The sequence below is a fragment of the Canis lupus genome, chromosome 19 (assembly GCF_003254725.2).
Source record: "Canis lupus dingo isolate Sandy chromosome 19, ASM325472v2, whole genome shotgun sequence".
Lineage (NCBI taxonomy): Eukaryota > Metazoa > Chordata > Mammalia > Carnivora > Canidae > Canis > Canis lupus.
Window position 1 is genome coordinate 32,644,811 of NC_064261.1, and position 72,089 is coordinate 32,716,899.

General features: G+C 40.0%; 1 protein-coding gene across 3 annotated transcripts; it reads right to left on the bottom strand.

The window, feature by feature from the left end:
• Positions 1 to 21,753: 21,753 nt before the first annotated feature.
• INSIG2 (insulin induced gene 2) lies at positions 21,754 to 41,699 on the bottom strand. Of its 3 annotated transcripts, none has more exons than XM_025429631.3 (6): positions 41,563 to 41,699; positions 35,405 to 35,785; positions 28,692 to 28,816; positions 25,288 to 25,454; positions 24,984 to 25,083; positions 21,754 to 23,806 (listed from the first exon to the last, which is right to left on the bottom strand). In XM_025429631.3, exons 2-6 carry the CDS (start codon positions 35,646 to 35,648, stop codon positions 23,765 to 23,767), a joined length of 678 nt encoding a protein of 225 aa, XP_025285416.1. In that variant the 5' UTR covers positions 35,649 to 35,785; positions 41,563 to 41,699; the 3' UTR covers positions 21,754 to 23,764. The 3 variants fall into 3 exon arrangements, with proteins under 3 accessions (XP_025285416.1, XP_025285421.1, XP_035558028.1); XM_025429636.3 differs by having other exon boundaries at positions 41,440 to 41,606; XM_035702135.2 differs by lacking the exon at positions 41,563 to 41,699 and adding an exon at positions 36,440 to 36,557.
• Positions 41,700 to 72,089: the final 30,390 nt, after the last annotated feature.

A 72,089-nucleotide genomic window follows, 5' to 3' on the forward strand; every position in this document is an offset into this window, starting at 1 on the left:
CTAGCCGACCAAGGAGTGCAACTTGGGGCGTGATCTCACCACCCTGAGATCATGACCTGAGCCGAAACCAAGAGTCTCATGCTTAACCAACTGAGCCATGCAAGCTCCCCAAGTACATTGCAATGTATAACAAGAAATAGATATTAGGTCTTTGTCCCCACTTCTGGCACAGAACCCCTAAAGCCCTGGGAATTTCCTAAGTGATAAGAGCAGTGAAAGTGTCCTGATAGTCACAACAACCCCCCCCCCCATTTTTTTAAAGATTTTATTTATTTATTCATGAGAGACACAGGGAGGGGGTGCGGCAGAGGGAGAAGCAGGCTCCATGCAGGGAGCCCGACGTGGGATTCGATCCCAGGTGTCCAGGATCACACCCTGGGCTGAAGGTGTGCTAAACCGCTGAGCCACCCGGGCTGCCCCACAACAAGCCCTTTTCAACCCTTTCAACCACACCTGAGTTATGCTATTGAGGTGACTTTTGGAAAGCATCTGAGGAGGAGGGGCTGGTTGCCAGTAGAACCAACCATGTGGTTAGAAGGTTAGAACTTTCATTCCCACCCTGCTGACCTTTGCTGGGGGAGGTCACTCAGAGGCTGGTTGCCAATGGCCAATTTTTTAAGCAATCATGCTTATATAACAAAGCCTCCATAAAACCCCAAGAGGACAGGTATGAAGAGCTTCCAGGCAGGTGAACTTGTGGGGATTGCCGGGAGAGCATGGAAACTTCACATCCCTCTCTCCTCGCCTCGCACTCTATGCATGTCTTCCATCTGGCTGTTCCTAATCCTATCATTTATAATAAACTATCATCTAGTAAGTAATGTGTCTCTTGGAGTTTCTCTGAGTGAGCAGCTCTAGGGAATTAATCAAATGCAAAGAGGAGGTTGTTGGAACCTCTCTGATCTATAGCAGGTAGGTAAGAAGCACAGGTCAGAGCTTGGACTTTCGTTAGCATCTGAAGCAAGGGGAGGGGACAGTCTTTTAGGATTGAGCCCTTAACCTGTGGGATCCTATGCCATCTCCAGGAAATAGTCAGAATTCAGCTGAATTGTTGGAGAATTGCTTGGTGTGGGGGAAAAACACATTGCAATTGGCGTCAGAATCTAGGGCTGTCAGGTAGCTGAGGCCTTTGATGGAAGACACGGCCAACCCGCACCAGAAGGGGACCAGGGAAATCAAAAACTTTTTTATTCTCCTCCTACCACCTCATCTCCCAGTTGGTGCTTCTTATTGGCCAAACCCAACCAAAATCTAGAACTGTGCTGTCCAGGACAGGAGCCACTAGGCACATGTAAGCTATTTAAACTAATTAAAATTTAAAATTCAGGTCCTCAGTCATATTAGCCATACTTTCAAGTGCTCATGAGCCATGAATGGCTAGTGGCTCTCCTACTGGACAGCACAGATACAGAGTATTTCCATCATCCCAAAGTCCTACTTGGACAAGCTTGATAAAGGGCAAGGGAAGGCCACCCTCCATGAAGGTCAGCCTCTTGGGCACAGAGCAGGGCAGGGAAGGTTGGGGAGTCGATCCAGAAGGACACACAGGAGATATACAACATGTGAGGCATTGCCAAAATATATCACACAAGATACTCAAAAAATATAACCAAATTTGGGGGTGGAGGAGCGGTGGATGATCATATAAATTATATAAATTTGACAAACTCTACACACTGTTTTGTTCCCTTGAAGACTCAAGATATAGATCCGTTTGGTAACAGCTGTGAGAAATCCTGGAAATCTGTTTAACATTATTTAAAAACAGGTGTTTTCTGAACTTTTTTTGGTTAAGAAACCTTCTCCCCTCCCCTTTCTCTCTCTCTCTCTCTCTCTCTTTTTGTATGGGAAGAGTTACAACACCTCTCACGTAGTTCTTTTTATACTGAATATTTATCATTGTTGGACTTCCAAGATCCTATCAATCCTCCTTATTTGGGGTGGGGGATCCTGGAAGGGATAAGGTGGTTAAATCCATCTGCCCAACACAGAAAGCTGACCTTCTACAAGTGACCCCGGAGAGGTCATCGGAACATAGCAGGGCATTCATGCAGGCTCAATCCTGCAGACACGAGAGTCTAAAAACACCTCTCGCTTGAGGATTCCTCATCTGTCTGGTTGAGACTTTCTGAGGACTGCCCTGCAGCCCGATACTCCTACCCACCCTCCCTTCCTCCAACCTAATTTCAAAGCTGTCAGACCTGTATCTCTGTCTGCAGACTCTGGCTTGCTGCCCTTTTTTCTTTCACAGGCATTTCCCCCCCAATAAATCTCTTTCATGCATGTGTAATACGGTGTTGGTATCTGCTTCTTAGAGGACCTGAACCAACACAACTGAAGATCTGAATCTTAGGGAGTATCTCAAAGATGTGGGAACATATCGAAATAATTCAAGGCAGAGCTCAGTAACATGGACAACTCTCGGACACATTTTGTTTGCCAGGCCAGTCAAGGTTCCAAAGGTTAATGAATAAACTTCCCAACCTGCTTAAAATCATCTGTCCTTGCACAGTGGTTAGCCCTGAAAACTGAACCCTTCACATCACTATCAACTGCTAACATGCTCCGACCATTTCAGAAAGAGCCGGTGCCCTGTTAGTGGTCCAAAGTCTTGCCACACATTATTCGCGTGATTGTATGGGGTGAGCTGCTCCTGAGTAAGGTCGATGAGACTCGTGCTCTGTGGAGGGCCAGACTCTGATGAGAAGAAACGGTATTTTGAATACGAGGCACTGTTCCTGCTTTCTATCAATACATACCACAGAGTTTGGGAGTATACACTTATCATGAAGGCTCAAAAAGTGGTTGGCAGCCTTTAGGAAGGGCAAAACAAGTTTTATTTTTTCTTTGTTCTCCCCTTTTGGAAAGCTGGGGGTGAAGTAATTGCACCTGCGGTCACTCCTGGCTTCCTACAGCTAAACTACCTTATGAGATGGGAGCCCTGGCCATCGTCCACCCACACAGCGCCCCTCTGCCCATGGTCCATGTCACCTGCCACTCCGTGAGCACATCACTCGCCAAAGGAACCACATTTTGCTCAGTTCTGGACTGGCACCTCAGGGCCGTGCTAGGCCTGGTGATGCAGAGATGAATCCCAAGTGGTCCGTGCCTTCGGAGAGCTCCCAGAGTAAAGGAGATACCCGGAAAAGGGAGAAAGACAGAGGAAAAACATCACCTGGTGGCACTGAGTGCAGAATCGAGGTGGCCCGGGAGTACCAGCAAGGCTCCTCGGGGGACAGTGACTTTGAAGCTGGGAGTTAAGTCCAAGCAGGAGTTTGCCAGACAAAATCTGGACAAGGAGAAGATGCTGACCCAATCTCAGCGACTGAAGTCCCCAAATTCCAAGCGCATGCATAGGGCCATCAGAGGGCTAGTGCGGAGGTGTGAACGTTGCCTGGGCTGTGTGCAGTGCCATCTCTACACACACCCATTGCTCCTGCCGTCAGTGTTAGTGCCATTATTACTATTCATGAATTCGGTGCCAGGGCCTCGGCTGGAAACCGAGAATTCACAGCTGAATAAGACAGAGCGCTGCCCTCAAAGTGATCAATAATAATAATTCACGCTCCCGCAGGGTTTGTATTTATTTATTTATTTATTTATTTATTTATTTTTTATTTTATTTTTTATTTTTTTCCCACAGGGCTTATTATGTGCCACCTGTGTCCCCAGTGCTCCATGTGTTTTACCCTCAGGACGCCCCGCAAAGCGGGCTCCTCGCCCCTTGCAGGTGGGGCCGGAGCGTCCAGATGTGGCCCTCCAGATGATCCGCTCTTCACTGCCGTCCCTACAGGGAGGTTCACCGCCGAGAGGCAACCACACTACAACGTCCCTATGTGAGTGTAAGCTGAGTGGGGCCCAGGCGATCGTCGCTAAGGCTTCCTGGAGGAGACCATCCCTGAGCTGAGCAGAATGGAGACCTGGGGGAGGGGGGCAGAGTTTCTGCCCTTCAGTGGGGGGAGGGCAGGAATGGAGAGGTGGGCAGGGACGGGTCCGCCTGTGTCTCTGTCTCTGTCTCTCTCTCTTTTCCATGAGTAAATAAAAATAAAAAAAAAAAACCAACAAACACACCATTGCCATCCCCAATGATGCTAGCAACTGTTCTCAGCTCCTGTTTATTGAGCACTTATTATGCACCCAAGCAGCATGTTTGCTTTTTATTTAACTCTGACCCACAATTCTGTGACACAGTGTTGCACTTCTCTGTAATTCACTTGAAGCTTGATTTTTCAAGAAGAACACAGTCCAAGGTCCCTGGCATAGAATACATTGGTACCTAAATAATAATATTTAACATTTACAGAGAGCTTTAATTTTTGAACAGGTAAAAGGATGACATGGTCCAAAAATTGAGTTTTACAAATGGAGTAGAAATGACATTTCCCTTTTACGGAGGGAGAAACTAAGGCTCAAAGTCACGTGAGCAGCTGAGGCTCACAAAGAAGCCAAGAAGTGGCAGTGGGACATCTGTGTACGACCGACCTAGACACCGCCTTTAGGCAGCCCTTTAAACCTATCCGTCTCTAGGGGCGCCCGGGGGGCTCAGGCAGTTAAGCATCTGCCTGCGGCTCAGGTGGGATCTCGGGCCCTGCATTGGGCTCCCCGCTAGCACGGAGCCTGCTTCTCCCTTGGCCTCTGCTCATGCTCTTTTGCTCTCTCTCAGTTGCTGCCAACACTGCCCGTTTAACCACTCTACAGTTTGTTTTTGAGGGAGACAGATCGGAGGCCCGAGCTCTGCCACGATGACTGGAGTGTATCACTTATGGTTTGGTTTTCCTCCCTTATCAAATGAAAGATTAGATCAGCATTGCGGGCTTGGGCGTGATAGACAACTCACAAAGTCTGTAAGTAGGGTTGTTTGCCGTGGAGCGAGGCCAGAGTTAGCCTACACCCTAGAGTCAGGATGGAGCAGAGGGAGCTCTTCTAGAAGGGAGGTAAGCAGCACGTTTGCTTTTTATTTAGCTCTGACCCACAATTCTGTGACATAGTGTTGCACTTCTCTGTAATTCACTTGAAGCTTAATTTTTCAAGAAGAACACAGTCCAAGGTCCCTGGCATAGAATACATTGGTAGCTAAATAATAATATTTAGCATTCATGGAGAACTTTAATTTTTGAACAGGTAAAAGGATGACATGGTCCAAAAATGAAAATGATATAAAAAGATGTACATTGAGAACCTTGTTCCCCACTCATGCTTGCATCTGCCCCATATTATACCCCTGTTCTCTGCCCCATAAGCCACCAATTTCCGATCTGTACTTTTTATTTTTAAGATTTTATTTATTTGTTCATAAGAGAGGCAGAGACACAGGCAGAGGGAGAAGCAGGCTCCCCATAGGGAGCTCAATGCGGGACTCGATCTCAGGACCCCGGGATCATGACCTGAGCCAAAGGTGGACACTCAACCACTGAGCCACCCAGGTGTCCCTGATCTGTCCTTTCAATGTTTTTTTTACGTAAGTCTGGATTCTCAAATACATATCTTCAGCATCTATAAAATGATTATATGGTTTTTTTCCTTCAATCTATTTTGATGAACTGTCCTTGCATTTTTAGAATAAGCTGCACTTGGTCATGAAGAATTATTCTGTTTGTATGCTGCTGCATTCTGATTGCCAATATTTTATTTAGGATCTATGCATCAATATTCATGTATGAGATTCATTCATTGTTTCTTTTTTTCCACAGTCTTTGTCATCAACGTTATCCTAGCAGGGTTTTAAAAAAAAACGTTGTACTTCTTTAGTTGTGTTCTGGAACAGTTTTAAATAGTGTTGGAACTATCCATCTTTTAAAGGTTTGGCTAAATTTGCCCAGGAAACTGAACCGTGGTAATTTAAAAAGATTAACTCCCTTATAATACTATTTCGCTTTTCTTTTTTTAATGAAAATTGGCTTATTTAGATGTTCTGGAGTTGGTTTCTATAAATTATATTCTCCTGGAAAGAACTTCTCCATTTCTTTGAAATTTGCAGATTTAGATGAAGTTGCATAATATTGTTTTTAAAATTTCCTTGCTTTCTGCATTTTTTCTCCTGGCCATTTGTTTTTTGGTTTTCTTTTGTATTTTTTTGCCTTTATTCCTTCGTCCTTGATTTCTTTTTTTTTTTTTTTAGATTTTATTTATTTATTCATGAGAGACACACAGAAACAGAGAGAGAGAGAGAGAGAGAGAGAGACATAGGCAGAGGGAGAAGTAGGCTCCATGCAGGGAGACTGATGTGGGACTCGATCCCAGGATCCTAGGATCACGACCTGAGCCTACAGCAGACGTTCAACCACTGAGCCACTCCGGTGCTTCTCTTCCTTGATTTCTGAGAAGACTTTTCTGTTTTATTGATTTTGTCCCAATGATCCAGGTATTCACTCATTCACTTTGTTCTCCCCTATTATCTACCTCATTAATTCTTTTTATTTCTTCGGCCTTCCTCTGATTTATTTTGTTGCCCTTTTTTCTAATTTCTTGAGTTGATTCTTATTCTTTCTATTTCATTCCTTTTAAGTAAATATTCCTTTCATAGGCTATGGCAATTCCCATCTGTGCTGCTTTAGTTCAATTCTTTAGATCCAAAATCTAATAAGCAGTAGAATTTTCATTATCACTGGTTTTTAGAAATTCTGCAGTTTGAATTTACTCTTTTCCTTTGTCCCAAAAGCAGAAATAACTTTCTTAAAATCCTGATTTTTAAAATTAAGCTATACTGCATTGTGAATAGAAAATGTCCACATTACCTCCACTTTTTGAAACTTACAGTGATTTCATTCGCGGTGACCAGTGGTATGGCCAATTATTGTGGGTGTCCCATGGACAGCAAAATATACTCTCTACCTTCGGGGCACATAGTTTGATATATATTCATCACATCTACTTTTATGATTCTGTTACTTAAATCTTTTGTAACCTTATTCATTTTTGGCCCAACTGATATGAGAGAATGTTGCTCTTCCTGAGATGTGGAAAGGCTGGGGAGGAGTCCATTCCAGGGGAAGAGTGGGTATAGAAAAATCACAAGGTCTGTTGGAGATGTTGGTGATCATCTCCAACCAAAAATCTATTCTTGCCAAACACTAATTTGAAAAGATATATGTACCCCTATGTTTACTGCAGAGTTATTTACAAAGGCCAAGATATGGAAGCAACCCAAATGTCCACTGAAGGGGAATGAATAAAAATATTATAGATGTATGTATGTGTGTGTACATATATCATACATATACCTAACATATAACACATCTGTAATAGAACATTACTCAGCTATAAAAAAATTGAGATCTTACCATTTGTAATAACATAGATGGAGCCAGAGAGTATTATACCAAGTGAAATAAGTCAGAGAAAGATAAATACCATATGACTGCACTTACATGTGGAATAGTAAAAACAAAACAAATGAACAAACAAACAAAAGCAGAAACAGACCCATAAATACAGAGAAGCTGATGATTGTCAGAGGGGAGAAGAAAAAATCACTCTTGCTGCAAAGAAAAAGGACCCCCCAAATTGACCAAGGTTTGTATTTTCTTTTATTGGTACTACTTGAAAGGAGAGTCAGTCTTTCACTTAATCAGATAATTGTATATTGTTTCCTAATTTTTAAAAATTTATTTATTTATTTATTTATTTATTTATTTATTTAAGACACAGAGACAAAGGCAGAGGGAGAAGCTGGCTCCATGCAGGGAGCCCGATGTGGGACTGGATCCGGGGACTCCAGGATCACGCCCTGAGCTGAAGTCAGGCGCTCAACCACTGAACCACCCAGGTGTCCCTGTTTCCTAATTTTTTTTAAGTAGGTTTCACACCCAGCATGCAGCCCAATGAGGGGCTCGAACTCATGACTGTGAGATCAAGACCTGAGCCAAGATCAAGAGTCAAACACATGGGATTCTAGGGTGGCTCAGTAGGTTAAGCCTCCGACTCTTGAGTTCAGTGGTCGTGATCTTAGATCTTATTTAGAGATCTCTCTCTCTCCCCAAATAAATAAATAAAATCTTTAAAAAAAGAAAAAGACTCCAACACTTAACCAACTGAGCCCCCACCCAGGCACCCCTCCTAATTTTTTCATATATGGATTTTTTTCCCCCACATCAAGTTAAAAAATGGAGTCCTCTTTTACATTTATATGGTGAGTAGGACAAGGTGGGATTGGCTTGGAGGGATTTTCCATGGTGAGGTTGCTAATAATATCATTTGAGCACCAACTCTGAGCCAAGCTCTCCTCTAGGCACTCTGTATGTCTGGGGCTATTTAATAGCATCAACTCATGGTATCCCCATTTTACAGAGTCAACAAGAACAACAAGGTAAGAGGAGGTAAAATAACTTCAAGTTGAAACCATGAGTGACTTCAGAGCCTGGACCCCAACCTTAGTCACTCTGCACTGTTGCCTCTTCCAGAGACAACTCATCCAGTGGCTTCATTCTTGTGAGGAAACAGACTCAAAGTTGTTGAGTCAGCTGGCAAACTACTAGCAGAGCTAACACGAGATCCTGAGGTTTGGATCTTCATCCAAAGATGCAGAGATAACACCACAGCAGATGCAAAGAAAGACGTTTTCAATCAAATGTTACCCAAATGATGTATACTTTTGATTTTTGAACAAATAACTCAGTGTAAAATAAACTCACTTTTAATATGATTAGGATATATAAGATAACAAGAAACTAAGGTCCTACAAGGATAAGGCTCTAGGTGAGAGGACTTGGGTTGATAGGCATTTCCTGCACTCTGCAGATCCCACGCACATGACCTTTCTTCTTTGTTTATGGGTTGTGGGTGTGAGACTTAGAAACAAGCACTTTCCCAGGACAAGGAAGAACTGAAAACAGCCCATGGAAAAGACTAATCAATGCATGGGGGAGAGGAGGATCATTAAAGAACAACATATCAACGGTGGGTTTCTTGTATTATCTTCAAGTCCAGCTCTCAGAGCCTTTCTGTTGCCAAGAGTGACCTAACATTTCCACACATAGCTTGGCTTCAGAGGGCAAGCTTTGTTTGTTTTTGTTGTGCTCGATTTTTGTACTTATTCCAGTAATTATGAAGAAAGAAAGGAGTTTAGGACATGTGGGAAAGGGAGACTGACCCAGCGTATCAACCTTACTAAGAAAGAACATAATTGTTTGCCAAAATAAGACAGTTTCATTCTGAAAGTGTAAAGACATCCTATACTAGCAGAATTATTTGGCTGGCCAAAAATCAAAGTTGTTTAGCTGAATATGGCAGGGACCTAAGCCAAAAGACTACAGGTGGTACCCCTAAACAACTCCACAGAGGCTTCCAGAAACAGGCTGGGGAATCTGATTCTGATGCTGGAATTGGTGGTGTTCCACTTGGATTCATTCATGGTGAGCCAGCAAGATGAGATCGACAACAAGCCCTGGAAACCTGTCCTCTACTATAGCACAGAATCTCTGGGAAACTGTGATTTTTTTCTCTTGAATCATGACATCATGAAAAGATTTGTCCAAAGGTAGTCCCACAACCTGCCTGGTTTGGGGCTTGCAGCATAAACTGAATAAAGTGCATTCCTAACACCCTCTAGTGCAAACAGATCCCCCAAGCCTTGCAACCTTGCACTTGGTAGATGCCAAATGAAGGAAAGAGCGGCTAAAAATGTAGAATGGATTCCTCGGGAGAGGTTCTGGTCTCTGTTTTCTCAGTGTGCCTACTTTCCCTTTCAAATGAGAGACTGAAATGGTTGAGTTGTGGTCTGGCTCAGATTCTAGGGAATCGCTTTGGTGGGGTCTCCAGCCTCACTGACTGAAATGTTCTTGTTTGCAAAAAGAATATCCTATTTAAAAGGAAGTGTGGCCAATTCTTGCTTTACCACATAGATTATCAGGAGTCTGCTCTGTTGCAGCAAGTGAGAAAGTTGAGCTCGGAATGTTCCCTCTTGCTTCAAATTTAAGTCATAGAATGTATCTGGCAAAAGTGGGGAAAGGGTTGAAAAAAGGTGAGTTTTGCATGAAACTGAGCGTAGGTTTTTTCTGAGCACCTCAGAACTTCAGGTTTCACTTCATTTAGTTCAAATCATACATCTGATTGCTTCCAGTAATCTGGATGATCTGTTTGTGGGGCAGTCTTCTCTTGCCATGAAGGATACGAGTCTGCAGGGCATCTAGAGCTTATGTGCTACCTGGAATCCTTAATCAGTGAAGGGAACAGTAGCCAACTATCTTAGTCATGCTCAGTTAGTTACAAGGAACAGAAAACCACTTGATTTACTATTTTTTGAAGATTTTATTTATTTATTTATTCATGAAAGACACACAGAGAGAGGCAGAGACATAGGCAGAGGGAGAAGCAAGCTCCCTGCGGGGAGCCCAATGCTGGACTCGATCCCAGGACCACAGCATTACAACCTGAGCCGAAGGCAGAGGCTCAACCACTGAGCCACCCAGGCATCCCAGAAAACCACTCAATTTAAATCCTTTTTAAAGAATTTATTGGAAGCAATGTGTAGATTTCACGAGGAGCAGCGAGATAGCAGATGGTTCCTCTCTGTTCTCATTTCCTATTGTGTTTCTCTCAGCAATTAGCTCTTTTCTCGCTTCTGCTTCATTAAGACTTTTTGGCTCTGATACAGGGCACCTGTTTTTGTTTTTTGGTTGTTGTTGTTGTTTTACATTTACCTTATTTTTATCACCATGATCCATTTTATTCTGTGGAGAACCAGCCATGGGAATTGGTTTGGCAGTGGACGCTTGACTTGATCTGAGACTTTTGCTGAGGTTTCTGAGATGGTTTGTGAGTGGGAGAGGACACGAGGCTGGCGCTCCAACACCAAGGCGAGCTGCTTCTCGCCTCTGGGAAGCCCAAGACTAATGGCAACACAGCAGTAGAAGAAAGGGACAGAAGCAGCTACGTCCTGATGGCAGTTTGGGAAACCTGAACCCCAGTTCTATGTGAAGCCAGTTGCGTGAGCCAGTAACTTCCTTGCTTGCTTAAGTCATTATGGATCAGAAATTCTGTCAAGCATAACCCCCCAAAGTCCCAACTGATATCGCCATCAGCCCTGGATTCCAGCCCAGCCAATTCCAGCCGTCACCATGACCTTGCACTTCCAGTTTCCCCATTGGCCTAGTTGGGAAGCGCATGATCGGAAAGGAGCAGTTTAACGTGGTCTGTAGGCCTATCCTTTGCAGAGCTAAAGGTGGGGCAGAGGGAGAAGTAATTAACTTCTTACGTTTATGGTCATTAGCTAGAGTCCTTGATCTGACCATTAGCCTCATCACATTTTTTCCCTGTCTTCATTAAGGTCATGAACGTCAAAATATAGGGGATAATATGCAAAAATCACTTCCAACTTCACAAATAATGCTTGTGATGCTTTTTCATATGCAAGTCTAATGGAAATTTAGAAAATGATGGGTTTGTTTTGTCATTCTTTTCTTGTGGATATGCCAACAACTTCGACAATTTTTTCAATATGCCAACTTTAATTTTAAAATTGAAGACAATGGAGTGGCTTGGAAGCTAAGTCATAAATGAAAATGTATCTGGTAAGAAGTGCATTACATCCTATTTCTTCATTAGGAGAATATTTAACTTAATTCTTTGATTTAAAAATATCTCCACTTTAATACGTCACGATGCAGATCATCTTTTCCCACACCTCTTCTTTCAAGACATCTTATTTCATCAAAAAATAATAAATCTCAGGCTCAGAAACTGTTTCTTAGCCAAGAATTGTACCAGTGAGGTTGTTCATTGTTGCAATTAAAATTTAAATTTGTTTAGGAAGAGCAAGGACATGACTTTCGTGTACATGTTAAATCCCACATCTAACATTTCATTTTCCACCAACATACATACGCCAGTGTTGCCATCACAAGCAACACAGATGTAGCCTGAGAAGAATGAGCGCTTGAGCTCCATCTGCAACTATGGAGTCTACTTGTGTGACATTGGCAGATTATGACTTCTGTAAGCTTCTGTCGTTTCACATATAAAGGACTGATCTTGTATCTTTATAGATAATAAAACCGACCTCATAGCTTTAATGGGGTAAATGAGGTGGTATATGTACAGCATATCATTGATACTCGGTCTTATTTACTAGCTATTACTTAAGGCAACAAATACTTGCCCTTCACAATGAAAACATTCACAATTCATGATTGCCCATTTTCTACCAGTTTTCAACACTGCCATAAATCTTCCAGAGTTATAAAATCAAATATACACTTTTCTGAATGTTTACTACCCTCTTAACGCTACTGAAACGTCTCATTCATTACTTCTAGCTGGCTATGTGACCTGGGACAAGCTCTAAGCACCGTGAGTTGTGCTTCTGCATTTGCAAAATGCCCAAACCGGACTGTCCTAATCGTATTTGTCCTAGATGCATGTTAGAGTCCCCTCCAGCTCTACCATTCTTCCCTGTGCATCTTAGAATTCAGTTCGGTGGCCACATGATGCACATGAATCATCGTGGGATAAATACATCCTGATTTCAAATGAATCCATATTCCACTCAGAGGAAAAACTGCTGCCATTTAAATCTAGTCTCCCAAATATCAGCCTCAGGATAAAAGGAAAGAGAGAGTGAGGTGATAATAACGGAAGGACAATTCACAGGATCAGGGTTTGTAATAGTGGAACTTTCTAAGAGTTATTTCAAAATTTGAGGATGAATTTTGTGACATAGGGGTAGTCAAAGAAAAGTGTGCCAAAGGACATGATGGATGCTTCTCCACTGGGCTTACGGTCTACTGTTCCACATATAAGGCTCCAAACTCGTGCTTGGCCTTATTGGAAATGCTAATGATTGGTATACTTCCATTTTTTCTGAAACTGCAGAACAGAACTGTCTAATTAACCATTCCTTTGGTATTTACTTTGAAACCAACTGTGCATTTCTTGGCCTCTTCACATACAATCGGTGCCAACTCCCACGCAATTCCACAGAATTCTTGTACAATTTGCACTTACTCTGCCCAATTTTGTTTCTTAGCCTCCCCTCTATTACCTCACAAATGGTGAACATTTCAGAACTTACAATGCCCTTAGAAGGTCTCTACACATTTGTCTATAAGACATTTGGGGGGAAAAGCAAAAGATGCCTTCTCACAGAAGTGGGGAAAATTGCATAAATTAAATTTCTAATGGACATAGCAAGAGAAGAAAGTGCTACATGTGAAGAGCCCAGATTCTCTCTGACAGATGGCATGCAGTGCATGCTGTTAGCTGGGCAGTGCTCAAGGGCTTGCTCCATTGCAAATACAGAAACAATAAAACTGCTTATTGATTTTAAAGAGATCTGTAATTAAGTATGACATTCTAACAGATAAAGGTTTACCAAGGCAGAACAGCCAGGATTTAAGGGGTCTTAAAATGAGATACTATTTAATTGATTCAAATGTCATTCCTGGGATGGCAAAGCCTCAAGAACTCCAGTTTGTGTGTGTGTGTGTGTGTGTGTGTCTGTATTTATGTCTGAGTGCAAAGGCAGGTGCACAATTCATCTAAAGTTTTAAGCGGTGGGTGCCCAGTTGAAATTTTCTTGAGGTTAGGAAAGCAAAGGTTGCAACCCTTACATGCAGTTGCCTTGGGCAAGCAAAAAAAAAAAAAAAAATCTGTCAAGACCCAGGTCTTACTGTTGAGGCTAGAGTTGAGAAATGCCCTCCAAATGCCTTCAAGTCAACATTAGCTATGACAGAAGCAAGACTATTATTTAACAGTAGCAGCAAATGTCAAAAACAAACTGTGCCTGGCGTTTTGACAAGACACTGTTGAAAGAGAACCACTTTTTCAGCACTTGTGTAACCGTGGGGGAGAACTCGACAATTAATATCCTGAAGTCTGGTAATAGGATTTCCAGAGGCTGCTTGGTGGTTTCCTTCTGATACACATAAAAGGAGTAGCAAGTAGCGGACGTGGGCAAAAAGAACCCAAAACGAGGAAGCCTGGAGAAAACGATGGATACATCAGAAATCAGGTACCTATAGCTAATTAAAATGTAACTCCTTCTTGGGGAAACTGCAGTCTCACAGTGGTGACAGTGTAAAGCATGAGGACAGAGCCATCATCCCTAGGCAAAAATAAGGGGCTGACAAAACCTATCTCCTATTTCCCACATCCTTCCTTCCTTCTGGTGTCCTCATGCAGTCCTGTGACACCTTGTTGGAGCTTCTCTCCGTGGATGACACTCCCAGCCTAACCTGGCCAAACCTCCAGCCCAACAATCAATTACTCAGTATAATAACAAGTAGCCACTTTTCTGGCTATTTTCTCCTACTTCCTTAGGAGTCTGGTCCCTGAAAGTCATGATGAGTGAAGTTGCAGGTGGTGGTCGGTTGGCATAGTGGATCTGTGCATTATGGGTCCTTGCATTTTGACAGAAACATTAGGAAAGTATCTTAATGCAAAGGAAATGCTAATGTGCTGGCTCAGTACCCATACTCTGAAGTGGAAAACAAGAGGAAAAATGAAAGGAACAAATATTCAACTGGATGCCTGTTTACGTTACATAATATTGGATTTGATGTTACCAGGCCTCCGAAGATGGCAGTGTATCGCCACTTCATAGATGAGAAAGCTGACGTTTAGAAAGCTAGAGGGACTTGCCTAGGGGCCCAGTCTATAAGGAACTCACGCGGTGTACAAGCCTGGGTTTTGTCGGATTCCTAAGGCCGGCTCTTGCCCCGATTGACTCTGCCAAACCTCAGGATCACACCAGGCTCAGCCTCGGAACATTCTTTTTCAAGAAAAAGCCTGATAATGATGGTGATTGATAAATAATGAAGATGCTATGAATTGTGGCAGATGGTGCTGTGGACCCTTCCCAAGAAGAAGCATGCCCTGCCTGCAGCCTTTACAGGAGTCATTTAAACCCTCAAAGGGAAGTCAGTCTCCACGTTTGATGTCCTACCCCTCCCACCACTTCCTCTATCTTCACTGCTTCCGGACTGGACTTTGGATTCTCCAGAGTACATTCGCCTGTTTGTCCATGTTGTTATCCTATCCATCCCACGCCACCGAGAATGCCCTCCCTCCCTCAAGCTGACCTAATCAGTAATGGTGTCCCCACCTTTCACGGGCCTTTCATGGCCAGAGGGTTAACACCATGTTCTCACTCTTACAGAACATATCATCTATACAATCCATTTGCACGGAGGCCTCAAGGCCAATATTCATGTATTATGGGGCCACCAAAAACGGTACCACCCAGCGTTAATAATTCACACAGACTTCTTCTCCCAGACAACTTTTTAAAAGGTCAGAAGTCAAAATCCATTAACAATTTTTATCACCTATTTTGTCAGATTTTCTATAGGACTGTGCCTGTGGAGGCTACAGCAAAACATCTATTTTCAAGAGAGGCTCAAAGTCCCCATCGCACTCATGGAGGGCTGAAGCCATTAGGCTACGAATGTTTATATTAGCTTTCTAAAATAACTCAAGTTCCAGAGCGGAGTAGTGTATTCAATGTAAGCTGTGTCTGTGGAGGCGGCACCCGAGTCAGAAATGCCCACGGTGCCAAGTCACTCACTCTAAGGGATGGCCTGAGAAATCTGTTGGAAATACTCATGGAAAACCACTTGCAGGGACTGGCAGGAACAGTGCCGTGTGGTGAGGAGGAGGATCCTTGGTCGCTAGAGTCAAGTCAGACCAGAGTTTGAAACCCTGCTTTTAGGAAAACATGGACATTAAAACAGTCCGTATCTGGAGGGATGTGGTAGGGATGTTCATAGGAGGCACAAAGCATATGCCTGACTCATTTCCTTACCTTCACTTTTTTTTTTTTTTTTAGGTATTTTTTTATTTGAGAGAGAGCACAAGAGAGAATAGAGAGCACAAGTGGGAGATGGGGGAAGAGGAGCAGAGGGAGAGGGTGAAACTGACTTCCCACTGAGCAGGGAGCCCCAATTCAGGGCTCGATCCCAGGGCCCTGAGATCATGAGGCGAAGGCAGAGGATAAACTGACTCAGCATCCCAGGCACACCCCTCCCCCAAAAAACTTCTTTTACATGATAGAAAAAGGTAAAGGTAAGCCCCTTCCTTCTTTCCCATCATTCTAGAATTTGGGCACTAAGCTTATATGTTATATATTTTAAAGAAAGTAATTTTCATTTTACCACCAAAAAAAGTATTTTATTTTCTCATACTTGTGTTCATTATGAATCACTTAGGACAGAAAACACTAGTGGGCAGAGTGCCACAAAACACCCTATGCCAACTGTGGCAGACACTACTGGTGATCATCTCTATGTGGTTCTTCTGTCCTCTGGGGGAGAGATGACACATCCCAGCCCCTTTACAGTTAGTTGGAGCCATAACTAATGCTATCAAACATTTGAGGATCACTGATTCATTTATTCTTTTTTTTTTTTTGATTCATTTATTCTTTCTGGGAAAAAAAGCTGAACCTGACTCAACCTTATTATGTATTTTGCATACATTCTGGAAAGATTTGCTTCAATGTATACTGACCTGCTTTCTTTTAGACAGGCATGACACTGACACACACTAGGTCTGAGGCACAGGAAATTCCACAAAGGTTTGTCTTTACAAACATCTTTAAGCTTCATCTTCAAATTGTCAGTCTATAGGCTCCCCAAGCCAATAGGCAGAGACTCCACACAGCAGCTGCATCCAGCTGATCCTAAAATGATGGGGTAGCACTTTGTCTTTCTGTAATGTCCTGCTGGAAAATCTCAGGCTTTTGTAAAAGCAGAAAGGATTTTTTCAAAACAGAACTGCCACTGTCATACTTTGGTTCGGTAGACGTTCCCAGAAGATCTAAGAGTGACATGTGATGACTATAAAGGGAATAGAAATGAGTTTCATTCAGTGGCAGAAATTCCCAGGGAATGCATTTTAGAAACTTTTCTCCTAAAACAAACAGATTCAGCACTTGGGTTCTTTCTTTCCTTTGTCTACTCAATTGCTCATCACAATGAATCGGTCTGTGATCACATTCTGTACAAGGTTCCTCAAAAAGTGTTTCTAAGAAAGAGACAAATCTTGCAAACACAACAACCAAATGGAAACACAGTAGTGCTGAGTGAACTTATTGTTTTCAGAACACTATTTAAAAAGGATTATTTTTAAATGGCACTATACTTCCTAAGTGCTCATTCCTTTTAAAGCCCACCTTTGCGGAAGCCATGGGAAGATTAGCAGTTACAAATCCTGACACGAAAAGCAGAACAGAAGGATGCAGTTGCACCAGAGCACATTTTCGATTTGGAATCAAAACTGCCCCTTGTTCATGATATCCTCACAGAGACCACAGCCAGGGAAACAGTGAAAGGGAAAAATTGCCCATATATGGCAATCAGTTTTGACACGAGGCTCATCAATAGCCCATTCTTTCCCAGGCACATCATTATCTATCTGATCTGCCAAAATCTGATACTTAACAACATTGTCTTCAGAACAGTTGACATACCCTGGAAAAGTCTGTCTTGTAAATCACAAAGAAAGATGACAAGTTTCACAGATTTCATCAGTGGGAAAAAGAAGGGAGGCATAAAGGAACAGATACTAGTATACTTACACCCCCTGGAACAATGAACTCAATGAACTAAATGTCTTTCAAGAGGAAAAATCATCTCCATACCTCAATTTTTATTGAGGCCAAACAAGAAACCCCTGACTTAACCTATTTATCTCAGCTCCTAACTAAATTGAGTTTTTGAAACATAAAGACAAATGAACAGGCAGATGGGATGATTTTATAGTATAAAAAAAAAAGTAGTGGAGAAAGTTGAATCAGGACAACAGACTACTTAAGCTGTAGCTTCTCTCTCCTATCCCAGATCCATAGAAATAACATGAAAACATTAAAAAGGAAAGGAATCTACAACTATATTCCTAAATAAGACATATCCTCTGTGGACCAACACTATAAGGAATTCCTGAAAGAAGAAAACAATTGAGAGCAGATAGATGGGAGAGAAACAGCTCAAAAACCCTAAAGGAGGGGACTTGCTAAAAATGAAACCAGAGACATTCTAAGCTCAGAGGTGGTTGATGCTCAGAGATGAAAATACCCAACTGACCTGATGGATTCAAGCAGGCTCTTGTGGAAACAGCCATCAGTTGGGCTGATTCTATACTTCTACTCACCCGTCTTGGACCGGGCAGAGAAAGCACAGTATCTGCCTCAGATGAAAGTGGTAAGAGGGAGGACCAAGTTCAGAGAGGCATGGTAGTGCACCCAGGGCAAACATCCATGGACGGGCTGGCTCTGTAGAAACGTTTAGAACTTCCCAAGTAGAATAATTAACATCCCCCCCCAAAAGATAAGAATGACAACATACAAAAAAAAAAAAAAAAAAAAGAATGACAACATACTAAAATAAAATAAAAAATAAAATGAAATAAAATAAAATATCTTGGAAATTCAAAGTGGGATCACTGAAATTAAAAACCCAATGATGGCAGAGTGCTAGTGTACAACAGCTGAAGAGCAACTCAAGAAGATCTGGAAGATCCAGTTAAGAAATTCTTTTAGAGTCGAGCCCAACAGAGAAAAGGGATATACAGAAAACATAAACAAAAGGTCAAAGATCTCTTGAATAGAGGAAATGTGAGAAGAAAAGAAAAGGAGTACCAAGGAATAATAAGAACAAAGGCAAAAAAATAAAAAATTAAAAAATTAAAAAGCCCAGACATAAAGAGGAAATGTCTCTGATTGAACAGGATTAATAGAAAATGAAGTACTCCTACATATCCTGTGGTAAAATTTCAGAATACATACGATGATAAAAAAAAAAAAACCTAAAAATAAAAAATTAGAGAAGTGGCTCTAATTAAAATCCCAATACAATCAAGACATCTGGATAAGTATCTCATTCAAATAGTGTCAAGGACTACACATAAACCCGTCCTTTCCACCTGACCTCTGAGATCATTCCAGGTAACACTTAAACTGTTCTAACAGCTGGTCAGCAGGCCTCGAGTCTCCACTCCACTGCTGTGCATCTCCACCCACTTTGGTGAACTATGTAAACAATGTCCTTTAGATCACTCCTTGGGCCTCACAATCTGGAATGTGGCAAAAATCCTGACTACAAACCTCAAGCCTAGCACCCTTCTTATAATAAAAAAGGGTTTTTACCTCAGGGAGTGTAGTTTTTAGCTCAGTGCGTTCTTTCACACTGTCAGGTCAGCACTGCTGATTAGACTTCCTTCACTAATCTGCCTGGATCCCATGATAAAAGACCTCTTAATCTTTCATTAGGAGCCTCCATTAATTTTTCACATAGCCTTTGTGCCACGTCTTCCAATAAATTCCCAATGAGACTCAATCTATCCTGTCACAACTGCCTTAAACTCCTGGGCTATTGAGTACCTCCAGACAGGGCACAACCATGTTGACTAACTCCACTGCAAGAATCTCAGCACAAGCCTCACCCAAGTCCTTGATGGCCTCAAAACAGTCTGGAAATTCTCCATCTCTAGTCAGTCCCTGTCTCCGTTCTTCATAGAGGTTGTCCAAATCTCCACCACTGCCTTAAAATTCTCTAGCCAATCCCAGCTCTCCTCACTGGTACTATATGACTTAGTATATGATCAGACTTTTCCAAATGTATTTTGTGAACTATCGGTATACAATGAAATATTTTAAATGTTATAAAATAGGTTAGGAAAAGCATTTTTCAATCAGATACATCTCCTTGATCTCTAAGGTTATAACTGCCACTTCATACTACCCAGCTCCCCTCTGCTAGGAACTGCCTTCTGCTCTGGTTTCAAGCACATCGCTCTTCCATTTCTCCTCCCACTTTTGACCAAACCCCCTCCACCTCCTTCACCAGCTCCTCTGCCTACATGCCAGGATGCCACAGATCTTGTCTCCCTTTTCTGTATTATGTTCCTTGGGGACCTCATCCACCTCCACAGCCTCAAAGATCATAGACGTATGTTGACAACCTCCCTCATTTACATCCAATAACCCAGACCCAAATGTCCAACTGATTATAAAACATCTTTACCAGATGTCCTGAATATACCATCTCAACTTATCAAACTTAACTCATTAACTTTACCCACTCACCTGCTTCTCTGCATTCCTTTGGTTTATGAAAATACCATCTACCTAGTTTTCCAAGGAAGAAACGATAAGTCACACTTCTCTTCCTTAACCTTCAAACTCAAGTCAACTTCAGATGACTTAGTCTAAAATGTATCTTAATGTGCCCCTCACTCTTCCTTTCCAAAGTTACAATCTCTCTCTCACCTGGAACGTTCCTCTCATCTAACATGCATCTACACCAATGAATGGCAATCTGGGCTGCACATTAAAACCACCTGGGGAATTTATGAAAATCCTAATGTTCAGGGCACACCCCAGGCCAATTATTTTAGAATCTCTGGGGGTTAGGAACCAGGCATTAGCATACTTTTACAAGTTCCCATATGATACCAGTATCTGAGGCAGCCAGATTGAAATTTCTCCCAAAATTGAAGACGTGAGCACACAGAATGAAAGTGCAAACTGAATACCGAGCAAGAAGAGTGAAAACAAATCTAAACAGGTGAAAGTGAAACTGAGTAACTTTGAAGATAAAATACTGCATAAAAGCTCCTGGAGAGAGGGCAGCCCAGGTGGCTCAGTGGTTTAGTGCCGCGTTCAGCCCAGGGTGTGATCCTGGAGACCCGAGATGGAGTCCCACATCGGGCTCCCTGTATGGAGCCTGCTTCTCCTGTGTCTCTGCCTCTCTCTCTGTCTGTGTCTCTCATGAATAAATAAATAAAATCTTTTTAAAAAAGAAAAAAAAAAAAAAAGCTCCTGGAGAGAAAAGACAAGATTACCTAAAAGAAAATCACACTAATAGCAGATTTACTGTCTGCAACATTAGATGGCATAAATGATGAGTTAAAAGTCCTCAACATGATGGGAGCAGGAGGGAACCTATGAACCTAGAATTCTAAAGCCTGCTAAGCTGTTCTGGGAGAATGAGGCAGATTCTCCCAGACACACAAAGCTAAGACTCTACTACACACAGACCATCACTGGAAGAATTACCTTACACAGAATACACAGTTGGCCCTTGAACAACATGGGTTTGAACCACACGGGTCCATTTATAGATGGATTTTTTTCAATAAATGTGGTACAGCACTGTAAATATATTTTCTCTACCTTATGCTTTTCTTAAGAACGTTTTATTATCTCTGTCTTTATTATAAGAATACAATATACAGAACACAACACAAAATATGTGTCAATTGACTATGTAATCATTAAGGCTGCATAGTTAAGTTTTGGGGGAATCCAAAGTCATATGCAGATTTTAGACTGTGCAGAGGTCTGCACCCTACACCCACATTGTTCAAGAGTCAGTGGTACTTCATCATGCAGACAAGTGAGCCAAAGATTAGAGAGGTATTTAACAATGCTCAAGTCTGAATTCCACCTAGAAAATACAGGCTGCATGAGTGTGTGCACCACAAGGAGATTCCAGTGATCTTAATTAAAACTAAAAAATAAAAAAATAAAAATAAATAAAAAATAAATAAAAACCAGGAATTTCCTTAAAAAAATAAAATAATAAAATAAAATAAAATCGCTCAGTGAAAACAATAAATTTTATAACAAAAGTATTAGCAGGATTCTGACTAGTTAATCTTAATTGTTTTCTTGTGCTTTTGCAGAACTAAGTTTCAGTTTTCAAGTGTTCACTTGCCAGAACTTTAATAAAAGGAAACATTACCAATGTAGCAATGTTAAAAGATGTTTACCACTTTCATTCATTGCAAAAAAAAAAAAATGGATGTAATACATTCACATACTTATCAAAACATAAAAACAATTTTATTTTTTGCCATTAATATCTTTTGTTTTCTAGATCATCTGAAAACAATCTGAGAATTCCCAAGTGATAATCATTCAATTCCTGTAACATTATTAGACTCGGTTTCCTTTCATTATTTCTTAGCAAATTCAACCATACATGTTAATCTTATTAAATTAATCCTCAAAATTAGATTCTAAGATTTAGCACGAGGAAGAAAAAGAAAGACTCTTAATCAAGATGATAATTATATATTTAATACATCTTGCTTTTAACAGCAATTTTCAAAGTAAACACATCATAGACCTTATAACTTATTAAAGATTTATAGTGCTTACAAAGTTGTTTCTAAAAATATACCTTATTTGTTCTAAATGAATAACATTATCTGGAAGATAGAATAATAAATTATAGTAGTATGTTTACCACCACTATAGTTAAGATTGTGTACATATATTCAATATGAAATCCTTTTAGGATTTTCACACTTTCAGCCTTAAAATGTAAAAGCAGATTACAGTTTGGCATGAGATGTCAGTCTGACAGCAATGGTTTTAAAACCCAAAATTGAAACTAGATATTTATCTAGTTGACATATTACGAGAGCACAGGCACATGCACATACATTTTCACACGTACATCATCTCTTTCACTCAATCCAACACATACACACACACACACCCAAAGTAAGCTGAAAGTTCCACCCTTATGTATCAGACAATTGCCATCAATTTCAAAAATAGGGAAAAAGTTAACTAAAAATATGTAAACACATTTAAATGGTTCCCATTGTTGGAAAGATATGCACAAAACCGCTATTGAGATCTTTAACATGCACAGTATATGCCATCTCAGGACATTCTTGAGCAGGCTCGAACTGTTCACTAATAGACATGTGAATATGTAAAAAGTGATGTGCTCCTCCATCTCCCAAATGGCATTCCACTGACAGTCAGTCACATGACCCAGCCCCACCAATGTGGTTTTACTTCATAGAACCCAACAGATTACAGAATCTAGGAGAATTAGAAACTTCATTTTGCTGTTTGGGGTTTCTTGCATGTTCCATGTGCAAAAGCAATGGGATACTGTATTGCAAGTGACAATATCATTTAAGACTCTGTGGCACTGCAAAAGGTCATTTGTATTTCTACAACATATTTATTCTAGCTAAATTTCCCAATGGTGCCTTCTTTTAATTATATGTAGTCTTGCAGACTTTGACTTGAAACAATTTAATGCTGATAACCTCTCCTACTCATCACTTTTACCTCCAGTATAATTCCTTTTTGGACACTCTCCAGTAATGCAGGTTTGAAAATGTTCTGTGGAAGTTCATTTTCATTATAAATTAAAACACCCAAAGCTCTCTGAGACAACATTAAAATAGAAACTAACCATACTTCAGGGCACCCATAACCCATACTGCTGTGATTAGAAAAATGAAAAGGTGCAACAGTAAGCAAAAGAGAATATTCTAACTTTCCATTTTTCTTTTTTTTTTTTTTCTCTTTTTTGGCTTTCTTTGTATTTTATTTCACTAAGTTTATAAACTGTTCAAGCATTCTTATACTCTGCATGACAATAACAATATTTTGGCACATCAACATTGTGATACAATATATGGTATGTTTAAAAAATTAATTAAAAAATTTCATCTATTAATGAACATGTTTAATGTAGTGCATATATATATTTTATAGTTATTTAAGTCAAATACATCAAGGTTTGTAACTGATTTACAGATGAAGCAATCACAGATTGCAGTAATATAGTAATATATGTGTATGTGCATATGTATGCATATGTGCATACATATGTGTGTGTGTATGCGTATATATTTATGTCTATATATACGCATACACACACACACACACACACATATATGTATACACCAATCAAGGGGAAAACTGCATCCTGGCAATTTGACAGTCCAAAGTTTTGATATAGTTATCATTTCCATGCCCTTTTCTTCTTGTTTTTTGTACAAAAGATATATTTTTGCTTCTTCATTCCTGATGAGATTTTTCTGCAGTAACTTTACATTCATACTGTAAAAATTAAAAAGGTTAAAAGGTTAACAGATTAAGGTTTATTCTGAATAGCAATTTCCATACAGACTAAAAATTGATACTTTATTAATGTATGCCCACTTTATTTGTCAAAGAATCTGAGATTTATGCAAGGATTAGAAGTAAATGACAAATATGATAGGGAAAAAGAAAGTTTACAGTCAAGAAGTGAAAGAGACATAGCAAATGCAGGCAGAAGACAAGATTTCTGCATTACAAGCAAATAATAACAGTACCTAACAGTAAGTCAACCCCTATAATACGAAAGGAAGCACAAGAGGTTTCTTTGAGTGCTTAGTAAGGTGACTCAGCAAAGGAAAGGTCATGAACTTAAGGACAGGACTGATAGGAAGAATTCAGATAATATTTTCTCAAATCACTTTACAATTTCAAGGAAAAAATCTATTAACATTAGCAAAATATTCTGGTCAAAACAGTATTTTAGAAGTACAGCTACAGAGGTACACCAACAATTCAAGATAAGGGAAACTAACAGGCTTAAAATAATTAGGTGACCAGATTATCAAAAAGATAGCCACATAAGCCACTCAATTCTCCTAGCTGGCTACAATTCTCCTAGCTGGCCATAATGATAGAAGTGACAGCACTTATTCATGAACTGCTGTGGCCTTTGAATCCTGTTCCCTGTCCTTTGTCATCTATGTATGACTGGGGTGACCAACAGTATCCATTTTCTTAACTAAAATGTTCAAATATCTTGATTTGCCAGAAGTAGTCCTAATTTATATCTATTAAAGCAACAGAGTTATTAGTAATGCCTCTTTTCACTTTTTGATAGAGCAGACACCTACAGATTCGTTTTAAAAAATTAGAGGATAGGGATCCCTGGGTGGCGCAGTGGTTTAGCGCCTGCCTTTGGCCCAGGGCACGATCCTGGAGACCCGGGATCGAATCCCACGTCGGGCTCCCGGTGCATGGAGCTTGCTTCTCCCTCTGCCTATGTCTCTGCCTCTCTCTCTCTGACTATCATAAATAAATTTAAAAAAAAAATTAAAAAATTAGAGGATAATTCCTATCACCTTATCTGTAACACGTTTTAGCTTTTCTATCCAGCAATTCCTTCAACTTTTAGTATGCTTGGCTTGGAGAAAGCTTGTCCACATCTCAGTAACAGATGAAATAAGCATCAGCTTACCATTGCCAGTTGTCGACCAATGTTTCCCATTGTTATGCCTCCAGCAAAAAATATACATGGTAACCAAGAACGAACATAGAGAAAATCTGGAGATGTATATCTAGAATAATAGAAATGTTTTTAACAACCCATGGAAGAAGTACAATGACACTTAAAAGATAATGAGAACAGAAATAAGTTACTCTGTACATTAAAGTGGCTAACTTAAGATCTCAATTCTGAAATCAGTTGTCATAAAAAAAAAAAAATGAAATCAGTTGTCATTTCTTTCTTTTAACAAACAAGCACCAAGAAGAATACTTACTGATAAACACCATTATAGACTAGCAGCTGAGTGACCAAGGTTGCCAAGAAAGCAATTCCTACTCCAAGGCCAAAACCACTTCTAGATCTATCAAAGGTCCACCATAGTCCAATGGAGAGTGCAGCCAGTGTGAGAGACAACTGTATGTTGTTATCAAAATCCACTTTCTGAGATTGGTGTTAAAGAGTCATCTTAAAACTTGTAACTAAGTAATAGCGCCTATTCATTTTTCTAAAATAAGAGATGTTACTGTTGAGAGGGGAATTGAGTGCTTATTCTAGAGTGTGTTCAGTCTTTTCATACAATGCAGGACAACATTAGGTGAGATTAAAATTGTCTCTGATATTTACCAAAGACACACAGAGGGCAGGATATTTCATTAATAGATCCCACCTACTTGTAGTCCAAAAAGAAAAAAAAAAAAAAAAAAGCCCTCTATCTACAGTCACAATTATAAGATCAGACCCATTATTTGAGAAATGCTTTCTTTGCTAAAAATGTAACCAAAAGCCTGAGAACACAAGTATTGCTAAAGGAACACACTTTTGCTAAAAAAGAAACCAATATTACTTCTCAAACAGGTTCAGAATTACTTGAGAATCATACAAGAACTTGAAAATAGAAGAGTTGACAGCTATTTAACAGGGTACCACATTCTCTATATGATTTACTGACAGACACATTTTATAATAATGCAGTTCAGAAACAAGAGGACCAAGGACACAGTATCCCTTTCTATTATGTCAACTGTTCTAGTTTTAATTTGTTGAGGATAAAGCCTTGAAGTGAACATTATCTTGCAACCTGCCAAGTTATTTTGGTGCCTGAGACTTTCTGGTATAGGACAGTTTGCTCAAATGATATTTTATTTCCGTCACCTACTTAAGCATCTATTCACAAATGTACAGCCCTTTTCTACTCCAAAATCTCTGGCAAAACGAAGCTTTACAAATTCAATTTTCTCATTTCTTTGCTAGAGGATTACACTAAAGGAATTAATTTCAAGTATCATTAAAAGGGCATTATCTAAGTCCCAAAGGCCACATCTTGGCTCTATATCCAGCTCCCCCAGGGAAACTAGATAGCTCGCCAAACTAACTGGCCATGCTGCAACTACAGAGAAGAGAGGAGAAGTTCAAAAAAATGCATATAAAACTATTTCCCACTTCCTTTAACAGCTCGTCTTTAACCACCACCACCCATCCCCATCCTGCCTCTGCCACACCAGCTGGTATCTCCAACACCAGCTTTGCTTACTTCTCAGCATATGATGGCTGTTGCTGGCCATTCCCTCAAGGTCATTTCTTGATTAGGCTTGATTTATCAAAAAAACAAAAACAAAAACTATTATTTATGGTATGCTTTCTGTAAAAGCTTTTATTATTCTTTAGCAGGTATTACACCTAAAACTCCAAAGAAAAGGTTATATGCTCTGATTTTTCTGTGCAGTAAACATTTTTATAAAGAGCAGAATTTTATATTCACTGAGTTCTATCTTTGATAACTAAATTAACTTTATTAAAGGTCAAAACAAAATAAAGTTTCTAGGGTAAACCAGTAAAATACTTTTATCTGAAAAATAGAACCATGGGATCTTCTCTAGTCTAAGGGATCTAATATTATTAAGTCTATGTTATAAATTTTGCAGACATTTTGGGTTTTGCTTCAAGGGTAGACAGAAGAGTTAAAAATCCCTATATTCAAGTATTCATTGACAGAGAAAGAAAAGAATGGCTGAAGCAAAAAACTTAAATTAGATATATAAAGGTTTTTAAATTCCAGAAAAGGCTATCTAAATTTCTCTGAAACATATGGGATAGAAAGGTCTAATGCATCAGTTGGGAGGGGAATTTACATGCTTAGGGGGCTCCCGACTAGGAGATGGAGCCCTTCCTAGACTCGAGCCAGGATCTCTGGGGTCTGCTCTCTGCTCTGTTGCAGCCTTGCAGTATGAATGCCTTAGCAAAGTACCTAAACCCTCTAACTTTCATTTGTCTTACTATCTTAATAAAGAAAATGTGGAACTAGGTGATTTCTAAGTTTTCCTCTAGATACAATATTCTGTGAGTCTATCTTTTTAAGCCCTCCCAACTACTAAATTTGTTTACTATAATATACTAAATCTTAAAGATTTCATCTAGCTAAACATGTTGGGAAATCCTTTAATATGAAAGGAAATGGAAAATCAAACTAGTAACTGCCACTAAAGGGCTTCTAAACCCACAGATCCCCAGGGGCTAGTACAATTGGGAACAGAAAGGTGAATGTGTTTGCAGAATGGAGGACCCAGCCAAGTGGGTCCTTGGTTCCTGTCCCAAGCTTCTCCAAAACAGTTCAATACTTCCTGTTAAAGACACAGGAATCAAAAAAAAAAAAAAAAAAAAAAAAAAAGACACAGGAATCCACCTGCCACGTGACCCACCCTCTCCCCTCTCTCCAGCTAATCTCTAGTCCTGAGCCAGGTGCAGAGCAAAGAGAGGGGACCTGGGCAGCTTGACCTGCATTCCATGCTCTTCCTGGCACCAAGGTTCTGCCCCTCCACTCTCTAAGCCACGTCTTCTAGAAAAGGTACTACTGAACTAGCCTGTTACAGATTTTCTTCTAACAAAGGAAAGTCAGGGGTAGGGGAGAAGAGAATAAACAACAGGGAGGATGCCACAGTGAAAGTTTTATGAGGGCAAAAACTTTCTCATTCTGGGGTGGACTTTTTTTCTGGGTGCCAGGGAGAAGACAGCGGGGAGAAGGGAAATAGAGGCTACTTTGCCCTTCTAGCTGGTATAGTCTAAAAACACTCATTAATCACTAAATAAAATGTCAGAATCCATAAATGATCAAACTTGAAAAGTTACGTACTTTAGGGACAAAAGTTCTTTTTGGCCAATGTCTAAGCTGAATATTTCTACTTATGCCACCTTTAAGAAAATTTATGTGCTTTGCTGGCATTGATTAAAACCAATAGATGAGTCTTTTTTGGAAAAAATCATAAGTTCCTTAAATTAACAACAAACCAAAAACAGCTGGCACCTGAAGCCACATGTCCTCATTGGCAAGTCTTAAACAAAAAGAGAGAGGAAAGAAATCCTTTGAAAATGTACTTGTTTCAATCTTAGAGTTACCAAAACTATACAGAATTAAGCAACCTAATTTAAGAAAAACACGTAAAATGTTTAAATGTGCAAAGTTTCTCAGTGATACTGAAACATGGGGATTTAAATGGAAGGTTATACCCCATCCAGTAACAACACAGCTGCTACTGTGATGTTTCAACAATACGCCACACATTCTTTTTACGACTAAGGGGACATATCACAATTTGACAATAGTGAAGTTGCAAGGAACTGTTTAACCTTTGGCTTGTTGGAGCTGCTTTGTGATTATGCATTTCATTACAGTGGAAAGGATACAGCGCTGGCATGATTTATACCAACAAAGACGGCTACGCACCGCATCACACTGGACCACTCTCTTTTAAATTTATGTGGCTCTCCTAGATGCCTGTCAATGCAAGGGTATAATAACCCAATCACAGCTGTGGAAAGAAAAAGAAAAAAAATTAAGTCATCTCCAATGCCAAAATGGCAAAAACCTAAGTGAAAAGAGTTACTACGACCCCCATAAGCATTTGAAAGATTGTTTTACAAGCTCTCCAAGTTATATAACATCAGTCACCAATATTTTTAAACTTACCTCCCAAAAGAAAGAAAAATAAATAACACCACTGAAGAAAGCACCATAAATGATTACAAGAGAATTCCAAATTATAATTGGCAGAGCACGATTTCAGTGTATGATTCACAATTTAGCAGTTTGGACTAGATGGTTCATGCTACTTCTCCACTACTACCATCTCTGAGATTTGAAAACATCAAACCAGCTGGCAGTTAAGCAATGTTCTCTCTGAACTACATAACCATGAAGCATGCTATAAAATGCCACCAACTGTCTAAAGAAAAGCGAGAAGCTAGAAGCATAAATGCGTACAATAAGGTCATCACACACACAGTATTTGTTCGGATGTCTATAGCCGTCCTGTTGTACAGATTATCCTAGTGCCTCCAGCTTGTCTTCAGCACCCAGTGCTGTGTCCTGACATTCCCCTTTACCCTGACCCTCTAAAGAGACTAGGTCATACTGTCAAAACGGGAAACTTGCAACAGAAATCTACATGTAAGCCTCATTCTGCACATAGAGAAACTTAGGAAACAATCTATGAGAACAATGATTTTCAGTTAAAATTTAAATTCAGTCTTAAAAATAAGGAGAAATCATTTTAGTATATTTCTTAGTTTTGGAAAGAATATCCTGAATGTCAACCATATAATTATGAATAACTGTATGCAAAATGTCTATGATTGAGACTCTAAATAGTTGCACCGAATTTTTAATTAAAATACTTGCCAAGCTTCAACATTTTATTCATTTAATGGGAGAAGATTTTAAATGCTAAGTTAGTCATTTAAAAAAGACCTTAATGAACCAAAACATTCTTCAACAAGTTTTAAGGAAAATGCACTTCTACAGACTAAACTTAACAGGAAATAACTCGATAGCTTTGACTTGTTAATCTTCCTAAAAACAGAATGGTTTATGTTGCCATTAAGTAATAAAGACACAATTGTCACATCAGTTGAAAAGCAATGTTTAAAATGTCCAATGCTACCAAAATCTGAGTGCCTAAGGATCAGGAACCCCTTGTCTGCCCTGGTATTGACTAGCTATTTCTTACAAATGAAGCATTCAATCTTTAAGGAAAAATGGAAATAAATTAATATAAAAAATCACAGGCTAGCAGACCAATGGAACATTATTAAAAAGAGGCCGCACAGCCACCCTTTCATCTGGGGGTGAGCAGCTGCAATGATGTACATGTGTTCTAATCCACAAGACTGAAAGTGCTCTTCTGAGTTGGGCTTTTGCTGTGTGTATATAGATGGCTCACAGACCATCAAGAGATTAACAACAAATTTCAGCAATGCGGACCTCCAACAACTATCAGCAAATTTAAAACTTTCATATCATATTCCTGTTTAAAAGGCTTGGTTCTAAAATCCTGGGAGATTAACTGACAGCGTTTCCCAATTTCTACAAAATTAAAATGGCAACAAGCATGCCTAACAGTTGAAATACATCTAAATGAATATTACTTTTTTTTTTCTCCAGGGGTCATGAAACTAACAGCTCATGTCATTCCTCACTCTCACTCTCACTCTCTCCTCCCTGTGCCTGTTGCTGAGTAAAATCAACTAAGATCAGGCATTCCAAGTCAATTTTCCTCAGCAGCTGATGCCACAGGTAAAGAATTATCACATAGAGAATACTGACGTGTGTGCAAAGATATAAATAAGTAAAATTGACTAGATTTGTATGCATGTGATGTCAGACTCACAAGTGAGAGACAACTGAGGAGAGAAAGCAAAAACACAAAAAGGAATTTAAACTGCCACGCTGCCAACCTTGGGATTTGCCAATAAAAATCAAATCCATTGAGTATGCATGGTTCTCAGTTGCTCACTGAGGAGGAGAATTCGAGGAAGCTTGTCACTTCCCATTAAATGTCTTCTTCCTTCCCTTTAAATAAAGGCACGGCAGAGTCTGATAGCAATAACTACAGCACAGTGAGGCTCCACCATTTGAGAGCTCAGCAGAACTATGTCCGGTCTGGGGCTTCTTTTTCCTTTCTCCACTTTCTTATTTTAACAAGAGAGATTGTTAAAATCATGCCCGTGTAATGTTACTTGCAAACATCATTCTGCTTAATAGGGTTCTCTGATACAAAGTAACATTTCTTGGGATAGATTTATGTTACTTCCCAGTGACCAGTTACTGTGTTACCAAGCCAAAACCAGAAGTAGTTTGTAAAACATCAATATTAAGTCATCACTTCTTCATGGGAGTGTGTTTAATTCCGTGATGGACTAAGAAGAACAGTTAAATCAAATGTTTTGCAAGGAAGAGGGGCTGAAGAAAACAAAGCCATTGAATGTGATAGACTTTCACGGAAAACTACTCCAGCATATGCAATGTTTCACTCAATAGATACTTAAGCTCCCATAACCTGTCCAGTTCTTGATATTTGCTGAGGATTTAAAAAGAAAAAAGAGTAAGACATGATTCCAGCCTCAGAGTGAGCACAGAAACAATTCAATACAGTAACACGTTAGGGGAGGCACTGACAGGGCCTAGTGGGGGCCCAGTCTTCTCCTGACATGTGCTGAGGGGAGGCAGGGTGCTGGAGTGTCAGGAAAGCTTCACAGAAGAGGTGGCCCCTAAGGCAGGAGCTGAGTTCAGCAGGTCAGTGGTGCGGAAGGGGTTTTCTAATCCAAGGCAAGCATCTGGTAAAAAGCATGTACAATGTAAGATACCTACTATCACCTGGAAATTGTAAGCTTTAGGCAAAAAGGGAGCTTCCAAAGACTCTGAAGAAGAAAAAAGTTGGCAAGGGTCATATCATAGAGACTTTACCCTACAGACCCCAGGGAATCAGAAAGTAATGCCATTGCATTTGTAGCAGATAGGGAGCCACTCACTTTTACGGGGCTGAGTGCACAACACATGAAAGGGAGAGGGGACTGGCAGGCAGGCAGAGTACAAAATTAGAAGCAGAAAAAGAAAAAACCGAAAATTCCCATCAGAGTACTAAAGGACCTGGACCAAAAGAAGAGAAAAATGGAAACTTAGAAAATTGAGGGGATGACAGCAGGAGTCTTGTACGGCTCTCTAGGATCTGGGTAAATGACGAACTGCCTGGGTAAACTGGAAAGATTTGTTTTTTCTTTTTATGTTAGGTATTAGTTTCATAGGTATGAATATAATTTGTTTACTTACAATTTTCTAGTCAATTTCCCTAGTTATTTGACCCATACAATGTTATCTTTTTTCTGTATCCATTCTTCAGAAAGATGACTTTGCAACCATCTGTAACATTCAAGAGGTTTCTAACTCTGATTCTAAAGCACTGCACATATAGAGAAGTTAACTTGAAACATCAGCCGTTATTAAATTAAAAATAGAGAACTAAGAAAAGTAAAATGAGATCAAAGGAAATGTACCAGAATTTCCTACTGGGTGTCCCTCTAGAAGCACTGCTAGCAAATTTTACAGCACCATGTGTTACAGAGAAAGACCGCAAATAACCAAAACACTTCTGCTTGCATGTAGAAAGTGGTGATTCTGGAGAACCTCATAGCTGTTCAGTCTATGAATATCAGATGGATAGGAAAATCAAAGAATGATCAGTTTTTCTGACTTAAGATGGTTAAGAACCTAGAAGAGTTTTGAAAATGCATGCCAGTCAGTGCATGTACACAAAAACATATACACACTTCAAACACACATAAAACTTGTACATGCTATGTTTCTTGTATCACACATAAAACTTGTACATGGTATGTTTCTTGTATCATTTACTTCTTATTTCCTTAATATTTTCTCTAAAATTGGGGACAGGAGGTGCAAGAATCCATTTTCTACCTTTGGCAACTTTCACAAATCTGGCGCTACACTCTCATCTACTAAATACCATGACTCATCCCACAAAATCAGTAGCAGGGTTAACTGGGATCTAGATTTCCAAATGGCTCTCTATCTCTGTTTGCTCAGGAACCTCATGGAATGCACTGCTTTCAAGAGAAACACTCAAGCAAGAAATGTAAATGTAAATCCCCCAAGTAGAGAAGTATGAAGTTAAGCTTGTAAGGGTGACAAACCCAGTGGCTGGGAAAAGCAAGGAAACTGAAATGTAGCATTAACATCTGGACTTTTTCTTCCTAAATATGAGTTTGTGGCAAAAGTGCCCACACCACAGGGACAGATGCAGCCCCAGGTCCTCTCCTTGCTGGAGGTACATGAAACCTCAGTCCAGCTCTCCCACCCTAGCCATGAATGTACAACATACAAGAGTACATTCCATCCAAGCCCAGCACTTCATCTGCAAGCTTCAAAAGAGGCATTCTGTGTTGAGGGGAAGTGTGGGTAGCTTCCTCTTTCCCCTTCTCTGGCATGTGACACTGGACCTAGCTGCATCATCCACCACCTCTGAGACCCTGGGCTCACAGACATCCTCTCTTCATCCCAGGTTCCTCATTCCCCCAAAGTAGACACCATGCCAAAATCTCACTCCCAAAGTTGGCTTCCAGATTCTTGGGGTTAAGGAATGTGCCTAGCACATTAGGAGGCATTCAATAAGTAATAGTTTCCCTCCCCGACCTTCCTTTTGTCTGTTCTGAAAAGACATGTTCTTCCAAATCCCAAAAAGCTTCAATTGGTAGCCAGATAGCAGCTTACTATATGAGAAAATAAACACACTGGAAAAGAAGAATGGGTAAACTTAATCTTTCTCTTTTGAGTTTAAAGGAAAAGAAAATATATGAGGACTAGTAGACACAACAGAGAATGATAAAATATAATTTATGCTTTCCCCTCTATTTGGATGAATTTGCCTGGTCTCTCAGAAAATGTAATTACCTTGAGAAACTACAAATCATTGCCTTCACAAAATTTTAATGTGAATATTGTAATAGAGACATCAACACAGAAGCCACACTGAAACCTGACCACAACGTGCCCTTCCATCCACACAGCATCCAGTAGGTTCCACAAGGTCATTCTAAAACAACTCACACCCAACTCCTCACCCTTCAACTTCCAGCTCTAGGATGGAAGTCAAGAAGGATCTACATTACATTGCAAGGCACTGGTGTATATTAAGTATGAGACACCAAATAGGCATTCCAAAAAGCAATTTTCTCCCTTGATTAGACTTTTCTTTTACCACACAATGATGTCTTCCATCTATTACTTTCTTTCATAAAATATTATTAATCTATTGGTCTCCATCATTAGAAAAAACTGAAGAGGATCCATTATGGAAACTTGGCATTAAGAAGGCTTTCTGAAATGCTCCACTTTATATGCTACACATTGTCCACCAAAAAAGATCTAAAATAACTACTGTAATAGGATAATGACTTTAAGCAAAGAGAATCTACCTTATTAATTTAAGTATTCATTATTCTTAAACTACACCTGAAAACAAAATAGCAAGAGAAAAAGGATGTATAAAAATCAGAAAAATAAGCTTTAAACTTGAATAAAACTACTCCATCTTTCAAGCCTTCATCTACTAAAAAACAAGGCCATAACACACACAAATCTAATCCTTAAAGCCAGACAGTGATGATGATCCTCAAAATAACGCAGAGTAATATGAGGTAGGTTGAAGAAAGGACAAAATAAAGAAGCTAAAAGCCTCATTCCAAAGGAAGCAAGATTCTTTTTAGGATTAAAATTTTACAGTGCAGGGACGCTCAGTGGTTGAACGTCTGCCTTCGGCTCAGGGCATGATCCCAAGATCCGGGATCGAGTCCCACATCAGGCTCCCTGTGAGGAGCCTGCTTCTTCCTCTGCCTATGTCTCTGCCTCTCTCTCTCTCTCTCTCTCTCTGTGTCTCTCATGAATAAATAAATAAAATCTTAAAAAAAAAAAAAATTTAGGGGCAGCCTGGGTGGCTCAGCGGTTTAGCGCTGCCTCCAGCCCCAGGCCTGATCCTAGAGACCTGGGATCGAGTCCCACATCGGGCTCCCTGCATGGAGCCTGCTTCTTCCTCTGCCTGTGTCTCTGTCTCTCTCTCTCTCTTTCTCTGAATAAATAAATAAAAATCTTAAAAAAAAATATATATATATATCCAGTATTTATATACCTAAAAAAAGTATATATATATATATATATATATATATATATATATATACCTTAAAAAAATTGACAGTGCATAGGTTAGACAGAAATCAGACTCAAGAGTACCTACCCTGTGATTACTTTATATTACATTGTGGAATGGACAAAAATAATCTAGGGGCAGACAGATGAGTGGAAGCCTGAGGCTGGGGCTGGGGCATGGACTGCAAGAGAACACAAGAGAATCTGTGGTTCATGGAAATGTCCTACAGCCAGACTGTGGTGGCTGGTCACATGACGGTGAGCATTTGCTTCAACTTATAGAACTTTAAGTTCACTTTAAGTGCATTTAAATTAAAGCGGAAAAAAAAGTACTGCCCAGTCAACATCCGCACTCATGTGCCCTCCTTCCTTTCTAAGCATTACAGAAGCAACTTCCACATACCTGAGGCTGTGCCACAGCATGGCGGTACCCACCATGCTGAAGAAAAGATGCTTGCGATCACATCAGGTGGAAAGAGTGTCACATTTCTCTGAATCTGAAGTAAATTTAACACTAATGCAAGAAATACTCCAATAAAAAACAGCACCACTCCACGAATCATCAAGTTCACACTCCTGCTAGTGACAGATGAAATGTAGGGGCCACGTTTTTTGGGCCCAGGTGACTCTGTCTCTTCTTCTGCCATGGTTTCATAAGTTCAGTAAACCAGGAAGGGGGGGTGGGGGAAGGCTTCCCAGCTGGAAAGCCAACTGTCTGTGAATCAAAGTAGACTGGCGTTTCAAGTCACAGCATCTTATCCTAAAAGAGGACCTACCAGAAATCCTGCAAGAGATAAGAAAAAAGAAATCAATGTTTGTCTAATATATGCATGATCATACAATTTTTCTGAGTTCAGTACTAATGAATTTCAAAGTACAAATAATGAAATGACAAGCTTATATATTCATTTAAATTATTCACTGAATAAGAAGTGGCTTAAAAAGTATTTCTATATGCATGATGTAATAAAAAAGTGTTAACACTTCTATTTACTAGGACAGAATAAATGACCTGCAAGGCTCAAAGGTTAGAATAATAATAAAAATAGCTTGCTCCACTTCAAAGAAAAGCAGGGCAGGTTACCTGAAATAGTTCCACCAGAATCTCGAAGATTAAAATCCTGGTTTCTGTTTCTCCTACCTAATCTCCAACCCCATCATTTAGAATAGATGGGCCAGGAGATTTAGGTAAAAGTCTTTATACTTTACAAAAAATAAATAAATGTCTACAGAAAACAACATATTCTGAATGAAAATTTTGTACTGCTCACAATAAAATGTGACTTGCTCATGAGGATGACCTCTTTAGGGGAACAAAACATTTTCATGCTTAAGGTTATGTATTTGAATTTCTGCACAAAAGCATCTTACAAAAAAAAAAAAAAACAAAACAAAAAAACAAAAGCATCTTACAAAACACAGGCTGCCACGCACTTACCTACACATACACCAAGCACAGAAACCAGACCTGACCTACTCTCGGCAGGACCACAGCTGTGTCCCACCCCTGCCTGGACCCAGTCAGCCTTCTGTTGCAACCACAGAGCTACTGTGATAAAAGCTGAAATAGGAAGCAGAAGAAAGGAAGCTAAGAAAATGAAGGGTAATCCAATAGCTAGATTGTAAGGAGTTTAGCCACGTGGCTCATGATGGCAGTGGAAAGCGATCTTTCTTTTGTGTGCATTGGTTTTAAGATAAACAACATTTGACACCTTCTATGGGCACAAAATCCATGTGTAAACTGGGGGTTGGTGAGAGGTACTGACTTTAGAAATAACCAATATGAAAGTGAGAACATTTGTGAGTACTAGCAACTCTCATAGCCTATCAGTTCTTCCATGTGATAAACAGACTTTTTTGTTGTTGTTGTTTTCCTGAACCTCTGCCACATCCAAAGTTCTGTGTCCAACACTCACGGGGGTGGGGGACTTCTGCCCTCAAGCTAGTCTCACAAACCTAACTTAGTCTATAGCATGACTGAGCTCTATAGCTTGGAGGACTATAGAAAACTCATGTCTTATGGCTGATTCACGGACGCAGAAAACACCTAGAAACCATCTCCTCCTGATCTGGTCTTGCAGACTCTTCCTGGCTCTGCTATCCAGCATATTAGCATGCTAGGTGTTCAGCTGCTACAGGATTCTTCATTATCACCATAATCATGACTATTGACATAGTATCCATTTATGGAGGGCTTACTCCACACCAGACACAGAGTTAGTTAGCCCTGATCTTCAAAATCATCCAAAGAGAAGTATTATCACCCTCATTTTACAAATGAAATGTAAAGTCAAAGAGATTTAGCATTTTCTTATCATCACATGACATGTAGTATCAGAACCAGCATTTTACTTTAGGTCTGATTCCAAAACCCAACCTCTTCCCTCTAAACCTGAGTCCCATTCCAACCCAACTCCTCTTTTTTGGCACATTGGTTTATAGAAAGGGATTTGGTTATTGAAAAGATGGCAGACATGGAAAAATTAACTCAACTGAGACATAATTTCAATATAAGTAGGCAACTATATAACAGCACAAAGATCATGAGAGTAAATGTACCAGTGCCTTGAAATCTTCTTTAAAACTATTAGATCAAGGTGGAAAAAAGATGTTTTAGAGAAAAAAAAAAATCATTTGGCCAATTGACATGCTGTGTAACACCAGCATACTTCATAAAACCCTTAACCTCCCAGACTTCCAGTAGACACAACAACCACCCCAACTTCTACTCTTAAAATGGCTACTGGAGGACAAAGAGTTTATATACATTTTACGTAGCCCAAATTCCTCTAGTAAATCATTGTTTTATGTCTGTGATTTTTCCAAACATGAATTAACAGCAAAGGATATTTTGTGTTGAATTATGTTTCTAAAAGAGCATAGTAACCTCAGCTTTAAAAAAGTGTTTTTTTCAGTTGTGCCAGGCCCCAGCTCACAATCACCAGTGTTTGACAGAGGGCACTGACATTTTGGGCAGGACAATTCCTTGTTGTGTGAACTGCCCCAGGCCTTGCAAAAAACACTTAACATCATCCCTGGCTCATGCCCACAAAATGCCAGCACATGATCCCTCACCCATTTGAGACAACCAGAAATGTTCCTACATATTTCCAAATACCCACAGAGAGGCAATGCCCTCCTAAGAGCCACTGGTTGCCACAGACTATTTCCTCCAGCTAGAAGACTTTCTAAGTTGTTTATTTATGTTATCTACCACAGCTGCTTATTCAACCTTTCCTGGCAGTGCTTGTTTATAGTTTCCTACTTCACCTCAAAAGTTTTCTTTAAAAGTAACACAGCATTTGTTTGATGATTGTACATTTGAATGAGTCTTTTTTAAGGTAATATTTCAAAAATCCAAAACGCTGATTTTTATGACTACATGATAATACAATAGTAAATAATTACTAGAGACAAAAATAAAACAATGCTTTAGAATCACAGTATCCTAAAATTTAAGAAATAGGAGGGAACTGAGCCATCATCTATTCCAGGGAGTTCATGAGCCTGATGCAAAACAAAACAAAACAGTTGTGTATATGTGCATTTTTCTGGAGAGCTCCACAGTTTATATCAAGTACTTAAAAAGTCCATGACCCAAAAGAAGTTAAAAACCGCTGATCTAACGGTTTTCTCATTTTACCAGCATACCAAATGAAACCCAAAGTGATCAAGTGAGGTGACAAGATAAAGGCTGTGTGTACTACTGGATCTTGCTACCACAAATGTGTAAAATGAACTTCTGGAAATGGAGACTCATCAAAGGGATACGAAATTCCAGAAGACCACTCACTCCCTACTATGCAACAGTTAAGTTTCTTAAAAAGCATGCTGTGTACAATAATCAGTCACAAAACAGGGGAGTGAGTTACTTAAATGCAAGCTCTTGGAATTAAATATCCCCTTAATCTGTTTATTGTAAAGTCTGGTTTTCTGATTACCTATTGATATTTTTTTATTAAAACAAAATGTACCTATACCTTTAAATATTATTCTTACATCAATGATAAATTTGATTTTCTGACTGGGAAATAAACTCCCCCAAAGGGGAAAAAAAAATGATAAATTTGATTCTTCTCCAAAAAAAAATTTTTTAAATCTGTATTTGAAAAATTTAGATTTCTCAAGAAATAATTTGCTGACCAGGGAAGAAGGCTTTGGTACAGTACAGAGATATTATTTAGAGAGAACAATACCACAGTAGATCCTCAATGGTAATCCTGGCACAGAGGCAAGTGTTTTTAATTTCCATTTTGCAAAACAAAGTTAAGTAACTTCCTGAGATGATAACACTGTTACCAGATAGCTCTCCCCCCCCCCCCCCCCCACTAGTGCCTCCAGGGACTAGGGCCCTCCCGGCACCTCTCCAATACTCTGGCTTCTTTTAGAGTTCTTTCCCATTTCACCACATTGCTCCAAGTAAAAACTCCATACCAAAGCAGTGCCACACACAAGTGGCAACTTTTAAAGTCATACTAATCAACTACTGTTAATAGCAAAACAATGTGTGTGTTTTTTTTTCAAAAATTGACAAAAATCTCCCATGGTATATAAGAAATTCTTGAGCAGCTCAGGGGACTCAGCGATTTAGCAGAGCGTGATCCTGGAGACCTGGGATCGAGTCCCGCGTCCCTCTGCCTGTCTCTGCCTCTCTCTCTCTCTCTCTCTCTGTGTGTGTGTTTCTTGTGAATAAATAAACAAAATCTTAAAAAAAAAAAAAAGAAAAGAAATTCTTATTCTTCCTTGAGCCCTGACCTACAATATCTATAAAGGATATTACTGAACAAACATAAAAATAGTTCAAAGAGTTTAGACAGGCCAATAACAAATCATCGAAACTGGAAAAACCTCAGTATATGACTATCTGTTAATGGAGGACATTATTCCTTTTAAAACATAAGTGATAAGTGATTTAGGACTTTGTGAATGAAAATCAAAGTTCATACCTTCCACTGAAACAACTTTCAGGCAATGGGCATTTGAAAACAAAATTTTCTAGTAACCTTAAGATCCAGTTGTATTTTATTACTTTCAATACCGCCCCTCCTCAATCAAACAAGATCATTTATCTTCCAATGATTAATAGTCATAGACGTATATTCCCTGCCTCATATTACCCTGTTTAGGTCAGGCAGGCTACTGGATAATAAAATTTAATTGCTGCCTCACATCTTTCATCATATGCTCTCCTTAATTAGAATGGCGTTCTCAAAACAGAATAAGCATAAACATCAGGAAAAACACATTCACATCAATGAAAAAAACTTAACTCTCCTTAAATAAAAGCACACAAACGTGCTATCATTTGGGATAATTTTCTGATAACAATGAAAACAGCCTGTTCCCAAATTACTGATCTGCGTTTATCCTGTCCTGTACAGCCGACCATTCGTGAAAGCAACAGTTGTCAGTTTAAAAAGAATCCACCTCCTTCCCAAATGTCCATGATTCACTGCTTGGTCACTGTATATTCAGACACGTTCTGAGAACTACAACAAACCACACAGGTCAACACAACACGCAGAGGAAGAGTGAAAGGGGAAAACAGGAAGAGGGCATGGCCAATATTTTCTTTTCCCCCTTGGAGACCCTACTGGTTGGGCATCCCCTTCCTTGGTCTTCACTCAGTGGTGGGCACTCCGGGAGGGCCAAGCCCCCAAGCTGGAAAACACCACCGGGCCCCTGCCTGGCTGCCTTCAGTCTCACTGCAGCCCTAGTGCAATCCTCCATCCCCTTGCAGGAGTGACCTGGGCCGGTCTGAGTGGCCCAGCTGTCAAGTCTACCCCATTCCCTCTTAAAGCATCTCCTCATCAATCCTACAAAACAGTAAGCCCTCCATGGTGCAATTTCCTAGGCCAGCAAGCTGACACCTTACTTTTAATGCTTGTTTCCAACATCACTTGTTCTGGCACACCCCCCCCCCCCAGCCCCTCCCCGCCCCCTGACCGCTTCCCTTCTCCAGACTGCCAGTCCCCACCGAGCAACCCCCAAATCCCAGCGACTATCCCCAGCCGACTTCTGGGTCCTGGCGAGTGTTCCCTCCGGATTTACCCACACGCCTACCCCAGAGGTGTCCGGTCCTAACCCAGAGTGCCGAAGTCCCACTCCTCAAACCGAGATCAACATGCCTTCTTGCGGATTCTAAACTTGCTACAGAAGCTACCTTTTGGGACCCCCCCTCCCCCCCCGCCGCCCAGCCTGAGCCTCCCGGCCACGAGCCTCCCAAATCCTGACAGCACCGCCGACCTCCAGGGTCGCCCTTCCCGCCGTCCTCCTGGCTCTGTCCGCTCGCACACACTCGTCCACTGCCGGGGAGCCTCGGCCTCGGCGGTGGCCTCCGCCCGACCCCGCGGCTCCCTCCCGGACCTCCCGACCCTGCTCCAGGTCAGCGGGGCCCCTCGCCCTTCAGGCCCCATCTGGGGTCCTGGCCACCCGCACCTGCCGGCAGGCTTCCCGGGCTGCGCAACCACAAGCGGCTCCTCTTCCCGAAAGCCGCCCCCTCCTCGGGCCGCTTCCCGCAGCGCCGTGCCCCCCGCGCTCCGCAGGAGGACCCCGACTCACCCCCGCCTCCGCCATCTTCTGGGACCGCTCCGCCCCCTCCGCCTCTCCCGGCTCCCCTCCCACAGTCCGCGGGCGCTCCACTGCGCCTGTGCAGGCCACGAGGCGGCGCTCCCACGGTCGGGGCCGCGGAACTTCCGGTTCCCGCCCGCCCTTGCTGCGGCGCCGGCGACGCGGGGCAGAGGGGCTTCCGGTCGGCCCCGAGTCGGCGGCCGCCTGTGGGCGTGGACTGCTGGGACGGTGGGAGGCGGCTAGGTCAGCTGTTGTTTGCCGACCCGGCGGGCAGTCGAGGGTTGTGAGGGCTGCCTGGGCCCTGTGGGCGGTGCCGGGGAATCGCGCGCTGACACACGCAGGCTCCCTGGGAGGCGTGATCCTCGGCAGGTCCTCTGCGGGCGGGGGGGGGGGGGGGGGGGATGGAGGGCTGCGGGGGGATGGAGGGCTCTGGAGCTCGGGCCGCCGGGTCCCCCCCTGCCCCCCCCGCCCCCGCCGGGGACGCTGACTCTCAGGATCTGTGTTTTTGCCGGGCTTTACTTTTTTCCCTTCTCTACCAAGTCGTAAAAGCATAACTGATTTTTCTCTCATCTCCATCCCACAGCACTTTACAAGGTTTTCATCGAAAATCGTTCCCCACGTTCCACCAAGTAGCCCAGTTCGGGGACAGCTGTATTCATAGGAAGGTCAGTCGCAAAGGAGAGAAAATACGGAATCTTGCAGCCCTGCTGTCATCTGGATGACCTGGAGGAAAGTTTTAAGTGAAATTTGGGCTTAGCCTAATTATTTAAGCGCTTTGCATAAATAGTGTCAGTGAAATCCGCCCCCCCTCTTTTTTCCTTCCTTCGAACTAGTTAACAGTAAGATGAATTTTTATGTTTCGAGCCTTTATATCGGTATATTTATTTCTGAAAATTAAAGTCGAAATGAAATCTGCAACAAAACGCATCTAGGCAAGTATTTATATGATCTTGTTTTCTCTAATGTTTCCTATAGCTCATAAAGTTCTTTTTTTTTTTTAAAGATTTTATTTATTTATTAGAGGGACAGCATAAGTGGGGGAAAGGGGCAAAGGGAGAGGAAGAAGCAGACTCCCTGCTGAGCTGGGAGCCCCACGCAGGGCTTGATCCCAGGACCTGAGCCGAAAGCAGATGCTTAAGCTTCACCAACTGAGCCACCCAGGCGCCCCATAAATTTCTCTTGTATAGGTTTTCATACTACCAGTAAAATAAGATATGGGCCGATTATATGAATGGATGAGGAATTTTAAAAGGAAAAGAGGGGGCGCCTGGGTGGCTCAGTCAGTTAAACGTGGCCTTCCACTCAGGTCATGAACTCTGGGTCCTGGGATCCAGCCCCATCTTGGGCTCCCTGCTCAGTGAGGAGTCTTTCTCCCTCTCTCCCTATCCCTGCCCTTTCCCCCAATTTTCTAGAAATTTCCTTCAAGAAAATCATTATGGAAAATTTTTAACCTACAGAAGCATTATTTTAGTTTAAATATTTGTTTAAAGCTGGAAAATCTTGGTATATTCCAGGAATCAAAAGGAAAGCAGAATCACTGGGGCAGGCAGGGGTGGGGGGCGGTAAGTAGCAATTGAAAAGGCAGAGGCTACAAATAGAGTTTATGTATTAATATCATAATTGAGCATATACTATGTGCCAGACACTATGCTAAATTTCATTTCACCTATTCAAAAACTCCTTTAAAATACACTATATAGGGCAGCCTGGGTGGCTCAGCGGTTTAGCACTGCCTTCGGCCCAGGGCGTGATCCTGGAGTCCTGGGTAGAGTCCCACATCAGGCTCCCTGCATGGAGCCTGCTTCTCCCTCTGCCTGTGACTCTGCCTCTCTCTCTCTCTCTCTCTCTCTCTCTCTCTCTCTCTTTGTGTGTGTGTGTGTGTGTGTGTGTGTCTCATGAATAAATAAATACAATCTTAAAAAAAAAACACTATATAGTATCTGAGGAATTAAGGCCAAGAGCTGTGATACTCAGTCCTTGCTGCATATTAGGAACACCCAAAGATCTATTAAAATTTCTTGTATCTGAGCCTCATCTTCCATATATTCTTACTTAATTGGGCTGAAAAGGGGACCTGAACCATTTTAATAAATTCCCTGTGTAATCCCAATGTGCAATCAGAGCTAAGAATCACTGCCTTAGAGTCAATTTGCCAGGGTCACTTAGCAACTAAGTAAGTGGCAGAGGAGGCAGGAATTCAACCCAGATCTATCAGATTCCAAAACCTGTGCTCTTAGCTGCTCACTAGTACCATCAACATTCAACAACATGTAGCACACACCACTTGCATGCTAGGAGTTTTGCTAACCACTGGGACACAAGATGAATGAGACAGAGCCTTTGCCTTCAATAAATTCACAGCCGTATAAGACAGAAGTCTCAGTAAACGAAGCTAGGCCAGTTCACACAAGGTAGAAGCAAGTCAGCTGAAAACTCTGTGATGTTTCCTCCTTTTTTGAGCTAGATTGACATGGAAAGTAACTGGTGGCTATTGCAATTATAGGCTGTACTAAGACCATGGCAGCGGTACAAAGAGAATTGGCAGGACTTGCTGATCACTGATGAGAGGATGAAGGAAAGAAAGAAGTGGAGGATGACTTCACAGTTTTGAGTATGAGTGGAAGTAACACCATTGATCTAGAACAAGAGCACAAGAATTGAATTTGAGGTTGAATGCGTTTGAAATACTTGTTGAATATTCTCATAGAAATATCTGGTAGAGCACTGGAAGGGTGCATCTGGAATTCAAATGAGCAAATAGTCTGGAAATAAAGATCTGGAGTCACTGACTTATAAGTAGTACTTGAAACCATGCTTGTATAATGTATATGCTATGTATGGAATTTTTTTAAAAGAGAATAGAGATCAAGAGAGAAAAAAACCCACCAAATTTGACATTGCCATATTTGAAAAGTTCAATAAAGCTATTTTTATCTGCAGTGATATTAAATACAGTCAACTCATGATCATCTGTGATGAGTTTTTAATATTTTCCAGACTTTCTCTAGCCTCACAGCAAATTTAACAGATGATGCATAACCATGGAATGCAAACCAATTTTAAATACTGGCTAAATATTTAAGAACACAATATGATGCATTCAGAAATGTAATAGAAATATCCTAGAGCAGTGTTTCCACACATAAATAATTTTATGTACCTCTAGTTTTGACTTCAATTATTTTATCCCAATATTACTTAAAACTACAAAAATTACAGTATTTTAAACACAAATCTAGACAAAAAATTCTTAGGCTTAAGCTCATACAGCTCTATAAACCAAAATGCTCGCAAAATATGAACAAAAGCATAAAATTAGTAACTTATAATACTTATAATAATGGGTAAGGTGTGATCTCAATCTTCAAGAATTTCAATAAATTTTTAAATCATTGCTTCAGAATGGATTATTTTAAGATAGAACATGCATTTAATACCATGTGTCATGTGATGGCTCAATTCTCTCACCATTTCTTTTTATTAAACCTTTACTTTTACAACAAACCCTACCATTACTTGGCCTTTATTTGGAGCAAATGGTCATTTAAACCCATCTCTCTCTCTATATATATATATATTTTTAAATCAGTATAAAACAACTACAGGACAATCCTAATCCTATGTTGTGTTCATCAACATAATCCACAACATGCTTGAATTAATATTTGAAGGTTATCATGTAAGTAAAATCACATCATTTCAAAATTCTTCAGAGATATTACGGAATACTGAGAATATATTTACATCCCCTTAAGATTTGCAAATTCCACTTTGAAAAAAAAAACCTATCCTAAGTGTTTGATTATTTATGCTTTGTAAAATTCCTTACCATAAATCTCCAATTCTTAAGATGTATTCCATAGAATTAATATTAACAAGTGGTTACTGGGAGAGAAAACAGGGGTCTACATTTGTACTTGGTAAGCATCAGATCAGAAAAAAATTAAATACATTTTCAATATGGGGATTCAGAGATCCTTTAACATTGCCAGGACATGGTTTGTCCCATGGAACATGTGATTCTTTCCCTCCTTCAGGGAATCTCACAGGGCTAGTATTTGACTATGTTTATATAGTGTCAAACATTTCTGTCTACTATACTTAAGAAAAGTTGAAGGAATGAAGTGTATTTTATGGTGAAGGCTGTTTATAAAATCCTCTATCATCTGTCAATCAGTGACACCTACATAGAAAATAGAAGCATCATCAGGCATGTAGAACACTTTTCAGTGCCTAGTGGTGCCTATTTTATAATACGAACTCAATAAATATTTTGAGGTTTAATTAGTGGGTTTTTTGTATTTGTTATTTGTTTTATGTCCATAACAGTTGCTGCTATTTTGATTTCATGAACTCCAATCTTCTGGAGAGAAGACCATGGTCACAAAAGTGTTTTTATGAAGCCTGTCACATAACCAATATTTATCCTGAAATATCATAAGAAATTTACCTTAAAATCTATATTGTCCTATATGGCAGCCACTAACCATATGCAGCTATTTAAATTAATCTAAGATTTTATTTATTTTAGAGAAGGTATGAGTAGGGGGAGGAGCAGAGGAAGAGAGAGAATCTTAAGCAGACTCTATGCTGAGCATGGAGCCTGATGGAAGAGGGCTCTGTCTCACAACTGTGAGGTCATGAGCTGAGCCAAAACCAAGAGTCAGACACTTAACCAACTGAGCCACCCAGGTGCCCTAAATTAATTAAAACAAAATAAATTAAAAACTGAGTTATGTAATCACACATATCAAGTGTGCAAATAGCCCATGTAAACAGTGCAGATTAGAACATTTCTATCATCACATTAAATTTTACTGGAAAACACTGTATTAGATTATTTATGTGAACTTAGTTTCCTCAAAATACTAACAAAGTAGGAAAAACAAACAAGAAATAGAGGTGAAATTAAATTATTATCTAACAGCAATTTGTCTACCTAAAATTTGTAACCTCTTTCATCATGTTGGAGACAGAACTGTATAATGCAAAGAGACCCAGTGGTTCTAGTTTTACTGTAGGAAAAAGTTTGAGTTATGGCAGTCTCCACTTTCAGACCCAGCACCAACCTTTTCCAGAAGGATGTGCCAGTTTCAAGACAGCTTGGTTTCTCAACAAGAGTCACAAGTAGAAAGCCTACATCATGTAATGTAGACCAGATTGTAAAGAAAAGCCCTCCCTCTGAAAACAAAAGTGTTTGTTGGAATATATTTTAAGTATCATCAAAGAGCTGAGAAGAAGGATTACCAGGTCAAAAGCTAAGGGAAAGTAGAACTGGAGAGAAGTAAGCAGAGCAAAAAAGCAACTTGCCCTAAAATGTTTTTCTGGTTGAAAAACATTGAAATTCTGTTTTGACAGATGTTTCAGACAAGAGGACAAATGTAAAATCTTGGGGTTGCTAATTTGGGGACTCAGAGACCTCAAGTTTAAAAGATGGGACTGCCAAAGGATAGCACCTTTGGCATAAAGCTAATCCAAAGTAATGCTCCTCCCCATCCACACAGGGAATGGAGCAGAGCAGAAGGAAATAAAACATAACAAATAAGTATCTGTGGAAATGTAGGCACAAGCTGACCCTCAGGCAAATCTACATTCCAAATTCACTCCACCTCAGTAAATTCAAATGAAAAAGCTTCATGTCTTTAATTTTGTTTAAAGTGTCTGAGACTGATGGAGTCCAAAATACGTATGAATTGAATGCGTCTTCTAAATGTCTTTCCAGTCTTTTACTAATGTCTAGCCCACACCTAATACATCTTCAAAATTTTTAATAACACTCAGCTTTACCAAGTGCCCATAGCTTTTAACTTATTTGTCCTGGAAATGAAGCCTACCCTTTTTATATTTCCAATTCATCAATCTGCACATTTTTTAAAAAGATTGTTTATTGGAGAAAGAGAGACAGAGCACATGAGTAGGATTAGGGGCAGAGGGAGAGAATCTTTAATCAGCACTCCATGCTGAGTGGTGAGCCCCATGCAGGGCTCGATTCCATGGCCATGAGGTCATGACCTGAGTCAAAACCAAGAGTGGGGTAATCAGCTGATTGAGCTGCCCTGGTGCCCCCATCAATATCTAAATTTTGTACTACATTATGCAATCACAACAATATAATTGGCAACAATCAAAATGGACTCTTGTTTGGACACACAACCTAATTGCTGGAGCTGGAAATGACGGGGCAACTCGTCCAGGAATAGAATGTGCTTTTCCAGGGAAAGGAGACTTGCCTTTTACTTTAAGTGTAGGATCTTTTTACCTCCTTTTTTTCAGTGCTGTGAGGGAGACAGAGGAGGCTCACAGAGAGGAAGTTCTCACCCATGGTTTACTAGCAGTTTGGTCAGAATAGAAATCAGATCTCTGGTTCCTAATTCAATATTTGTTTGTTTGTTTAATAGAATTAATCTACATCTAAGAACCATGCTTGAAATCTTTTAGATCACATAAAAAGAATTTTTTCTACTGTATTAGTTTAACAGACTCTGAGATGATAATAGATAATTATTGGTATATTTGTAGATAAAGCTTTTATACCTATCCATGATAATATTCCTAGAATATTCAATCTATTTATCTTTTCATAACTTTTCATACCTACTATTCAGTAGTAGTTACAAATGTGAGGAGAATTTATAATAGAGATATTTATCTTCTTGGATATAAACTCATTAAATGTTCTCTGCAATTACTGATCTTAGCCTGATTTTATAATTCTTTTCATTTGGTGGCAAAATCTATAGCACATTCAAAGAAATTGGGGGTTGGAGGTGGTGGAGGAAGTGACAGAAGTGCTTATAAATCAATCAAGTCACAAGGAGGCAAACTAACCTGAATTCTCATGGTTGCGCTACTTCGATCTATGATTATTAGTAAGATCAATGCTAGCTATAGAGGAAAAACAACAACAACAATAACACATGGCCAAAAAGAGGAGGAGAACAGAGAACAGAGGCAGGGTGAACCTCCAAAGCTCTGAAAAAAGAGGTCAATAAGAAGGGCAGTCACCTTTAGTAGTGGCCTTGGTATAATGCTGTCAGGGTGCTTTTGGGGTCTGTAAGGAAGTAGTGGTGACTAAAGTCAATAAATTGAATGTATATAAAGTCAAACGGTCCCTGTAAGGCTTGCCATGTATCATCAGGCAGCAAATAAACTAAACAAAGCCCAAACAAGGTCACCACGGATGAGCAAGCAAATGCAGAACACAACTCTAAGACAAAATCACTGAGGTATAAAACATGGTGAGAAGACAACTGGAAAGACTATAGACTATAAACTATTTATCAGAGAGGCAATGATAGAGACCAAGAACAGAGAGGCGACACTAGCAATTAATTATTACAAGGGCCCATACCATTTGAGGTCAAAAAACATAACAAGGTGTTCTCTAAGAGATTCCTCTCTTGCTAATTCACTACACCGTTGTTTCTGTTGTGTGACATTCTTGTGTTCAAATTGAATTCACACAGGAAGGGCTTAGGTAGTATTCAGTCTCTCCCAAAGGCAGAATGTGTATTTCAATCTCTAATTGAACTTAAAGTAGACTCATAGCTGTCTAAGAGCATTATTTTTATAAGACAGTGAAAAAGTAGCAGAGAATCTCCTCTGTTTTGTCAATTATATATGTATCTGTATACACGTTGATTCACAAAAGCAGAGGACTTCATCTGATAACAGATGGAAGACACAATCAAATCATTGAAAATTTCCCTCATGAAATATATAGAAGGCTAGGTGATGCAACAGACATAAAACACACTTACAGAAACTCAATGGCTTGGATTTAGATTTCTTCTAGGACTCAGATTTGCCAAAAACAGAAACTACTAAAAGAATTTTCCATAGTAATAAAGACTCTCCTTGAAATGATTTCAAATTTATTTCCTTATAATTTGAGAAGCATTGCTTTTTTAAAGACTAGGAATTAATGCTTTAATTATGATTAGAGAGAAATAAAAGAACTTAGACTTTGCAAAAGCAGATCTTGGATTCAAAAAATTAATTTTAATATTGAAGTATGATAAAACCATTAATAGAAAAAACATTCCAAACTGGAAAATAATATGTGTAGCTCAATGATGGCCTTGAGAATCCTGGTGATGCTCACTATTTTCAGAGGGTTTGGTTTATTAGACACTTTTGCTCCAGTAGGTCCCATTGCTCCCCTGTTCCAAAAATTGCTATGGTATCTACTCTTAGAGCTTGGAGTAAAGGAAAAGCATGCCCCCTGAGTAGAATGAGGTATTTCTGGGTTCCGGGCTCTGCTCCCCATTGCCAGCTGGTTATATTCTTGAGCAAATTACTTGCCTTCACTGATCCTCTATTTCCTCATCATCAAGTACTTCTTGTCATAAAGGATACATGTAATAAAATAGTCACAAAAGGTCATAGTTTTGTGGGTATTATAATTCATCACTTTGATATTCTCCTTGACAAATGATGTTCCTATATCTTTTGAATGCCTCCAGGATAAGAAACTTGTTTCATCTCTGCAGAGATGTCAGAGGTGCCAGAGAGTTCTTGGAGTTCAACTATATCCAGCTTCTTGATGGCTTCCCACCCGCTGACACCATTCCATGTGACAACGTTTAAATTATAAAATTCTTCTCCTGTTCTGTACTCCCCACAGACTCCTGTCCTTGTTAAATACACCATTTGTTTCACCATTTTCCATATGACAGGTTCTCCATCCCCTTATGATAATTGTTGCTTTCTGCTGGACATGCTTTAGACTATCAACATTTCCTCCATAGGGTTAATGCCAGAACAAACACCAAAGCCACATCACCAAATCTCTCGTTTTAGATACTTCCTTTAACACAACACCCCATTACAGTAGCATTTTTGGCAGTCATATCCTACTATTAAGTTGTATTGAGTTGTTAAATTTAAATAGCTCTTAAATCCTTTCCATGTGCACAAACCACATTTTCTCTATCGTGTTCCTGTACAGTTGTGGATAGAATTTTGGGGTGTTCAAATTTTTTTCAATGTTTTCCATTGAGGATGATGGGTAGATGCCTAAACAAAAGGATTATGATTTTTCTGTTGAAGTTCTTCATCTTAAACCATGTCTTTCCCATACAAATTCCACTTTTCAACATGATGATGAGCCCCCTTAAGCCTTGTGTTACCTGCAGACTGTATCAGCATACCGTCAGAATTTATCCCAAGTCCTTAAACACTTTAGGTAGTCCAGCACCAAGTATAGGGGACTGTGGTGGGTTCTGGAGAGAGTGCTGCCATTTGGTTTGACATAAATCCATTCATTAAAAAGAATTCTGTTTATTATAAGGTCCAGCTTATGTTCAGAGTGATGTCATTACAAACTGGTCAGTTCGTTTAGAAAGTCAGGCTAACCATTTCATATTCACTAACCTATGCTGATTCCTTTGCTGAGAGCTTGCAAATCATTTCTTTAATACTTTGCTCTAGAAAATTCCCCAGAAGTCAAGCCCATCTCCCAGAATTCACAGGATTCATCTCTGCTTTGAGAATAAAACATTTGTACATTTTTAGTTTTTTCCCTAATTCTTAAGCTCCTTCAAAAATTATTGACAGGAATTCCTCAGTTTGATCCCAAAATTCTTATAGTATCTAGGAAATGTGCCTCCTCATCCAAGCCATGAGACTTATATGCATTTTGCATGACCAGTGCTTTCCTACAGGTTCCTCATCTACCTTACTTTTAAAAACTAGTATTAGTGCTGCTTTTTCCTTCTCTGGCAGTCTTTCAGCTGGAGAAAACATAGGAACTAAAGCAGTGAACTGATTCTACTTTCCTCCTCTTCTCTTTTAACACTGCAGGTAGTAGGCATCTTAAACTTTGGGCACACTTCTGTGTCATCCATGAAAATGTGCCTTGTGGGACCCGTCGCATCAGGCCTCAACCACTTACATTTGGATTGTTCACAACTTCATTCCTAAATGCTAGCACTGCACAGTCTAATCTGTTTCCTGTCTAACCTTCTGACTTATTTTTATCTTTCATGTCTGCTTTTCTCCTGAGACCTAACACTTCCCATACTCCCCGATTTTTCTATTTGCTCTCTGGCTACTGCTTTCAACCCACAAGGGTAAATACCACTCCTCAGCAAATGGGCTCTTTCCGTTGGCTGATCTCCTTGGGCCTGACATTCCCACCAGGTGTTCCAGCCATCCACTGCTGTGTATCCGACCAGGTAGCAGCTTCATCGCCTTTAAGTCACACGGTGTCATTTCTGTCATACTCTGTTGGTCAACCGATCGCTAAGGTTGGTCCAGATTCAAAAGGGGAGACACAGGCTCCAGCTCTCAATGAGAGGAGTGTCAGAAAATTTGCACATAAGTATTTAAAATGCCATCAGGTTAGCAGAGCCCAGGAAACAGAGCCCTGGCACCTGCATGCAAAGCCATCAGTTACTTGTTCTTCCTTCTCTCTGCATAAGCATATAAATCCTCGAATGTTTAACATGTTTCATACACCTCCCTCCCTTCTGGCCTTTAGGATCTAATATTCTTACAGGCTTACATTGCTGTTTTACCTTTGAACACAATTGCTTGTCTATTTTTTGTTTGAATTCATCAGAGAATACCCTGCAGAGTCATATCAGGGTATTAAGGGCTCTTCCATTGCTTCCACTCCACTGTATTGCCAAAAATTAAGCTTAGAAAATATTTCATTCCTCTTCTAGAGCCCCTGTAAATGGAATGCTAGCAATCCCTTCCCTCTGTCTGCATAACCCCGCTTAACATTAATATGTTAGAGATTGGCCTCTTGCTGATGCTTCTCTTCCCCCTTCTTGGGGGAGATGGGGAGTATAATCACAAGGTTAAGAGTCAGGCAGACCTGAGAGTTGATTCCTGCTCTCCCTCATTAATATCTGGGTAATTTGAAGAACATGATTTTACTTGTTTAAAAGAGTAAATTTTATGTGATAATGGGGATGACAGAAGGATTAACTGACAGTGAGATTCATTTTTTAAGTTTTTTATATGAGAGAGAGAGGGATAGGGAGAGCAAGGAGTGGGGAGGGGCAGAGAGAGAGAAGAGAGACAACCAGACTCCCCACTGAGTGAGGAGCCCGATGCGGGGCTCGATCCCAGGACCCCTGGATAATGACCTGAGCCAAAGGTAGATGCCTGACTGAGCCACCCCAGTGCCCCTAACTAACAGTGGGATTAAATGAAAGAATGCATATAGAGGATTCGGCACATTCGTAGGCACTCACTTAAAAGTAACTATTAATCTTATTCATCTCTTACCCTTATTTTTTAAAGATTTTATTTATTTATTTGAGGGAGAGAGCACAAGTAGAGGGAATTGCAGAGGGAGAGGGAGTAGCAGGCTCCTCATGAGCCCCATGCAGGGCTCGATCCCAGGTCCCTGAGATCATGACCTGAGCCAAAGGCAGATGCTTAACCCACTGAGCCAATCACCCTATTATCTTTTAACTGAAAATGGCAAGAATCACTCCATTCTGGACTCCAGGTATACATACAGTAGCAGTATATCTGTACCAAACACCCTGGCAGGTGACTTTATCACACCCTGTGTTATTCACGAGTAGTTGCATATATTTTTGCCTGATTTTGTCAACAATTTCAGCAATTTGTCTCTTAGGGTCATGGTGACCCATTCTTTCCCTTCTTTTGTAACCCTTGCAGGACCTACCTCAGGCCTGAGCTCCGAAGTCTGGAGGTGCATCCTAGATCACATTAAGCTGTCCCTGCGTTGAACAGCTGAATGTCAGAGCCAAGACTCAAGTTTCTCTCTGCAAATAACTGTAGGACACTTTCCTACAGAGAACCTAATGTAGAGGAATGCTGCTTGCCCAGAGTGGATAATTGCGGGTGTATAATTAGTCACTAGTCAGTGTGTAAATACTCTGGAAATTGCTTTATTTGTTAATGCAAAAAGCTCTGCAGAAATACAAGTTATTATAGGAACCAGGGCTGAACACAGGAGATAAGGTATTGTGGGGAAAGAACAAGTGAGTGAAGCATCAGTGGTGTCACGTATCCCTCCAAGGGGATGAAACCCGTAGGTTCTCCTCCCTCACTTTCTAAGAACACCGACTCCCCTGGGTGAATAATTTAAAGGACAAATTACCACTCTTCTGGGTACCAAAGCCAGCCATAAGCTGAAATTAAATTAAATCATAAAGCCCTACAAGAAACTGAGGGAAGAGTCAGAAATATAAAACCAAGGGAATCCAGAGCTAAGCATGAAATATTAGAGGCACTGCAATGTCCTTGCCTTCCTGTGCTGATGAAGGGAAAAAGTGAAAACCACCCTGGCACAGACTGAAAGGACCACCATCAAATATCCATTGTTAAGTACTAGGTAGCGGCTATTGCAATGATTTCAATTCCGGTGGGGTATTGGAGGGAGGTAGGAGAGACTCCACTAGATCAACTTCGAGTCCTTGCACCTTGGCTAACTAGCCAGGTGACCTTGAACTACTCACTATGTAACCTGGCCTCTGTTTCCTTTACCTCTGAGTTGAAAAAGATGAAATCAGAGTTTTGTGTTTCTAAAGTGCTTTTTTCCCCATATCAGCTCAAAGATCAGAGTGAGCTAATAAAAGCATGTATAAAATTTGCCTATTAAAATATAGAAAGTTCGTTTTTCACAGCACCAGCCCTATCACCACCATTAAAATTTCCTTCTACTCCTTAGTATACTCTTTAGTATGAGGCCAGGAAACGGGGCCAACTTTGGACACAGAAAACTATGAAGTTTTGCAATAAAACACTATGTCCCCATACTTGTTTCCTCCAGACAGAAATGAGTTGTTTACATGTGGCCCAGAAGGAAGGTCCCACCCTGAATGCAGGAGTGAAGGAACATTTTAAATACCCCAGGTTGCCTTCTCCCAGAGCAACTCAGCCTGCCCGGACTAAAGTGAAAAATCCTACCATCGAGCGTTCTACAACCACAGAAAATAAGGAAGGATTGTGAACGAGGTTCTTTTATTTAATCAATACAAAGCAGGGACTTTGGTAAGCAGGCTGGCAGCTCTCCTGCTGCCAACGTGGCATGTAGCTCTGAAATAAATTAAAGTCTACAAAGCAGATGGTGTTTTCCAGGGTGCTATACAGTTGAAAGACCTGGGACATATCCTATGTCCAGCATATTAAGCTTAACTCTTTCAACATCACAGCTAAGCCCGATCAGCGTTGACGGCCACGACATATCACAGAACAGGTAAATAAAATCCTAATACACCCTGGTCCTTTCCCTTGCTAGAAAGCTATACTTGATCTCTTGGCCTACGTGAGTGAGAGCTGCAGTAAAGGTCACATACCAGGAATACTTGCCAACTGGTGGTGCTCAGATCTTTGGATATCAGTGGCTAGTAAAATTCAAAGGGAAAGAGAGAGTCCATCTTATGGAGGCCAAATTCAAAGCCATTATTTCCCTAAGTAAAAACATCTACTATCCACAATGACTCATCATTTCATGAAAGACTTTAACACTAAAACAAAGGAAGGATACCGTCTCAAATAAAGAATGGTCTTTACATTGATGAGATTTAGTTTTTGGATACATTTAACTACGTTGCTCTTAACCTTCCTGAGCAGTCATGGATCAGTGAAAACTTCATTCTGGGCTGGACTGATCCTTAAACTGGCATTGGGGAAGTCCCGCTCTTTAAAATACTTTGAGAACTAGAAAGCCTCTTTCTCCAGTGTCACCTTTCCTCAAGTCTGAGCTTTAAGCCCCATTTCTACTTTGAAGCTTTTCCTGAATATCTATGACCATTATGCTCTCTCTAGTCTCTAAATTCTTACAGCACTTAGAACCTTAACATATAATCTAGCACTCTTTTTTAAAAAAAGATTTTACTTATTTATTTGATGGGGGGCACACGAGCAAGGGGAAGGACAGAGGGAGAGGGAGAGCAGATGCCCCACTGAGCAGGGACCCCCCCAACACGGGAGCTCAATATCAGGACCCTGGGATCACAACCTGAGTCAAAAGCAATGCTTAAGCGACTGAGCCACCTAGGCACCCCATAATCTAGCACTCTTATTTTGTGGGAAAAGCTTTTGAAATTTAGAATGTTTTCTAGATAAGAGTTCCATTTTTTAAAAAAATATATTTTATTTATTTATCAATGAGAGACACACAAAGAGGCAGAGACATAGGCAGAGGGAGAAGTAGGCTCCCTGAGGGGACCCCGATACAGGACTTGATCCTAGGGTGCAGGATCACAACCTGAGCCAAAGGCAGATGCTCAACCACTGAGCTACCTAGGTGTCCCAACAGTTCCATTTTTTTTTCCAACAGTTCCGTTTTTAATGAAAAAATTTGAATATTTTCTTACTAAGAGAACTACAAATTGGACACCTCTGACTAAGAGCCCAGCTTAGGAAAGAAAAATTACAGAGAAATCTACCATGGAGATGAAACATCCAGTCTTGAAAATGCATCTGAAGTTGGCTAAGGTCTTTTAAGGTTGAAAGTATAGAATCCAATGCAATTCGATCAGTAGGCTGTTGTGTTGAAATGCTCCAGTAATACATTAAGAAAGTGTTACAAGATCTTAGATTTTAATATTGTCCCTTCTCTTTACCAAGCTAAATAAGCATCAGGACAATCACTCCTCTACTTGTTGTTGCAAAAGGTCCATATTCTAATTTAAATAGAATAACAGACTTCTGTATAATAGAAAATTGTCTTCGAGGTCATCTAGTCTACCCTGTTGTTTAACAGATGGGATACCTAAGGTCCAGGTAGGTGAAGTGACTCACCCCAAATCCCAAGAGACCAGTATTAGCATTGGGATTTCAACCATGACGTATGACCTTGTAGGTATTTTAAATATAATAGTCTTATATCCCCATATCTTCAGATATATAGTATGCTACAGTGCAGTCCCTGTAGGGCTTATAAAGAAGGCAAGTTTTTCCCAGCCCCATAGGCTCTCCTTTTTGCTTTCTTTTTTACCCTGGACTATTTCTTCTTCCCTTCTTTCATTCACTATTACCTTCTCCCCTCTCCATCTTACTCCTTGTCCAGGGTCATTAAAACCTAAGTGCTCAAGAAAGGCTCTGATAAATTTATCCAGCCAATGTAACATCCTCATAATCCTTATGTACTGAATGTCATGTGCCAAACATCATCGTGGGCATAGCTAAAAATGTTCCTTCTACCAGGGTACTTACAATGTTACAAGGTTGAGAGATAAGCTACCAAACTAAATCTTTATTCAAGAGGTTAAGTGCAGTTTTCTCTTTCCTTGAAACCACCACATGTAGACAATAGTTTGCTTTCAAAGTCAGCCAAACTTTTCTTTTGGTGCCCTCATCACAACCATCAAAGTCCTAGATATTTTAGCAGTATGTATAAATCTATATTGACAACATAAAGGACACTTCTTAATTTTCCTCCTTTAGGGTCTGATCTTCTCTTCTTTAACTAAAAGCAAAGCCTTAAGCTTTCCATTTAAATACAACTTTGAAATATTTGAAACATTTTAAGATGTGCCATCAAAATCACTCATACCCAAACCCAGAAACAAGGATTCCCCTTTCTGGAACAAATACAGCACATGACCTGTGCCAATTCTCTAAACTTCTCTGGCCACAAGTTTTCACTTTTGTGAAACAGAAAAATTGTTCTTAACAAAGACTGAGGTATTGGAGGGCTGGGACCACACCTTTTAATCTTCCGTATGTTACCATATAGAGCTTCATCTCGGGCTCTGCCCACGCAGATGCTCAGGAAATGCTTGCTAACTGAAGATTTTTATGATCACTGATAGAAAGACAGCAGAAATGCAAAACACGATTTTTCCCTTGCCCCGGGTTACCCAGGAGCATCATTCTCATTCAGAGATGACCACATTTCAGAAAGTGGGTCTCATAAAACATACAATTTAATGAAGCCATCTGGGAAGATGATCATCGTTTAAATGCAAGATATTGATATTATCTGGCTACTTGGGGAAATACCATGTAAATGAAGGTACAACCCAGCTCCATAATTCAAATCAAGTATTGATGTACAAGGTCTTTGGATAATGGACTTTGAAGATTGATATTTCTCACAAATCTGAGGCTACTTTTCTCTCCTCCTTTGCAATTTTGCTATTTTTGCAATAAGATTTTATTTTACTTTTTAGAAAACATCTTTTTCTTTTTCTTTTTTTTTAGCAGGAATCTATCAGTGTCAACTGGGAGTCTTGAATCAGAAAATTTACATCTGTCTTTATCAGGGTTTTTAGCTTCTCTTTTTTGAAGCAAGAAATGATACAAACAACAACAGGCACTTCTTTCCTGGTCCAGTAATTATGCAGAATGTTGTTCACTTATTCAGCATCCCAATTGACTCAGCTGCTTCCCTTTCTGTTTTATTCTTTAGCAGGAAGATGTGGTCTACTCCTGATATTATCCTGAAGACTGTTCTGAATGAAGCCACCCAGTAACCAATGTTACTCTTTTAACCAATGTTACCTCCTTTCTCAGAAAGACAGTTGCTAAAACAATAACAAGTTCAGTCATGCCAGTGATTACAAAATGAATATTCAACTAACTCTGTCACTCTCCATCTTTTACCTGGTCAGGGAAAGGTACCGAGCATTTCCTCCACACTTAGAATCCTACCTTACTACCTCTGCTGAGAACATTACCTCTTCCGCTGAGGCAGCAACTGACCCCACAGTGTAAACTGAAGTTCCTCTGGGCTCCTCACTGTTTCTGCTGCAAAATGTGCCATCTACTCTTTGTACCTGCTTCCCAAGAACTCCGAGTCTGTGTGGCCTGGCTATCTCCAACCTCCTCTGTCATCACACATTCACCAAATAATATATAAACACAGTCAATATCAACACTTCTCCCAGAAGTTGAGGTGTGGGGGATGTTCATGGACATTGTCTGTAGTGGGCTTGCTGGTCCCAGGCACCACACAGTGTTCATGTAGAGAATGCATGTGACAGGCATTAGGGGCATGGAGGCAAAGAGGCTATCCCAAATGTTTTGCCTGGCTGACAACTGGAGTAGAATAGATGGGGTGAGGGTGAGGAGAAGCTGACAACATATCATTGAGCCTCAATCCTTTTCATTAAGAAATGTTCACTGAAGAAACTCTTCCTCCCATTGCTCACTGTCTTGTATCCCTAAATCACAGCTTAGAAGCAAGTGTGCCCAGAGCTGAGGACCAAGACATTCACATGCCCTGTACCCTAAGAGAAAAGTTAGCACACTGACAACCAAGGTAAGAAGAATCCACTGGCCCTCTTTCTCCTCGGGCTGCTAGGCACTGTCACTGCCCATCCCTGATGGGAAAATAAATAATATTCTGAGTTTCAACCTAATATGCTGATGGGCGGTCCAGAGTCTTGAAAGCCATATAAACCCACTTAGTATACATTACATCATAGTAAGTTTAACTGTATATGGATCTGTTAATGTTCTCAACATTGTTTTCAATTTTTAGAATCTCCAAATGTATTTGTTATGAAAATAAATTGCAAACATGATGACAAAAATAATGTGACCATCCCAAGGGACTGGAACTCTGACTGCAGAGATAGCAAGTAGAGAAACAATCCCACCCAAATAGCTGGCAGTAACAGATCGACAGCTAGCACATCGAGAGAAACAGCAGATTAGCCGCAAAAAAAAAGGCATCTGGGGAAGGCCTTTCAACTTCTCATAAAACATCAGGCCATTATGGGAACTAAATACTTATTTTAAAAAGGTATCTTTAGGTAGAAAAATTAGTATCTCCAATAAACACGTTTTCTTAGCATTCAGAGATAAGTTCTTATAATAGAAGATAAAGAAGTATGACACACTCTTCACCTTGAGTCACAATATTGGTGGGAAGGTGAGTTTTTGCACATGGAAAAATTAAAGTGATATTGATTGACACTGTAAAACACTTTAAAAACCTTTTGTCTAGTATCTGAAGATTCCATGGAGGAAAAAAGATGTATGACCAAGAGGTAAAACATTGAGTTTAGAGGGGTTTTGTAGTTAATGGGGGTGGGGGGAGGACTGTGGGCAATGACAAAGGACTTGAGGTTTGGAACCTGGGAAGAGCTGATAAAGTGTTTTTCTGTGCAAACAAAAAGCCAAATCCTTTCTAACCATTCCCTGAAGTGATTTTCTGTAAGCATCAAAAGTCTAAGACCAATAGGATTTTGTACTCTGTCATTAAAGTGTTTGGGAAATTTTGAGTCAAATATAGATTTGTTTTTAAAAAAAAAAGAAATTGTTTTTCTGATTATTTCTTTTCATAGCAAAACAGACTGTATGGGAAGCCATAATGAGAAAAGCAAAAATTACCCATAATACTGCTACAGAGGGATAATCAATATTAACATTCTGGTGTGCACTTTTCTGAACATTTTTCTATGTCTGTGTATACACATGTTAACATACACATTTTTATAAAAATTAAATCATACCAGGCATATTGCTTTTTAATGAATTTTTTAACTTAATAATATCTCGTTTTACATCTCAATGAATATAGGTTTAAATTAGTATGGTGAGTATATTCCCCCAAATTTTATGTCCATCCAGAACCGGAAAATGTGACCTTATCAGGAAATCCTGTCTTAGAGATTTTTAGTTAAAGGTGCTGAGATGAAATCATTCTGTATATAGGGTCCCTAAATCCAATGACTGGTGTCCTTATGAGGAAAAAGAGGAGGATTCAGACAGAGAGAGGCCCATATGGAGACAAGACAGAGCTTGGAGGATGCTGCCACAAGCCAAGGAACACCTGGAGGCACCATAAGCTGGACGAGGCAAAAAATTCTCCCCTACCCACACCACCAGAGCCTTCAGAGGAGGTGTGGCTCTGCTGATACCTTGATTTTGGACCTCTGGCTTCCAGAACAGTGAGAGAAGAAATTTCTGTGGTTTTAAGCTGCCCAGTTTGTGGAAACTCCTTATGGCAGTCCTAGGAAACTCACACAATGAGCATTTCTCTTGGCTGCATAGTATTTATGTATTCCATTCCACATAGAGGTATCACAGGGACTGTAATATAGTGGTAGACATTGCTGATGGTCGCTTTGGTTGCTTCCAGTTTTTCACTATTGCAGATAACACTGCCATGAACATTTTTGTTCATGCAACTGTGTGCCTTTTACAGGGAGGGAATATAGCCTAATGGTTAACAGCATAGCATGGGTCCCAAAGCTGGAGTCAAACTGCCTGGATTAGAATTTGGGCTCCATTACTAGCTATTACCTGAGGAGTAATTTAGCTGGAGATGTGCTGTTATATAGAAATATTTTTTTACAGCGTCTGATATTACAGTAAGTACTAAAGAAATGTTTCTTATTTATATTATCAGAGATGGATATTTCTTTCTAGATCAAAAAAGAAATACAGTTCCAAAAACCACATGCAATCATAAAAGACTTGGGAATAAATCTAATAAGTACCAAAGTTCACTTTTGTTCACAAGTATACATACTTTCATAGAAAAATTAGAGCACAAAAGGCTATAAATATTTAATTTCTAACACCTTCAACAAAACAATAAGGCAAGGTAGGAATTTATTGCCATTAACTTTGAAAAGACAATTGTTAATTGTTCAATACATTGTCAGTTAAATCAAACTACATTTAATTTCAACCCTGGTTCTGCCACCTTTTTAATCTGGAAGAAATTACTAAACTTCTATGCTCCTAAATTTTTAAGCACATACTGGGATAGTTATCTCAATCTCATTAGGACTATTAGAAAAGTAAACTGAGGTAAATTATGCAAAGTACCTAGTACAAAACCTGGAACATAATAGAGGCACAAAATAGTTTATTACTATCCCTAAAATAATAATAATAATAGTAATAATAATAATAATAATGTCTAAGAAAACTCCAAGGAGTAGTCTATTGAATAAAGAAAACAAATCTAAGATACTTGCAATCACTTCACAGATGAATAATGAATAACAGTGGTCTGTACAAAGCTTTTTGATCATGTGCCCCATAAGTGAAAAAAAGTTGCATCATGCACCACCAACATAGGGATATTTAATTATAAACATGTATGATGGCTTTCATATGCACATTGCAAAACTCACATTTCAAAGGGATGGGATGAAATTTTTAAAGTTCTGGCATTTTCTTTCCACGCTTCAGTGGATCATCTTGAACATCCACCACCTTGAGTTCATGCATTTCAACTTAAAGATTCCCAACAATAAAATATCCTCAACTACAAGATGATATAGAGATAGGATGGCGCAAGGATTTGCAGATCACTAAAGGCACATGGAACTAAACAGCAAAGCATTTCTGGATCATGTGAATACCTATGTATCTAGTACATGCCCTATTGCTCATTTTTCAAGATTTGGTTCTAAGTCCAGTCCCTGCATGAGATTTCTGGCACTTCCAAGTGGAACTGATAACTGTTTCCCTTGGATTACTCCATACCTATACAGAGTTCTAGCATCTAGAACACCTGATTGCATCTATTAGCTTCTTTGTCTCTCTCCCCATCTTGGCCATCTGCCACTCAAAGGCAGGAATCATATCCTATTCTTTTTTTTTTTTTCATATCCTATTCTTCATTGATTTGCAAGCATGTGATATACAGTATGACTTGAATATTTACTAAATGAATGAGCTAACAAAACTAGATAGCTATATAGCGCATAAAAATTAGTAAGTCCTGGAAACACATAAAAGAAAAAAAAGAAATGCTAAGTACACTCTTTTAGACATAGGGCATGTTTAATTAGATTGTAACGTCTGACTTTGCAGCAAATTTCGCAGAATTTCCCAGTGAATTCTCTAGATACTGCAATGGAGTTCTTGGTTGCTTCGCTCCTCTGCACAGCTCTTCTCTGCTCTATAGAGGAGGGGAGTTAGGCCTGGATGGGGATGTTTATGTACTTGCTAATCATACATTTGTTTTCCCTCCAAGCTCAGTTCTGCCTGCCAAGAATAGCTCAGGATGACAATCATTTTCATGCTTTCAGTCAAACAAAGAATCCAGAAGGACATGGAAGAAGGGAACAAAGCCAGAAGTTGAACATCAACAACAATAAGAAAAAAGAGGAAGAAAATAAGTTTAAATATCCTGCTCCCCATATTTTACTATCCCATTTCAGCATTTTAATACTCCCATTCACCTGAAATTGGAATGTTGTGAGTATGTTGGGACCAGTAGACTTTAAATAGCTACCAGAAATAAGGAGGCTCCATTCCACCCTCTACTTATAGCCCTTCAGAGTCATTTGAGCTTTTAAATCTTTTTCTCTTACCACCCCCCTTTGTCTTTCATGTGAACTTGAAGCTACCAGAAACTTGGCAATATTTATTCCTACATCTGTTTCTTCAAAGCATTGTTTTCCAAAATGGGTTCCATGAAATGTTCATGGGTGCTTCATGGAAAGGATTCTGTGATGAAATATTTGGGAAATTCATACATATGCAAGTTAAACGGATTGCTTTGTAATAGGCCTTCTCGTGTCCTTTAATTTTCTGACATTTGGTCAATCTCTAGGAGGAAGCATAGTTCACACCACAGAACCCTCTTTCTCTGGAATCATCTGGCCAGACTAGAGTTCTAAATAAAGCACTTTTAGAAATGTCACTCTTTTGGGAACCCTCTTACACTGTTGGTGGGAATGCAAACCGGTGCAGCCACTCTTGAAAAACAGTTTATAGAGTTTCCTCAAAAAAGTTAAAAAACACAGCTACCTTATGACCCATCAATTGCACTACTAGTATTTATCCAAATGATACAGACATAGTGATTCAAAGGGGTATATGGACCCCAATGTTTATAGCATCAATGTCCACAAGAGCCGAAATATGGAAAAAGCCCAATGTCCATAGACAAATGAGTGGATAAAGAAGATGTGGCATAGATATACAATGGGATATTATGCAGCCATCAGAAAGAATGAAATCTTACCATTTGTAACAATGTGGATGGAACTAGAAAGTATTATGCTAAGCGAAATAAGTCAGACAAAGACAAATACCATATGATTTCACTCATGTGGAATTTAAAAAACAAAACAGATGAACATAGGGGAAGGGAAGGAAAAGACAAAAACAGAGAGGGAGGCAAACCATAAGAGACTCTAAACTATAGGAACAAACTGAAGGTTGCTGGAGGGGAGGCGGGTGGGGGGATGGGCGTTAAGGATGGCGCTTGAAGTAATGAGCACTGAATGTTGTATGCAACTGATGAATCACTGAATTCTACCTCTGAAACTAATAACACAGTATATATTAATTAAAGTGAATTTAAATAAAAAATTAAATTGAAAAAAGAAATGTCACCCTTTTGCTTTAGCATTTGTCTTGAACTGGGAGCTCTTGTCATCAAGACACAGACATTTAGAACTACTGCGGTCATTTGGATTGGTGTGCAGCGCTTGACAACAGAGAGAAACCATTGCAAAAGGACTCACCCAAATACTCATATAATGAATTTCATTCTTCTGTGGGCTGACACCTCTGTACCCTGGAGCCTGAAATGCCAATCCTGCAAAAAGAGATAGGCTAGAAACTTAGATCCTGGCGGAAGAGCCAAAGGATCTAAACAGGGCATGGTGGTTTACAGAATAAGCATCTCAGGACCTATTTGTGCATTTAATCTCTCAGCAATTGCTTGTCAGGAGAGGAAATTTCCTTCCCTCTTGGAGTGCTATCATGGAGAAGTTCGATTTCTTTCTTTTTTCACTCCCATCCACCCTAACATAGAGCCTTCCTACTATACATAGCCTTTGTTTACAGTGTTCCCACCAAGAATACCATCTCTCTGCCTAATTCCTACATAGTCTTCAATCTCCTGCTACTATGTGAAGACTTTCCTTTCCACCCACTTTAACACTCCCTCCTTCCTTTAAAAACTCATACTACTTACTGGCTACATCAGAGGTGAGCAAAGCCTGGTCCTCCATGCAAATGCAGCCTGCCATCCATTTCTGTAAATATAATTTCATTGGGACACAGCCACACCATTCATCTAAGTATTGTCTATAACTGCTTTTGCTCTACAAGGGCAGAACTGAACTGTTGAGACAGAAACCATATAACATGCAAACCTAATATAATTACTATCTACCCTTTACAGAAAAATTTGCCAAATTCTGTACTGTTTCTTTAGTACTTATCAGATCCAGCCTTGCTCTGTGTTGGAACTCATGTTTTGTTGTTTCTGTATGTCTTCTCTCTCTCTCTTTTTTTTAAAGATTGTATTTATTTATTCATGAGAGACACAAAGAGAGAGAGGCAGAGACACAGGCAGAGGGAGAAACAGGCTCCATGCAGGGAGCCTGATGTGGAACTTGATCCCAGAACTCCAGGATCACGCCCTGGGCTGAAGGGAGCGCTAAACCGGTGAGCCACCCGGGCTGCCCTCTGCATGTCTTCTCAATGGGTCTTTTTCTTTTTATTTCAACTTTATTCACTATTTGGATGTTACTGAGTGCCTGAATTAATCACATCTTTTTATTTTCTGTATTTCCAGTGTTTCTCAATGGGTCTTAAGCCCAAGAAGTTCTTTGTAACATGTATCTCAGAATAGATTATCAATAAACCTTATTTAATCAATGGATTCTTTTATTGATTTTTTTCGAATGAGTATAATTTTCCCAAATTCTCCCATGAGATGTTCCTGGTACCGAAAAGGAGAGATTAAATAATATGTTATTTTCATACCATTTCAGTCTAGTGGTTTACAGTGGGAAGTGGGCACAGGCTGTTTACATTGCTTCAAGTTTTCTCTGAAAGTAAAATAAAACCTCAGAGGGACATCTCTTAGTAGTCTGGAAAATATTATATTGTCTATATACAGATTACAGAACTTTACTACTTTTCCCATTCTACTATATGCTGATTCCACCTACCTCCAAATAGGTAACACACACACACACACACACACCCCTGAAAGGCTCCATGAGCACTAGCAGACAGAATGTGGCCTAGCAGAAATTGATCAATATGGTTCTCTGATGGCCACCATGCTGATCTTGCTAATGGCCACTTGGTAGAATGAGTGGCCTGGCTGAGACCTGTGTTCCCAGCAAGGACTGGTCTGCAATGGCCTCTTGAATACTGCAGGTTGCCTATGTAAATGAGCCTCAGCTATATCAGACTGGAGGAGAAAAGAAGCTCTTTGCATGGCCATATTATCAATTCTGAAAACTTCTCCAGCTGGCATTTGTCAGGGCAAATGAAAATCCTAAATTACTTTGGGTAAATCCACCTGCAATTTGTTCTCTACCCGTGAATACAATCGACTGGGGGAAAAAAGGGAAGTAGTATTCTCAAAGCTCTCCTGCAGCAAGCCTCCAGCTCCATGACTTCCATTCAGGCTGACTCATCTTGGTTTCTGAATAAATGTGAGGACTGACTTGGGGTCAGGTGTAATGTGATCTTCCCCTGGTCTGGCCTGGGGTTGGTGGCTCAAGCAGAAAGAGTCCAATGTTTCTATTGTGAAATTGCAGCAGCTGATACATTTAGATCTGCATAAAGTAGCCTTTTTATAATACTAACAATTTTCTGTAGTTATAATTTTCATGGTGTCTACTGGTTGAGAGATGATAGGACTTATTCATACAGAATTTACACTCTAGTGGTTTGATAAATATATAACATGTTGAAAAGGAGTTTCGTGAAAAAGTAAACGTTATTCATCAGGGCTTTGGTTTCTCTAACATTTTGCTTTCAGCTGAGCAATATTATAAATTGTGTGATTTTTATTTGTTTTTCATTTATTTGGCTTTCTTTCTGGATCCTATACCTAACTGAATCCAAAGAGAACAGCACCGAAACAACCCAAAATATGGCATAGGGGGAAATGTGTATATCCTTTTCTTTATATTATCTTTTGTTCACGTCCTGAGGGGCTACAGAAGGCAGGATGTGGTGAGGTGCTATTTTATAGCATGTTTAATGCTTATCAGTAATTTTTCCCCCTGACCTCCTGCCTCAGACAATTAATTTTCTTGAACTGCTCACACACTAGAAGAACATTAGGTGGAAAAATAATGTTAGTACTAGTGAATATAATCTTGGAAGAAAAGCTGTGCAATTATTCAAAGACCTAATCTTATCTCTTGTTTCATTTTTATATCGCAAGTCTACATTTAAAAGTATTAGATATACTGTCCTGCTGTCCCACACCTTCAAACCCCAGTAAATAAATGCTGCTAAGTGCCACCAGGAGTGAAAGAGCTTGTAATGAGAAGTGTGAGGAGATATGTGCTCCATTCATCATTCTGTTCAGTCCAATATTGAGGCTCTTGTTATCAGCAGGATTCGTGGCGGTGTCATCGCGGCTGGCATAAATCTTCTGTCTGTGTGGCTCGGACTGATGCCCTATTAAAACTCTGCTTTCACCTAATCACAGAATGACCTTTCGATGTCTTTAATTAACCTCTGACCTGAACCATGCCCATGTCTTGTTGGTAGGTAAATCTATGGCATGACATTTGCTTATGACACTACATTTGTCTCGGTTTAATCATTATACCATTCGGATTATGGCTTGAATGAAATACAGTTGGGATCCCTGCTAATAGTTGGATTAATTTTTAAAAGGTTAGAACATAATATTTTCCTCTGAGCTCCCAGTGATATCTTTGCAGACATTTCCCCCTAGGGAGTTGGGGTCCCCCATTAAAGTAAATTCAGGTAAGCCTTCAATTTCACCAATAATGTCATCTTTTCTGCTCAAAGTTATTCCTTTTGAATGGCCTGGGGAGCCAGAAGCATTCCAGACCCTACAGATGACTTTAAAGCTTTAAAATATGAGCTATCCTCACTTGTCCAAGACAATAGAATGCAACAGTAACAAGGGATTAAAAGAGAGAGAGAAGGAGGAAGGGAAGAAGGGAAGGAGCAGGAAAGGGAGACTTTCATCTCACTTTGGGAATGCTTTTCGACTCTGTAATATATGTGTGCCTCAGGTCTTGAGACTTCTTTGAATAATAAAATCTCATTCATATCTCATTCCTCCACTAAGAGGAGCCCTGTTGGTGACCTCCTATCTGATTTAGTAACTGTTACAAATGTAAAATATTTATAAAGAAATACACTTTTCTTACACACAACTGTAGTTCTAAATCGATTGGAGTGGTTACTAATTCGTTTAAACTGAGTAGGTCTTTTAAAATGGCAAGTTGGGATTGGCCTATAAATCATGACATTATGTGAATAAAATAAAAGTTTTGAGCTACCTAAGATTTATCCAATTTTATATTCAATCAGAAGCCCCATGAAGGGCTTAGCCTAGATGATCTCTCAGGTCTTTTTCAGTTGTAAAAGTCTATGATTCAGTGTCTCAATATTATAAATTCTAGGTTTATTGAGTCTGAATTCAAAAGGTTTTCCTGCCTTTAAAATACAATTTAAAAGTTATATTGTACAGACTTTAGGAGCTGGAAGTTTTTTGTTTTTTTTTTAGCTGGAAGTTTTCAAGTGTCCCACCTGCCTATGCCCTCCTCCCTGACCCACTCCTCCCATCTGAGCCTTGTAAGGTGTGGAGAATAGTTCCTACCAGTAGACTCCCTTGGAGATTAAAGAAAATGTATATATAGCACCTAAAACAGTGTCTGGCATGCAGTGATGCCTAATTCATTCTGGAGGCTAGTGGGTCTATTAGCACTTGCAGTGTTTGCCGAGAGATATTTACCTCCTAGATTGCTGTACTAGCTAGCCCTCCCCTAATCTCTAATCTCTTTTCTTTAAAAAGTATACGATTTAATGGTTAACAGCTTTGGAGTCACCCCGGTTCAAATACCTGCTCTATCAGCAACTTACTGGCTGTATGATCATGAGAACTTTACTTAACCTTCCACAATTTCTCATCCATAAAGTGGGAAAATAATTATACCTAATTAATGGACCTACTGAATGAGATAATACATGGAAGTCACTGTGTCTGCTCCATATTTTATCTCCGTTACCTAGCATACTACCTGGCACACAGTGAGGACTCAACAAATACTAAGATTTAACAATTAGATAAAATTATCTATTAGTTTAATTATATGTTAGTATTATCTATCGCCATCATCATCAATGAACTTGTTCTGTTTCTAGCTCACATTGCCTTTGGTTTAGAAGTAGAAGCTACATATTTTAGTGAAAGTGGGCTTTGATTTGGCCCAAGGCTGAAGTCAAGCAATGAGAACTACTACTGATATCTATTCTGCTTAATTATTCATTATTTAAGAAATATTTACTGAGCACCTATTATGTGTCAGGCTCCAGGGATGCGAGAGAAGGGTGGAAGACACACAATGTCTGCTGTTATCAAGCCAAGAGCTTATGAGAGAGAGGTTGATGTTAATCAAAGAAGGACACTAATAGAGTAACAATTACATCACTTGGCCAAGGATCATGACTGAGAGATACACAGCTCCACGAGTGGGCTTTGACATAGTCAGGGAAGTGAATCAAGGTCTGAAGGAGGAATAGCAGAGGATAAAGAAAGCTAACTACATGGGGGTTTATAGGCTGTGTTATAAAATTTTGTTTTTATCCTAATATAATAGGAAATAGTAGATAGTGTATTCTGAACTTTGTGTTTCCAAAAGCTTACCTTGATGGCCATGTGGAAACTAAGTCTGAAGGAGACGGGGCATACATGTTAAATGTTACTGATTTATATTGTACAAAACTCCAAAGAAGTAGTCTCCATTGTGATTCTTTCTTTGAACCTCAAAGAAAGGTTGATACCTTCTCATTAGGCACAAAAAGGTAGAGGAAGAGAAACTCCCAAATACATAAACCTTTCCTTTTACAGTTAGTATCAATACTAAGGACCAAGAAGTACCACACAGGCCTCTCAAGTTATCCTCCTCTGTACTTTTGCTGTGACCACAAGAGAACAAGGCTGTCCGTGTTTACTACCTTATATTACGAGCAGTCACCTGCTCTCTAATTGGAGGGTTATGTGCCGAGCCAATGACCTGGCCTCATAAAACCTCAGTGGTTATTACGCTGATGGGGCTGGGCTGTATAAGGAAATCAGAGTTATGAAACTCTCCTCTAAACAAGGTCCAACAAGGGCAGAAGAAAAAAACCATCTCTAGATAGGTTCTCAGGGCAATCTACCTGAGAGTTAAAGTGGGTTTATTCATATTTACTCCTGCAAATATTTATTCACTTCTTATTTTGCAACAAGTACCTTCCTGGTATTCATGGTGGACTAAGCCCAGCCTTGAGGGAGACATCTGCTATGTAATTTAAAGGGAAAAGTTACATTTATGAACCTACTGTGTACTTGATATTTTATGTGGATTATCTGATTTGATCATCTCCACAAAGACAACTCCACAAAGTAGAAATTATGATCTCTGCTATGGAAGAGTTAAGATTTGAACCTAGATCTACTAACTACAAAGCCTTTGTCTTTTTAAAAAAGATTTTATTTATTTATTCATGAGAGACACAGAGAGAGGCAGAGACACAGGCAGAGGGAGAAGCAGGCTCCACGCAGGGAGCCGGATGTGGGACTCTATCCCGTATCTCCAGGGTCACGCCCTGGGAGGAAGGAGGCGCTAAACCTCTGAGCTACCCAGGCTTCCCAAGCCTTTGCCTTTCCATTACACACCATGCTGTTTGCCAAGAAGGTGCCCCTTTTCAGAGATAGCTCCCCAAGAAGGAAGAGGTACCACAAGTCATCCTCTCTCTAGTGCCCCCTTTTTAAAGCTACAAGATTTCTGGATCTCAGCGCCATTGGCATTTAGGAATGGATGACTTTTTGTTGTGTGGGGCTGTTCTGTGCACTCTAGGATATTTAGCAGCATTCCTAGCCTCTACTTACTCGATTCCAATAACGCCCCAATTGTGATAATCAAAACTGTCTCTGGACATTGCCAAATATCTCTAGGGAGCACAACTATCCCTGGCAGAAAGCCACTGGTAGAGAATAAAGGCAAGAGGCCGAAAGACTGAACTTTGAGGTCAACCAGCACTTAAAAGTAACGCAGAGGAAGAGAAGCTGGTGTGAATGTTCAAGAGGGGAGACTTTCAAGAAAATAATGACTGGGAAAGTCAGCTGTTCCAGACAAGTTACATAAGATACGAGCAGAAAAAAATATTTTAATTTGATGATGAGGAGATTTCTAGGTAAATGCACGAAGGTAAGTTTCAGAGGACTAGGGGAGGAGGAGGCTAGAACTTGGAGGTGGGCAATAAGTGGAATAAATAGTGAGAGTGAACTCTCCTTTCAAGTGATATGCAAATGCTGAGCCCAGGGCTTAAGAGCCCAGAAGCATCTACTTTCTGTATCTTGGAATACTCTCTGGGAGCCCCAAGCAGCCATATGAGAAGTCCCAGCACCCTGACACCACCATGCTATGATCTCGGTCTCATCTGAACCCCACCTTCCACTTTCCTTGCCAAGTGGCAGACATGCAACTGAAGTAATTTTGGGGCCTCTACACCAGCCCACCCCCCAGATGAATCTAGGTGACCTAAATCAAAGCTACTTGGGAAAGAATTGTCTAGTTGAATGAGCTCTGCCTAAATTCCTGAACCACAAAGTCATGAGATACTACAAAATATGAAATTTTAGGATGTTTCTTCACCCAGAATTATGTACCTGGACCACACTGCAGTGCTCATCCCAGTTGCTTTCTCCCATCCATGATATTTAAGGAAGAAGGATGTTAGACTGAATACCATCCTGTCCCTACTGCTCTGACAGTAACTGCACACAGACTTTAGAGTCATACAGATCCAAGTTTAATTCTTAACTTATCTACTTCCTAGCTGTGCAAAATAGAGGTTATTAAAAATCCTCTTCAAAGAAGCACCAAGATTGAGTGAGTTGTGTTTCTATAAAGCACTTGCACAGTGTCTGACATAATAAAAGTTTGCTAAATGTTAGCTCTCATTTAAGTAATGAATTTTTCCATCAAAAGATAGTAAATCATCACACGCTTTATAAAATGACCCTGACTTTGACTTCATAAAAGTTTTCAGTGACTTCATCCCTCCCAACTAGCAGGACTAATGGGACCTTCTGCCCATACCTTATTGCTTCTTCATAACCACAACCACAACCAAGTCTGATCCTATTGATCCTCTTATGGCTTCCAACCTCCAGTTCTCACTGTTGGCCTACAAACTTACACACACACACACACACACACACACACACCAAGAGAATGCCTTTAAACCACAAGTTCTCCTGTGGGAAATATAAGTATTAAAGGATTGACTTCTGAATGTCTTTTTAGCAACCACAAAAATTCCAGTTCCAATTTGTGTGACATGTGAATCACTCCTGTTGGAAATAACTTAAAAAACAGAGAGAAATAACTAGGTGTTGGGAATAGAAAAGAAAGAATAAAATAGAAGTCAATGGAGGAATAGAGATTTTTGTAAGGGAACATTGGGAACTCTGAGAGGAAATTGAAAAAAAAAAAAGGAGAAAATACCTATTTCTGCCAGGAGGCAAAGGACTGAGCTGCGTGTGAATGGGCCCAAGGGCAGAGCTGAAGCTATAATCCTGGCTACCGGACAGATTATTTCAAATATACCAAATTAGCCATGAAGATAGCCCAAGGCGTTTTCTATCTTGGCGA

Bases quoted from the DNA above. Each gene is read 5' to 3' on its own strand.
- INSIG2 (XM_025429631.3), bottom strand. From the start codon at position 35,648: ATGGCAGAAGAAGAGACAGAGTCACCTGGGCCCAAAAAACGTGGCCCC. The intron at 28,817-35,404 runs GTATGTGGAAGT...TTCTTTCCACAG, and splicing joins ATGCTGTGGCACAGCCTCAG to CTGTGATTGGGTTATTATAC. The intron at 23,807-24,983 runs GTAAGCTGATGC...TAATTTTTACAG, and splicing joins TTGGTCGACAACTGGCAATG to TATGAATGTAAAGTTACTGC.